Source organism: Gopherus evgoodei, chromosome 18, assembly GCF_007399415.2.
Source record: "Gopherus evgoodei ecotype Sinaloan lineage chromosome 18, rGopEvg1_v1.p, whole genome shotgun sequence".
NCBI classification, from domain to species: Eukaryota; Metazoa; Chordata; order Testudines; family Testudinidae; genus Gopherus; species Gopherus evgoodei.
The window spans coordinates 3,197,637-3,255,132 of NC_044339.1; the positions used below are offsets into that span (position 1 = coordinate 3,197,637).

At 51.0% G+C, this 57,496-nt stretch overlaps 2 protein-coding genes across 2 annotated transcripts; one reads left to right on the plus strand and one right to left on the minus strand.

Annotated features, from left to right (window-relative positions):
* Window positions 1-14,327: 14,327 nt before the first annotated feature.
* Window positions 14,328-42,425, minus strand: P3H1 (prolyl 3-hydroxylase 1). Its single transcript, XM_030537886.1, has 15 exons — window positions 42,018-42,425; window positions 36,314-36,466; window positions 34,378-34,567; window positions 33,921-34,052; window positions 25,120-25,259; window positions 23,947-24,036; window positions 23,612-23,664; window positions 23,013-23,134; window positions 22,629-22,756; window positions 21,692-21,787; window positions 21,055-21,205; window positions 19,516-19,633; window positions 18,949-19,024; window positions 16,398-16,538; window positions 14,328-14,987 (listed from the first exon to the last, which is right to left on the minus strand). Exons 1-15 carry the CDS (start codon window positions 42,423-42,425, stop codon window positions 14,844-14,846), a joined length of 2,142 nt encoding a protein of 713 aa, XP_030393746.1. The 3' UTR covers window positions 14,328-14,843.
* Window positions 42,426-42,510: 85 nt separating this feature from the next.
* On the plus strand, window positions 42,511-50,920 carry C18H1orf50 (chromosome 18 C1orf50 homolog). The gene is made up of 5 exons (XM_030537304.1): window positions 42,511-42,574; window positions 42,662-42,747; window positions 47,161-47,247; window positions 48,842-48,973; window positions 50,603-50,920. Exons 1-5 carry the CDS (start codon window positions 42,547-42,549, stop codon window positions 50,786-50,788), a joined length of 519 nt encoding a protein of 172 aa, XP_030393164.1. The 5' UTR covers window positions 42,511-42,546; the 3' UTR covers window positions 50,789-50,920.
* Window positions 50,921-57,496: the final 6,576 nt, after the last annotated feature.

Here is a 57,496-nt window from a genome sequence, read left to right on the forward strand (position 1 = left end):
TGCTGACCATCTTCAGCAGAGTGGGGTTCCCCAAGGAGGTCCTTACAGACCAGGGGTCTAACTTCATTTCAACTCTGCTCCAGTGCTTGTGGGAGAAGTGTGGGGTCTGACACACCTGGGCCTCAGCCTACCACCCTCAGTCCAGTGGGCTGGTGGAGAGATTCAATGGGACCCTAAAGAGAATGCTGAAAACCTTTATGGACCAGCATCCGCAGGACTGGGACAAGTATTTATCCCACCTGCTGTTGCATATAGGGAAGTGCCAGGAATCCACAGGATTCTCCCTGTTTGAGTTGCTGTACGGAAGGAAGGTAGGGGACCCCTGGACTTGATGAGGGCCGAGTGGGAGGCAAAGGCCTCTCCCAATGGAGAATCAGTGGTGGAGTATGTACTGATTTTCCGGGAAAAGCTCATGGAGCTAATGGGCTTGGCCAGGGGAAACCTAGCGAGGGCCCAGAGGAAGCAGAAGGTCTAGTATGACTGCTCAGCACGGGCCCGCTCCTATGCTGCTGGGGACCAGATGATGCTCCTCATCCCCATGAGGAAGAAAAAGCTGCAAGCTGCCTGCGACGACCCCTTCAAGGTCATCAGACAGGTAAATGAAGTGAACTATGGGTATGTCTACACTACGGGATTATTCTGATTTTACATAAACCGGTTTTGTAAAACAGATTGTATAAAGTCGAGTGCACATGGCCACACTAAGCACATTAATTTGGTGGTGTGCATCCATGGTCCGAGGCTAGCGTCGATTTCTGGAGCATTGCACTGTGGGTAGCTATCCTGCAGCTATCCCATAGTTCCCGCAGTCTCCCCCACCCATTGGAATTCTGGGTTGAGACCCCAATGCATGATGGTGCAAAAACAGTGTCGCTGGTGATTCTGGGTAAATGTTGTCACTCATTCCTTCCTCTGTGAAAGCAACGGCAGACAATCATTTCGCGCCCTTTTTCCCTGGATTGCCCTGGCAGATGCCATAGCATGGCAACCATGGAGCCCGTTCAGCTTTTTTTTACTGTCACCGTATGTCTACTGGATGTTGCTAACAGACGCGATACTGCAGCGCTACAGAGCAGCATTCATTTGCCTTTGCAAGATAGCAGAGATGGTTATCAGTTGTTCTGTACCATCTGCTGTGCCATTGTAAATTGGTGATGAAATGACATTTATCAGTCGTTCTGTACCATCTGCTGCTGTCACGGGTGCCCCTGGCTGAGGTCGGCTGGGGGTGCAAAGACAAAAATGGGAATGACTCCCCGAGTCAATCCCTCCTTTACGGTATCTAAAAATAGAGTCAGTCCTGCCTAGAATATGGGGCAAGTGTACTAGAGAACCAGTGTACCAGAGAGCACAGCCGCTCTGTGTCAGATCCTGCAGAAATGATGAGCTACGTGCCATTCTAGGGGGTGCCCCTGCAACAACCCCACCTGTTGCTTCCCAGCTCCCCCAACCCTCCTGGGTTACCATTGCAGTGTCCCCCCATTTGTGTGATGAAGTAATAAAGAATGCAGGAATAAGAAACACTGACTTGTTAGTGAGATAAAATGAGGGGAAGGCAGCCTCCAGCTGCTATGATAGTCCAGGCAGGACATTAAATGGTGCAGGGGAGAGGAGCCCAGCATCCCGCTGCTATGATAGTCCAGGTAGTACAGAATCTTTTCTTTACACATGAAAGGGAGAGGGCTGATGGAGCTCAGCCCCCAGTTGCTATGATGAAGACGGTTACCAGCTGTTCTGTACCATCTACTGGGAATGACTGGGAGTAACTCCTATTTTTACCCAGGTGCCCCCGGCCAACCTCACCTGAGGCCAGCCAGGAGCACTCATGGGCTGATGACAAGGACGGTTACCAGTCCTACTGCACTGTGCCGTCTGCCACCGGGGAAGGGAAGAGAGAGGATGCTGCTGTTCATTGCCCCAGCACCGTGTCTACCAGCAGCATGCAGTAGATATACAATGACATTGAAAAAAGTCAACAAACGATTTTTTCCCGTTTCTTTCATGGGGGGGAGGGGGCGAGCTATTCCCTGAACCACCCCGGACAATGTGTTTGACTCTACAGGCATTGGGAGCTCAGCCAAGAATGTAAATACTTTTCGGAGACTACGGGGACTGTGGGATAGCTGGAGTCCTCAGTACCCCCTCCCTCCCTCCGTGAGCGTCCATTTGATTCTTTGGCTTTCCGTTATGCTTGTCATGCAGCACTGTGCTGTGGACTCTGTATCATAGCCTGGAGACTTTTTTCAAATGCGTTGGCATTTCATCTTCTGTAACGAAGCTCTGATAGAACGGTCCTGTACAGTCTCCTGTACGGTCCATGCTGGAGCTCTTTTTGGATTTGGGACTGCATCGCCACCCATGCTGATCAGAGCTCCACTCTGGGCAAACAGGAAATGAAATTCAAACGTTTGCGGGGCTTTTCCTGTCTACCTGGCCACTGCATCCGAGTTCAGATTGCTGTCCAGAGCGGTCACAGTGGTGCACTGTGGGATACCGCCCGGAACCCAATACCATCGATTTGTGGCCACACTAACCCTAATCCGATATGGTAATACCAATTTCAGTGCTACTCCTCTCGTTGGGGAGGAGTACAGAAACCGGTTTTAAGAGCCCTTTATATCGATATAAAGGGCCTTGTTGTGTGGACGGGTGCAGCGTTAAATCGGTTTAACGCTGCTAAAATCAGTTTAAACGCATAGTGTAGACCAGGCCTATGTGGTGGAACTGTCCAACTGGGCACACAGCCACCGGGTATATCATGTCAACATGATGAAACCATACTGGGACAGGGAGAAGTTGGTGCTGGCTGTGTGTGGGCAGTGGGAGAAGAAGGGAGAGGATCCCCTGCTGGGACTCCTCCCTGAGACAGAGGCTAACCCCTCACAGAAATCAATTCCCCTCTCTGACCAGCTAACCCCGGCCCAGCAGGCAGAGATCAGAGAGGTGCTGCATTCATACCGGCAGCTGTTCTCCAACCTGCCTGGGCTCACTAACCTGGCTGTCCACCGGGTGGAGATGGGAATCAACCCTCCCATCAGGGTCACTGGGAAAACAGCCCAGGATCTGGAGAGAGAGGTCGGGGATATGCTGGCTTTAGGGGTGATCCTGCCATCCGCCAGCCCCTGGGCCTCATCGGTGGTGCTGGTCCCCAAGAAGGACAGATCAATCCGGTTCTGTGTGGACTATCGGAAGCTCAAAGCCATCACCGTGTCCGATGCCTACCCCATGCCTAGGACCGATGAGATCCTAGACAAGTTGGGGGGCGCCCGGTATCTCACTACCATGGATCTTACCAAAGGCTACTGGCAGGTACCTTTGGACCCAGAGGTCCGGGTGAAGTCTGCCTTCACCACCCCAATGGGGCTCTTCGAATTCCTGGTCCTGTCTCTTGGTCTCAAGGGGGCACCTGCCACCTTCCAGCACCTGGTGGATCAGTTGCTAAGGGGGGTGGAGGACTTTGCGCTAGCATATATTGACGATATCTGTGTCTTTAGCCAGACCTGGGAAGACCATGTGTCCCAGGTGAAGAGGGTACTAGGTCGCCTCCAGGATGCAGTACTGACTACAAAAGCTGAAAAGTGCAAGGTGGGGATGGCCAAGGTGTTATACCTGGGCCACAAGGTGGGGGGCGGCCACCTGAAGCCAGAGCCAGCCAAGGTGGAAGTGATCCAGGACTGGCTCACTCCACAGAGTAAGAAGCAGCTCCAGGCTTTCATTGGGATGGCAGGGTACTACCGAAGGTTTTGGCCCCACTTTAGCTCCCTGGCGGCTCCCCTCACGGAGCTGTGTAGGAAGAGAAAGCCAGACAAGGTGGTCTGGACCGAGCAGTGCCAGAGGACTCTGTGCGCTGAAGGGGGCACTTATCTAGGGCCCGGTGCTGGTAAACCCGGATTTTAACAAACCCTTCCTGGTGTTCACCAAGGCCTCGGACACAGGGCTGGGGGCAGTGCTGATGCAAACTGATACTAAGGGGGAGAGACACCCCATTGTGTACCTGAGCAAGAAGCTGCTGCCCTGGGAGCAGCACTATGCGGCCATCGAGAAGGAATGCCTGGCCACGGTGTGGGCCCTCAAAAAACTGCAGCCATATCTATTTGGGCGGCGCTTCACCATGTACACGGACCATTCGCCCCTGACGTGGCTACATCAAATGAAAGGGGCTAATGCCAAGCTGCTGAGATGGAGCCTGCTCCTCCAGGGGTACGACAGGGAGGTGGTTCATGTGAGGGGGAGTGCCAATGTTATAGCTGATGCTTTATCATGGGGCCTGAACTTCCCCAGGTCACTGGCTAAGTGACCCTGCTCCGTTCAGCCATGAAGGGGGGAGAGAGGTGACCAAGTGGGGGGATTTTCTTGGGGTTTTCTGTGTTTTCCAGGGTTTGCATGCACAGGGGGTGGGACTCAATGTCCCTGGGTGTTACTGGTTTAACGAGGTGAGGGGAGAGAGAGTTTGTTGTTACAGAGGACCGGAGAGGGACTCGGGACACCAGCTCAGGAGACACAACCGGTTCTGGCCAGTGGAAGGACAAAGGGCTGCAGAGAGAGGACCCCGGGGACCTGACCAGCCGGTTCCAGACAGAGGAGAGCTGCGAGGAGAGGGGACTCAGGCCTTCCTGTTTACGACCCTGTTTACCTGGAGAGAAGACAACGGACAGAGGCAGGGCTTGAGGCCTGGGATATCAGAGTCCCAGCTGGGAAGCAGGGGGACTCGGGGCTGGCAAGGGGAAGCAGGCAGAGCCCACCTGGATGCAGAGAGACTGGGATGTGCTGTTATTGTGAGAGACCAGGCCTGAGGCCCTGAGAGTTTCCTGTGTTGTGTTCAACTCTCAATAAACCCTTCTGTTTTATGCTGGCTGAGAGTCACTCCGGTCTAGAGAACAGGGTTGCATCAGCCCCTTTGGGGGTGAAGAGGCCCAGGGGGTCCGGAGTGCGTGGACTCCCTGAGGGGGCCCATGGCAGAGACAGATGTGCTAAGACTCAGAGAGGTGCAGCTCCAGGAGGTGGAGGGGCCTGACCCCGAGAGAGAGTGGACCCCCGAGAAGGGCTGTCTCACTGAAAGGGGCACCCTCCACAGACCGCACAGGGCCAAGAGTGGGCACGATCAGTGAGTCTGTGACAGTCTGCACTCAATCAGGAAGTAAGGGGGGAAATGGAAACAGGGACTGGGGGTTGGGGAATTGGGATCATGTTTTGCTAAGGGGGGGATGGGAACAGGAACAGGGACACAGGCCAGGCTCTGTGGTGTCAGAGCTGGGAAGGGAGACAATGAGGAAGGAAACTGGAATCATTGGTTGCTGGAAGTTCACCCCAATAAACATCAAATTGTTTGCACCTTTGGACTTCAGATCTTGTTTGCTCTTTGTTCATGCAAAAAGGACCAGGGAAGTAAGAGGGTGAAGGAATAAGCCCCCTCACACTCCTGATCCACCTTGCCCAAACTCCCATCATCTCCTGTCCACCACAGCCTTCTGCTCAAACCTGCCCTGGGCCTGGCCTGGCTGTAACACACTGGGAGAGCACCAGGGCATTCAGCCCAAGCAAGGAGTGACCATTCTCATTTCAATGAGGAATGTACTGAATAGCCAGTAGGGGCCATGAGATCATCTAGTCCCACCTCCTGCATGACGCAGGTCAGAGACCCTCCCCCGGTGACTCCCGCAGGGAGGGAATCAGTCCCTATTATGTGAGGCCATTGAGCCCAGGAACTTGTGGTTGCATGAGAGTAGATCTCCCAGAAACAGCCAGTGTCAATGCAGAGATTGTGTGTGGCGAAGAATCCAGCACTCTACCACCCTGTCCCATCAGAGCTCAGGAACACACCTCAGGCGCGGTGCTCATGGACGGGAGGCTGGAGGCTAAATCCTTCCCTTGCCTTTCTCCATCCAAGAGGTCTTGCTTTCATTTTATCCTCTGTTAAAGGGCTGGATCCACCCTCCATCGCCCAGCAGCATCTCTGGCCCTCGGAGTGCCGGACCTATCAGCCAGTCCAGTGCTCAGTGCCCCACCCAGAGGTGATCAGGCAGTGGTGTGGGTGTCAGATAGACAGCACCAGCACTCAGCCATGGAAACACGGGCACGCTGGGGCCTGCTGTCAGGAAACAGTCATGAGAAGCTGAACTAATCATGATGTCCTGCCCTCAGGCTCTGGGTGTCTGGGTTCAACTTCTCCCCCAGCTCTCCCAGCTGTGTGTGATTTGTGACAAGCAGGGTTGTTTATTAAACTATTTCTTCTGTCTTTCTAAATATTATTTATCTGCCCAGTTGGGCATTTTTATGCAGATCTGTCTGTACTCACATTCTCCGGATGGTTATGCTAATGGACGGAGCTGCCAGATTCCAGAAGGGAACAATCCTTGTCCCTGTTAAGGCGCATGGCTGAGAATGTTCCTCTTGTTCCTGCAGGGTGGCAGTGCCCAGCTCCGAGCTGTGGGTGCAGAGGTGGCAGAGCACAGGCCTGGGCTGCCCTCGCCCCGCTAACACACATGCTGAGCACTGGGGCAGGCCTGCCGCCTCCTCACAACAGGCATCTCCAGTGACTGTCCATCCCACTCAGACTGCAGCACTCAGGGCCAGCCTGAGGGATTTTTGGGTCCCTTTCAGCCTCCTGCTGGAGCAGTGGGGCCTGATGTTGGGGACTTTTCAGCAAAAGGGGTCAATTTGGACTGGTTACGTTTTCAAGGCTCTGAGCATGGAAAAGGGCTGGACATTTCAGGTACATCTACACAAACACCCTGCACCAGCCAGTGTCAGCACCGGGACTTCAGAACTGGGCTCACATTGTGGCACTAATAGAGCCACTTAGAGGTTCCGGCTCGGGCTGTGATACCACCCTCCTCTCTGGCTTTCAGAGTCCAGGCTCCAGCCAGAGCAGAAATATCTACACAGGTATTTTTAGTGCCATAGCACGAGCCTAGGTTGGTAGCCCCGGGCTCTGAGACTCGTTCCCGTGGGGTTGGGTTTGTTCTGCAGTGTGAACGTATCCTTTAGCCTAGTTCCTCAAAGATATTTAGGCAGCTAACTCCCATGGAGTTCAGTGGCCTTGCTCTTTTCCCAGGCATGTTTAGACTCTTGATCCATTTCAAGCCACCCCAAGCCAGGGGACTTTGCAGGGCCCAGAGTGGCTCTACTCACTGGGGAGTTGCTTGCTAGGGAACCAACATGCTAAGCAGTGAGAACAGCCTGCCCTCCATGCAGCAGGCCCGGGAAGGTTTTACTGATGAGCAGGACTAGTCCAAGCACTGGTTTCTGCTCAGCAAACCAGAAGTGTCTCTAATGCAAAGCCATACACCCCCTCGGTCCAGTGAGATTCGGGCAGATGTCTGAGGTGACCTAATCAAAAGCCAAGAGTTTATTGCAGGTCACTGGCTTTGAAATGATACCAACCACCTCAAAGTGGGACAGAGAAATGTTAGTCTCTCTTGCTGGAGATTCATTCGACAAACTTGGGAACTGTGTAACAACATATGGGATATTCCTTTATCCCAGACTCTATTATCTGAACATCCACATTACCCAGATACCTTCCTTGTCCCTGTCCCCAGCACAACTGCTGGCATACACACCCCTGCCCCATCCTATGCCTCTGGGTGGAGTTGCTCTTCCTCTGGTCTGTGTTATAGCTCTGGCCCCAGCTGCTGCAGCACTGCGGTGCTTGGATCACTCTTCAGTGTGGCCTCCATGCTGCTCCCTGGCTGGCCCACAGGAGCTGTGCTGGGGATCACGCGCACCCTGAGCTGAGCAGCTGCAGGAGTCTGGCTGCTAGGGAATCTGCTGCACATGTGTAGTGACAGCAGCAAAGTCTAAACATTGTTCACCCGTCTCTGGCTGCAAGGGAGAGGGCTGGGGCGAGAGGCTACCCTCTCAATTATCCAAAGTGCTGGTTATCCGAACAAAATCCACATCCCCCATGCAATCTACTCCACGTTTATACAGGGCCCAATTCTGCTCCCCTAAGCAAGTCCCTTGTTTCACTAGTAGTCCCACTGAAATCAGATTTGATGGTGAGCTAAGGGTGGCAGAAGTGGACACTATTATACTGTGATCATAACCAGGGCTGGAATTAGGGAAAATGGTGCCCTGGAAAAATTTGTACTTTGGTGCCCCGGGCCCCTGCTGCCTCCCCATGGTCCTGCCCATTGCCCACGGCCCCCCACTGCCTCCCTGGGCTTTTCCCCAAACCCCACATCTCCACTGCCTCTCCCCCCCCCACACACACATTGTTGCGGAAGTTTGGGGCTGTGGAAGAAATCTCCTCATCCTACCTCAGCATCCAGTCTTCCTCAGCTCCTGTCCCACTCAGCCAGTGTCCTTTGTTCTCCTGCACCCTCCCCCTTCAGGAACCCCAGGGAATGTGCAGGGAGGAAGGGTGGGAAGGAGAGGAGAGGAGGAGGTGGTTGGATGATGGGAGGAGGCAGGAGAGACGAGGAAGAGAGCGCTCTGCCACTAGCACCTGGCCTTTTATGGCTCTCCCTCGTGGGAGCGGGACTCTGAGAAGAGCATAAAGGCATCATTCCCATGCATGCCGTGCAGTTGGCTGGTGGAGGTCGTGCTGTGAAGGGGCCGGGGTTGGGGAAAGTCATGCCCTGGCCTGTGTTGTGGAGCCTCTGGTGTCATCCAGCTGAAGCACAGTGAGGGGTGGGGCTGGGTCTGCATCCTGCTCCTTGCCCCCTGACCACGGCGCCCTGGGCAGTCACCCACATCGCCCTCCCCTAAGGTCAGCCCCGATGAGAACAATCTGCCCGAAGCTGTCTGTAGAGCTCATCCCTGTGGAAGGCAAAGAGGCCTGAAGTTTTCAGTGAGAAATACCTTGGCTTTGCTCACAGAGGGCGAGGACCCTTGCACGCTCATGGCCACCTTGTGCAAGTGAGTGTCTCTTTCCCGAAGGTTATTTGCCAAGGACCCCCCACTGGCCGGCAGAAGAGTGGCGTGCACAGGGATACATCAAGCAGCTCTCCACACTTATCTTTCAGGGTAGTGCTTGAGTGAAGTACTAAGATTTTTCTGGGGGAGGGAGATGCTTCCCAATGTCACAGCAGCCTCCTCCCACAGAGACGGACTGGATTCCCTGCCATTTTAGGGACGACTGTTATTTGCACTGTGGTAGCACTTTTGGGCGTGGGGCTCCAGCGTGCCAGGCTGTCTGCAAACCCCAGAAAGACTCTCTCTGCCCCATATGGTCTAATCTGCCTTTTGCTCCAGCTGGATGGGGCAAGGAAGCTCCTTGTTGGCCTAACCCATCGGTTACGTTAGTATATACACCACATTATATGAAGGCCTGGAAGTTATAAGAGCTGAATTGACCTACGTTTTTCCCAGAGTTCTGTTCACTCACACTAAGCTACGTCCCACAATGCCATGCAATTAGTCCCACCCAGCATTTGGAATAAACAAATGGGAACTTGTCAAAATCAAGACACACTCGTTATATGTTTCAGTACAAGCTAGGGAGGTACCTTCGTAGACCAGTACCTGAACTGCTAGTATTCCAAACAAAGATAAAAGAAAGGTACAGAACAAGTTAAGGAACTAGAGCAAACTGATGGATTGGATTTTAGTGATGTGTAAAGGGTTTGGTAACTTGTAGGTTCAGCCTGTAAGTACTCCTAGCTGAAATGTGTCACTTGGGGAGCACACCTACTGTGGAAGGGAAATTTAACAACTTTGCCTGGAGACTGGTATTGTATTGAACCTTTCTTCCTGATTACTGACATTTAGCAACGAACCTGACCAACACTGGTTGTTTGGTCTCTTGAATATATTTCACACTGAACCAAAGTGTGATCAAGCAATTGACTGTGCAATTTATCAGCATCCTAAAACACCTCTGCATACCCTTCCCTCAGAGATGGCTGGAGTCCTAGAAGGGCACTGTTGGGCACCAGGTTACAGCAGTATGCTGGAGTTTGCTCTGCAGTGCCCACCCAAGTTCTGCATCCTTCCATACAGGCCCTGAGCAATCATGAAACTAGGGAACAAAACCATGTAGCAGAGCACAGGCCTAAACTGAGTCAATACTGCTCACTGCTAAAGCCCCTGCCCCTCCTTGCTGTTGGTTACTCACATCCTTCCTCAGGTCCTCCTTAGACTGGAGCTTCCTTGGGGCAGGGACTGTGTGGGGCACATTGCTCCCCATTGTTGGTGCTATACAAATAAATCAGAAGCTGGGTTGCTCACAGCCTGGGAAGCAGGGAACAGCCAACTGCATCAAGGCCCAATTCTCTCACCTCTACATCGAAGCAGCTCTCTGGGGTCCCCTGCTCCTCACCCCTGGACCGCAGCATGACCTTGGATTTCAGAGCACACACAAATAGCCTCAGGCAGTTGGAGGCTTCACAGGGGCTGCCAGTGTGCTCTCTAGGAGCACCCCTGCTAGCTATCGGGGTAAGTGCCAGCAGGCAGCTGGGTTCCCTTGCGGGGCTATGAAGCCAAGAGGAAGGGGATGGGCCTGGTGCTGTTGGAAGCTGACACCAACTTTTAGTTTCAGTTGGAATCTGGATCCAAACCTTCTTCACCAGCAGCAGATTGTTACTATGAGGGTCTGGCAGCTGCCCCAACAGCTCATCATGAGGGGCTGGACCAGTCCTTCCAGCAAGTGAAACCAGAGGAACCCAGCCCTTCGCTCTGCCTGCAGTGACCTGGCTGACAGATGAACTGCCTGAAGGGACCCAATCACTGCAAGCTCCCAGTATTTTTGCATACCTCCAGCTCCTACATACAAACATATCCCTTTCAAAGCCCAGCCCTTGGCCTAGTAACAGAACTCCAGTGCTAATTGCCAGCTGTGCATTTCATTCCCACAGAGGTCAGCGAGAGGTGCAGAGACTCACCAAGGCCACTGCAGGCCACTTTACCTTTGAGCATTACATGCGTCTGACGAAGTGGGTATTCATGCTCCAATACATCTGTTAGTCTATAACGTGCCACAGGACTCTCTGTTGTGACTCTCTCCAGACTAACACGGCTACCTCTCTGATACATGAGAACAAATGGTTGTCTGTGCCCCCAGCTGAACCCTCCCCAGCAGGTGAGCTGCTGGCTCTCAGCAAAGAGCTGCATTAATGTTAATTGCAGGGGATTCCACTGATTAGTTCAAGTTAACAAAAGCCTCTTGCTGAGCATTATGTACAGCACATTAGCATCAAAACAAGCACAGCCCCCTCCCTTCAACCCACTGCCTGTGGGGCAAAGGCAGGCCTCCATGGCACAGCCTGCAGGCTGTTGAATCGGGAGGGGCCAGGTGGCAGAGTCAAGGACCCCTCCCTGAAAACATTCTGCTGCAGCCCCTCCCAGTGAAGCTAAGAGCCTGCTCCGCTGTAACATCTCCTCTGATTCGTTCACCTGCTGCACTGTCACTTCTCAGGTAGCCAGGCAGCTGCTCCCTGGGAATTCTGTGCCAGGATTCCATCAGATGCTGCTGCTCTCCTACAAACCCCACTCCCTGGCTGGCAGGATCCCGTTCTGCCTGGTTAAATCTGTTACACATTCCCAGATAACATCCAGCCAAGGGGACATTGGGACATGAATCAGTTCCACCCCAATACTGCATGAAACAAAGGCTTGATGAGAACAGGTCCAATAGTGAACAAGGGGAATAAAATCAGCGATAACTCTACCCTGGCTGACCTGCTGGCTGGCTTTGGAAACAACAGCAGGTGACCCACTGTGCTCTCTAGCCCGGGGGCAGTTTCTTCTCCTGCCCTTACCCTGCCCCTTAGTTCTTCTTTCACAGGCACCACAAGTCAATATCATGATTGATGCAGCAGTTAGAGGCTGAACATCGAGAGCAGAAAGGTTTTCACTTCACCCTCCAACCATCCAAGTGCAGACGCCTCCCACCTGTTTGACCATCTGCCCCGCAGTCACACTGTGATGACTGGGGTTAAGCCAAATTTCTACACTGTGGCAGCCACTCTCACTGTTCCAGTCAGCAGCCTGTTAAGCCCAGTCCAGGATCCACATCCCAGGGTGCAAACAAGTGGATGTGAATTCTAAAATTCATCAGCAGGTCTGTCTCTCTATCCCACAGTAGCTGCCACTCTGCAAGGACACAACTGTCGGCCCGGATAGCATTGTTCATCTGAGATCAGCACTAGACCGGCAGCACTGGAGATGAACGCACAAATGGCCGCTGCAAAAGGATGTCACGGTGTCAATCACAGCAAGTCAGCAGGAACTGCAGGTGGAGGTTTTCTTTTGGAGGTGGGCTGGTCTTCTGACAGGAAGCATGTTGCTTATTTGCATCTATTGGAACCATCATTAGCCTTGCATGCAGCAGGTTGTTTTCATCCACCACAGCCCTCCAGGCAGTTTTGAGGGTAATGGCACTGGGTCAAAGTTTAGAGGGAGTTGTATGAGCCAACACACAGATGCTAACCTGTGGCTAAGGCAACCACTAACGATATGGGTGGCTGTAGTCAGCTCTGCATCAATGAGATGTGTACGCTGACTTCTTCCCCAAACCGCAGCACAATGTTCTACTGAAGCAAATACCAGCACCAGGACTGAAGTTCGTAAAACATCTGCCTCTGCTCCTCAGAAGGTTCCTGCTAGCTTCTGGATCAAGGTAGTGCGAGAGGTGAACTTTTTTCTTAAGTGTTCTAGATGGGACCTGTAGGGTCGACTATGATCCAGTCTGACTCCTAAATAAGTGGCAACTGGCTGTAAAGGGAGTGGAAAACTCTCAACACCGACTGTAACGGGCTGATCGGCCAGGTGATTGTTTAGAAGGAAGGTTGCAGCCACCATCTTCGACTCATTTAATATACGACTCCACTGATGAAGGTAACTGGCCAGAGCATTCACGTCCTGGCTGAGTGACCCTTCAATATTGCTTAGAGTGTTACCCACATCAGCGTGACAGATGTGTCCCCGGCCCTCTCATGGCGTGAGCCACATAAAGGAAAATGTAAGTGGACAAAATGCAGGCTGCACCCACATGTTCTAAGCAAATCCTAAGTTCAGTCCCTCTCACAGAGGGAAACAGTCCCTGTGCCATGAGCTGCTCAGCTTGCTCTTCGTTGGCCTGGTTAGGAACTGCTGCCCTCAAGTGGGCAAACTACAGCCAGAAGGCTCTTCAGCCAACAAAACTGGAAGGGACCATCTATCCCAATGCAGTTTCTATCCTACTTGCTGGATGCAGAGGCACCAGTGCTTGCTGAGAGGGCTTTAGCATGGAAGGGCTTTGATTCCCAAAGGATGCTCCAGCTGGTCCAGCGATTCCCACTAGCTGTGAGTATGGAAGAATGTGGCAGGGAAAAGCAGGGTGCCGGCCAAAACGGCAGCTTTTGGGCAGACACAGGCAGGTCACACGACACTTCTACATGTGCCACCTACCTGCTTCAAGAATTGCAGTGACAACCGCATATGCTGAGATCACAGGCGATCCCAAGGGAATGGATATGGAGTATGGCAGGACAGCACAGCCCAGGCAAACGACATGGGGAGCTAATATTTAATAACAGGCTCTTTAGACTAGCAGACAAAGGTCTGACACGATCCAATGGCTGGACGCTGAAGCTGGACAAGTTCAGACTGGAAATCAGATGTACATTGTTAGCAGCGAGAGTAATTAAGCACTGGAAGAAGTTGCCAAGGGTCATGGTGGATTCTCCATCACTGGCCATTTTCAAATCAAGATGGGAGGTTTTTTCTCCCAGATCTGCTCTAGGAATGATTGTGGGGCAGGTCTCTGGCCTGTGTGACCCAGGGGGTCAGACTAGGTGACCCCAGGAATCCAGGACTTGCCTTGCAACACTCACAGCAAGTGCTTTGAAGAATAAGCAGAGGAGCATGGAGGAGGGTTACAGGCATGAAACCTGGAAGGTGCACAGATGAGAGAAGGGCCAGAAAGGACACAGCAAGACAAGTGGGAGAGTGGAGACAAGCAAGGGAAGGATTAAGCGAGGGACAGAGTAGGGGACAAGGGCATCGCCGCCATAAGAGGATACTACAAGCATGGACAGTACACAAGGCAGCCTAACAGAGTGGGATCCAGATGGTCCATTGCCAGAGGAAGACATTTATTAAAAGGGCCGTTGCGGTGCAAAGGAGGACAAGGACTGCAGTGGATACCAGACACCTCCCAAACAAGGTCCTCAGTGGGGAGTACGGTGCAGAATCCACAGCTCTGTAGCAAATAGACTTGCAGCAGGAACCCTGGGCATTCAGACCCCCCCACCCCACACATCTTCGCAGCATCCCATGGCGCAGGGAGCCAACGGGTGCCTGGACTGCTGCCTATCTATCCACTCAGGGGATTGACTCTACTTTTCCACACAGACAACAGGCTGTGACCCAGAAAGGGGCTGATCAAAGGAGACATCAACAGATTAGAAAAAAAACCTTTATTCCCTGGTTGTCATTGGAAAGTACTTAAACATCCGTGACGTGTAGTGTGTTCGAACCAACGGGTCCTTTGGAAGTTCACTGGCTGCAGCTCCAACCCTGACCAGCATCCCCTTAACTCCAGGCACCGGAAGTCCTCCCAGCAACCCAGAACTTTGATCCCCCCCAGAACGTGTATATCTCACACAGTCTCACCTTGGGTTAGCCATGTCCTCGCTGCGGGAGATGGGGGAGGCAGGATGTGACTAGCGACACCAGGCACTTCTCAGGTGTGTGGCCCAGAGCAAATCCAGCGAAGTTTCCTCTCCAGCCCCAGCTACGCCTTGGCCTCTGGGCAGGCCAAGGAAAACTCTGCTCCTGCCAAGGGCTTTAAGTGAATTAGTCGCCTTCAGTCTCAGGTCCAGTGTCCTGAATCCACAAGCTGCAGTCAAGGGGGTTTGAGTCCTGAAACACGATAGCGGGGCCAAGCTGGCACCTAAAGGGCCCTGTCTGGAGGTCCATCACAACTCGTCCTTTCCCCCTACACTCTGCCCGGGAGCGTCTGTCGTGGCTGGCAGCTCTGCTTCCGGCCCCTTCACCTGAGACAAATCCACCTCCTCTGTGTTGAAGAGCATCTTCACCAGGTCATCGGCCTGCACGCGTTCCTAAGGGGGCGGAAGGGCAGATTAGAGCACACTGCAAGAGTCAGCCCCCTGCTTTGCCCTTGTAGCACCGGGGAGGGGATCCCCGGGACATAATGGGATTACACCCCAAATGCAAGGGCATAGGACTCAGAGGGACCTCCTGGGTCAGTGAGTCCAGTCCCTGCTGTCGCAGCCACCCCTTCAGATAACCCCGTTCAGAAGCTTGGGGGCCTGCTCCAGAATCTCCTTGCTCGGATGGCTAGAAACCTCCTAATGTGCAGCCCGAGTTTACTCCTGGCCAGCCCATTTATTCTCGTGATGTTGTTCTTTAGCCTAAATGGCTCTTCACCCCACCTGGTGTAGTTATAGACACCAATCTCCCCCTCAGCCTGTGTTTCAGGCTACCCAAGCCCTGCTCTTTTAGTCTGCTCCATAAGATCGGCTCTCATAAGAACGGCCGTACCAGGTCAGACCAAAGGTCCATCTAGCCCAGTATCTGTCTACCAACGTGGCCAATGCCAGGTGCTCCAGAGGGAGTGAGGCTAACAGGCAATGATCAAATGATCTCTCTCCTGCCATCCATCTCCATCCTCTGATGAGGCTAGGGACACTTCTTTACCCTTCCTGGCTAATAGCCATTTATGGACTTAGCCACCATGAATTTATCCAGTTCCCTTTTAAACATGGTTATAGTCCCAGCCTTCACAACCTCCTCAGGTAAGGAGTTCCACAAGTTGACTGTGCGCTGTGTGAAGAAGAACTTCCTTTTATTTGTTTTAAACCTGCTACCTATTAATTTCATTTGGTAACCCCTAGTTCTTGTATTATGGGAATAAGTAAATAACTTTTCCTTATCCACTTTCTCCACATCACTCATGATTTTATATACCTCCATCATATCCCTCCTTAGTCTCCTCTTTTCCAAGCTGAAGAGGCCTAGCCTCTTTAATCTTTCCTCGCATGGGACCCTCTCCAAACCCCTAATCATTTTAGTTGCCCTTTTCTGAACGTTTTCTAGTGCTAGAATATCCATCTCTTTGACATTCCAGCAGCTCTTCTCTGCCTCACTCCAGCATGGATTCATCCTTCTAGCACATGGGCGACCAGAGCGCACACTGCTCCAGATGGGGTCTCACCAGTGCTTGGTTCAATGACATTAGAACTTCTCAACCTCTACCTAAAATACACCCCCTGCCACAGCCCAGGCTTGCCTTTGCTATTTTCACAGCCTGACACTAGCACAGCAACTGCAGGGGGAAAGGCACGTCCCCGGGGATCTCATCCAGCTGTTTCCCATGCCCCAAAGCCTATTCCTTGAGGAAGACGGGGAGAGGAGGAGTGGGCAGACTGAGCATGTGCACAGCTGGGGAACAGGCGTGCGTGTGAGTGGAGAGGTGCCGAGACAGGATGCCAATGCGGGGCAGTACTTACTCGTTCGCTGTGTCGCGGGTCCAGAGTGAACCACAGGGCGATGGCGCACCGCTGGCCCTTGGTCACGGCCTTCACCCCATGAGGGTTCTCTAAGCCAGAGGAGAAGCCGACCGCACGCCCGCACTGCGGCTGCACCTCTGCCTGCAGGGGGCAGATGCACGGATTAGGAGCTCCTAACCATCCAGGCAGCAGCGGGTAATGAGGGATGGGTGAGGTAAGAACCAGCAGACAGGCCAGGCAATGGAGGAGCATGCTGCTCACTGGGATGGGTGTGCAAAAGGGGAGACAGGGCCCTGGGGGCCAGCTGGAGAGGGGATATTGGGGGGATTAGAGTCCCCCAGTGCAGGGTAGAAGCAGGGCTAGTGCAGAGGCGTGGCGGCAGGGGACTGTGCTCTTAGACCCTGCTGTGCAGTGGAAACTACAGGCAATGCCAGGGAGTGGGGGCATCTGCCCAGGAAGTGGCTGGGACGGCCCAGGCCATATGCACTCGGCTCCCCAGCTCTCCTGGAGGTTCCATCTGCAGCCAGCCTGAGCGATGCAGCACATGCTCTGCCACTGGTGGCTTCCCCTGTGGGGGGATCTCCCCAGGCTCCTGGAGGCCATGGAGGCTAGCCTGGCAGTCAGATGCGAGGGGTTTAACTTCAGGCATCATGACCAGATGCAGCTCCCCCTCCTCCACAGGGATCACTCCTGCCCTGTACTGCAGCACAGCCCCCATCCTGCCCCTTGTGACGTTGTCTAATTAAAATATAACCATGCAAGTCATTAATGCACAATGCATAATTGCACAAATCTTATACAAAATATAACTCTTGGCCAGAAAGGGTTAAACAGCTTGCAGGCTAATTAGCCCAAAGCCGACCTTAAAGACATGTTAGACATGGTAAGTAGGGCCATTCGATGGCTAGATAGGCTGGAACTTTGCAATGCAAACTTGTACAGTTAGAAGTGATACTAATTGTGTGTATCTGAGATGCTACCCATGTAAACAGACAGCTCCCGTCTGTCACTATAGCTACTAATTCTGAGTTCAAAAGGGAATATTAACATTTAGATAAATCTTGGGTGAAATGTCGTCATTGTCCATAGGTCTCTGAAGTTTGTGATAGATCGCCTAATGGATAAATTGCCCTCAGTTAATTTGTGTAACTAATTACTGGTGTTTAGAAAACAGAAGGTTACATCCAAAGCCGACTGTTTACCCAGGACTGTATGGTCAAGTGGATGCTGGAACACTGTATATAAAGACCCTTGGATTCTGATCCTGTTTGATCTGCTTAAGGTTTCCTGTAGGGGAAACCTAAGCCACAAGGACTGAGATCCCACTGCTAACTGAAATATAAACATTGGACTATAACCTATGGACCATTTCTGAAAGAACTCCTTGCAACTCCAAAGCTCACCATCTCTGCTACGAATCTGAACCTCAAGAATTGAACTCATGTCTGTATGTATATTGATCTTTTAACCATACTCTCTCTCTCTTTTGTTTTTTAATACATTTTAGTTTCGTTAATAAGAATTGGCTGTTGCGTGTATTTGGGTAAGATCTGGAATATTCAGTGACTGGGGAGGTAATGTGTCCAATCCTCTGGGATTAGTAGAACCTTTCTTTTTATATGACGAAATATAATTTTCAGAAATCTTCATCCTATTTGACTTGGGTACCTGGATGGAGGCCTGAGGCAGGGTTACTTTAAGGCAGCAGTCCCCAACCTTTTCGTCTGGCGGGTGCCAGACGAAGGACCATGGCGGCCGTCGAGCATCTGCCGAAATGCCACCGAATTTCCGCGGCATTTCGGCAGATGCTTAACTGCCGGCCAGGACGTGGGCACATTTAGATACCCCTGGAGGCGCCATCTGCAGGCACTGCGTTGGGGACCCCTGCTTTAAGGGAACTGTGTTGTTGGTTTCTGGATAACCAGTGAGATACAAAAGAAGCTATTTAGTGCTGGCTGGGTAAATCTACGTATTGAATTATTCACCAGCTTTGGGGTTTGTCTGCCCCATTCTTTGCAGTTCACCCTAATTGAGTGACCTTGGCTGGCTCCCCACTGGGACCCTGGTCACACTCCTCTGTAGAGGAGGTCCCATCTCACATCAGAGCACAGCCATCTCCATTTTCCCGCCAGGGTAACACTGGGAACGCTGCCTCCCAGCCTAGCCAGCTCCACATGCTGTGTGTGGCTCAGCAGGCCAGTCCCTGCACTCAGCCTGGGGAGCCAGGGTGCCCTCTCGGCAGTGTAACAGTGGGGAGTTAATTCTGACCAGCTCCATGCACAGATGCTCATAGTCCAGTGGATTAAGCTAATTCAGAATAAAGCATTCTGGAATCAAACCATCCACACAGGGAGTTAATTAGGAGTTAATCCACTTTAAAGTCACATCCTACTTCATTCTGAATTAATTTTCATGTGTAGACAAGCTCTCAGGGTGAACCCCGAGTGTCAGTCACAGGCAGAGTGAGGCAGGAACTGGGGAGAGCAGAAACGAGTCGCCAACCTCTCCACAGCTGCCCAAACTGTGCCTTTGGGGCAGACAAGCTACTTACTGTCACAGTGGAGGCGTCCAGTTCGGTGAAGTAGAAGGCTCCTCCTTCGAAGTCCCCGTTGAGATACAGGATGGCACTAGAGCCAGACACAGAGCAGAGAAGGCATTCACTACCCAGCAGCCTAGGGCCTCAGCACGCCTCGCTCCGCCCCCAGGCTTCCAGCCTTGCAAGGACTAGCCAGAGAAGAGACGCCTACCGATCCCTCTCCCTCTTTCCCAAGCAGGCAGTGAGCATAGCCCTGCTGCTAGGGCCTCTAAACGCCAGAGAGCTCCGGATCTTCCTTTGCACACAACAATGTCTGGGAGCAGTTGTGGCCACACTTCTGATACTTAGTTACATGGACCTTGCTGAAGGGGGTGTGTTAGTCACTTTAAGTGTGGGTGCTCATAGCCTGTCTGTCCCTGGGGCTCGGTGCGGAATTCTGGGAAATGTAGTTCCCCAGTAGGGACTGAAAGGCCAGAGATCAGGTGACCAAGCAGAACCAGGCAGCTGCGGGATGAGGATGGGGACTCCTGTGAGGGTAGGCAGGCTGTGCCTTGAGCCAAGCACTGCTCGCACAGCTGTTACCTGTAGTCCCGGAACGTGTATGCCGGTGGCTCCTTGACACACACCATGGCCTCTGCGTTGAGGATGCAGTTATCCACGTGCACGGCGTGGCTGGAGTCTGTCCGGTCTGCTTGTTTATCTGAGGGGGAATGAAGCGTGGTTGGTTACAGAGCCTGTCCTGAAACGGCAGGATGTCCGTCTATGGTCACCAACCTCTGCACCCCAGGGTGCTCAGGGCAAGGATGCCCTCACCTCATGAGCTTCTCCCCTCACAATGCTCTGACCTGCAATTTTGGGGAGGCCAGAATTCAGTGGCAGCTGGCAAAGCTCTGGTCCCTTGTTCCCTAGGCCTATAGGGAGTGTTTTAGGGCTGCAACACTCCCACTCCTACCCCATTGTCTCAATGGGAGCTCATGATGCCAGTTCAAACAATGACGTGTAATAACTATCCCACTGCTCACCCTAGCAGACGCATCCAGCCAGTGCACTTTCCAGTGAGGTAGGATGCACTGGGGGATACTGGGAACGGCTGGCCAAGTTCCTGGGGCGAGGAACTAGAAGTTCTAGCAACCCCCAGAATTCCAGTCACATCTGCCCCTGCCCATGAGACTCAGCACCTCCCTCCCACATTTTAAAGGTACGTACATGTCGCTGGGCTCAGCACTGCAACAGCAAACTGATTTCGGAACCGAAGTCTCACGTTCCTTAGGAGCCTAAACCCACTGATAGGATTTTGGCTCAGTTCCTAAACTACGCTGGAAAGTGAGAGTCTCCTCAGTCAGCTAGGCTCTGCAACACTGTGTGCAGCAACACCGCAATACATTTCACAATCTGGGCTAAGAGCGCTAAGTGCCTCTGAATGCTGGAAACTCGAACCACTTCCCCTGGCATCTCTGGTGTCAAGAGCTCCAGCGCCCCCATCCAGCTGCCAACTCCCGGCCGCTGCTCTATGTGATGCTGTTATTTGCTGCCAGCAAACGGAGGCATTTTTCAATCGAAGTGCCTGTAAGATCAAGGGCTGAGCTCTGCAGAAGTGGTGGGGTTCAGCTTGCCACAGAACAGGCAGAACCTTGGTGCCTGTCTAGGACAAGTGGCTGAAGCTCTGAGCAGTGACTATGACACGTCATCTCCCTCTCCCACTTCATAATTCACTCCCCACGTTCTCTGGATTTAGCAACCAAGTCTGCACAGCTTCTTCCTCCTGTTAGCCCTGCAAAGCCAGCCCAGCCAATATGGAGGGAGCTGGATTCTGTCCCCTCCTGCACAGCAGCACAATACTTCACTCAGTGCCAATCACTTACACTTGGGCCAACCCACTGACACTCCCTGTGCTGCACAGGTGGCACCGAGGGCAGAATCCGTATTACGAGGCAGGTGTGAGACAGAGAGCCCCCTGGAGCAGTGTTTGATGGTTGTGAAGGGAGTCCCCCTGGTAGCAGCTGCCCACAAGGCCGTGGGAGGAGGAGGAGGGCTCCTGCCACTAGCAGCAGCCTGACTCATGACCACCGGGAAGGGGGAAGCCCAAGGCCAGCAGCCCACTGAACAGGGGCAGCTACTCACCTTCGATGGCCGTGCGGCACACCAGGTGAGAGTAGGAAAAATAGAGCGGGGTGTCCAGGCGGAAGTAGGACTCTATCACGCGCCGCACCTTCTCTGTCACATTGTAGTAGAGCCGGGCGCTGTGCATGGACACCTTGCCCTCCTGCCCCAGCTACAGGGGGAGACAGAGAGCATGAGCAGCGGTCAGGCGGCCTGGTTTCTTCCCCAATGATCTCACTGGGCTTTGTCCCCAGAGCCAGCAGTTTGGACTGGAGGGAAGGGCAGCAATGATAGAGACAGCTCTTCCTCTCTGCAATACGGGGGGGAGGAGGGAGGAGACGAAGGGTGCCCCCCCCTCCGGCTGATATGGGGGCAGTTCTGTAAACTCACCAATCGTTACTCTGGGGGCCTGGATGGGCTGGACACACCCTGGTGACTCCGCCATTCTCCAAACTGGGCTTCCTTGCGGGACTCCCCAAATTTGTTTATGTCTCCAGGTGAAAGAACAGCTTGGGCGCAAAGCATCTTTCCCCCGACCTGCCCCATCCCTTCCAGCCCATCTCCCCCACGCTCCTCCCAGTCTTTCCCCAGTGCTAGCCACACTCTTCTCCCAACCCATGTCCAGAGCCTCCCCCCTCAGTCAAACGAGCAATCCTACCTTGAGGGCCTTATAGACTGTCACGCCATAGAAAGTCTCGCTGGGAGTGTGGGGGGAGGTTTTCCCACGATAGCCATCGCCAGCAGACGCAGCTGCCTGCAAAACCCAGGGTCAGACGTGAGACTCCCACGCTGCCGCCTGCTCCTGAGAGAAGGGCAGGGAGACAGGCCAAGCCCTCAGAGATCCTGAGCAGGCACGATGGGGCCAGAACCACCCCTCCCCAGTCTTTTCTGGGAGGCTTTTCCCTGGAAAGGGGTAGATGTGAAGCCGAAGAGAACTGAGGCCTGGCCAGGCTAGAACCTGTAACATGGTCCCAGTGAAATAGTTTAGGGTCCCAGGCAAGGAGTTCAGATCCCGCCCCCGACACGCTGGTACATGCTGCAGATCCTCATTACCCCAAATCCAGCCTCCCAACCCAAGCTCTCCCACACCCTGTCCTGGTGTCACTACTGCACCCCCTTCCTGCTGCTGGTCAGAGGCCCCACCCTGCAGACACAGACCCTTCCCATACCAGCCTGAGACCCGTGGTAACCAACGCCATGGGGGTGCGGTTATGCCCTGAGCTCGGTAACAGGACAATCCTGGAGTGCAGGGGCCAGTGGGACGGGACATTCCCCCCAGTCAGGCGGATAGGAGGGCTGCACTGGGGAACTAAAGTCCTGTCTTCAGGATTGCAGAACAAGACTGAATTTAATTCCTCTCCATTGGTTCACTCTGGATTGTACTTTTAAATAGGTGACGGCCCCCCTCCCCAATGCTCTGCACACTCCAGCCCCATCCTCCCCTCCCAGGATCACTCAAAGCAACCCCTTCGCTGCCCCTGCTCAACCTCAGCCCACTCTCCCCCATCGCTTAGAGCTGTCCTCCAGCCGCCATGCCAGCCCCTCCCCTCGCCTCCCCAGCCTCCGGGGGCCGGAACCTGCGATGAGCTACTCACGTTGGTGAGTTTCTGCAGTTCCACACACTCCTCCTCCGAGATGACGCCGTCCACCACCACTCGCTGAGAGCCATTCAACAGCCTGGAGTTCATAGTGACGCTGAGCCCATCGTACAGCAGGGGCCCACCTACAGGGCCAAGGAGCAACAGTGGAGTCGGGGAACCCTCAGCCTGCGGGGTGGGAGGGCACTGCCAGCACTGGCTGCGTGACATGTACAGAGGGTGGTATGCACAAGAAGGGGAGACGCCATTTTGCCTCAGCCACAGGCCACCCCTTTGGTGGCACTGAACATCCTGCTCCTTGCTCAGAGCCCCCAGCTATGGAGCACACAGGAGTGAAGGCCTGGCCGTCTGCTGGGGTCACATTTCACAACTCCCCCTTACCTTCCCGCACGAACTTGCTCATGTCCACAGACTCTTTGGTTTTCTCCTCCACCAGCGTTTCTATCTCTTTCATCAGGTTGCCGATCTCCTCGGAGATTCGAGCTGCCGTCTCGCGTTCCACCCTGGACACAAAGAAGCTGTTGTGAGCTGCTCTCCGGCCTCTGGGGCGGACGTCTAAGTGATCAGCCAATTGGGAGATGGGCAGGGGGCAGCAATCCTGAGGCCTCCATAGAGAGGGCAGAGACCGAGAAGTGCAGGGGAAGGAGATGAAGCTGTGGGATGGGTTCAACAGTCAGGCGGACAGGGCGGGCAGTGCCCCTGGCTGGGGGCTCAGCAGCCTGATGACATGCCCGTAACACCTTCCTGACGCGGTTCGTTCCAGCCCTAGCTCCCATGTTACACAGCATCCCCCAGAAACCCTCGCAGCCGCTGTTGGAACCACCAGGCTCCCCTCCCCACCCCCCAGCTGCAGCAGATGGGTTTGGAGGATTCCAGCTGCAATGCCGCCCTAACAGAAACCCCCACGACAGCAATTCCACATGCCAGCAGTGAGAGCAAAGAGACAATGCTCCAGCCAGTGTCACTGAATGAGTTCTCACTTCTGCTTCTCACGCAGCCTCTTTGGGATCACCTCCTCTGGGGTCCACGTGTCCTAAAGACAGGAAAGAAACCAGAGATAAGGAACCTCATCCTTGCCCGAGACACCCCAGCCATGGCTCAGACACAGGGGTTCAGCCCTAGGCAGGGACAGAGAGCAGTGCCATTGAAGAGCAATCAGCCCATCACAGCTTCCTCTCACAAATCCGCACCCCTCAAAGCACAGCTCCTCCCCTTGGTGCCCCACAGACCCCATCCCCGAGCATTCAGTCTAAATCTGCCCACTCTGAGTTCCTGCAGGTGTGTCCAGTACCAGGCCAAGGGAGTTTCCACTCACCGGGTCCACAAATGGGATCCCAAAGGCATCGTAGCTGAAAAAGAGCAGCTCCTTCTCCAGCAGACTGCGCTGGCGATACACCCGGATGTTCTGAAAGCGTGGGAGAGATGGATGGGTCAGAGCAGCCTACATGGGCTTTCCAACAGACAAGCTGGTCTGGCCAGTGGGGGAACCAGCAGCCATGAGACGAGCATTACAGAGAGCAGCAGAATTCCAAAACTGGAGGTGTGGTGGGGATGAGAGTGCATGATACTGCTACTCTATGCCACGTTTCAATCCCTCTCAATACACCTCAATCCAGCCCTGCAGCCCCCTGCTCTTCCAGTCCTGGGTCCCTACATAGCTCTGTCCATGGAGAACATTTCCAGTCTGAAAAACTCAGGGATGAGCGTTAACGCCAGGTTCAAAATGGAAAGCTCCTCTCACCCCTACCCACAGCCTTGCCATAAAACATCCCCCTTTTCCATTAACTCCCACTTTGTAATGGTAGCAAATAAAGTCAACAAATTGATTTGGCAAGATGTTTTTATGACACGTGGGGCTGGCTGCACCATCACCACATAAGCTGCCCAACATTCCCCCTTATAAAATTCTGTTTTCATTTGCTTATCACTTTGCCGAACTTTAACCATCTGGGCCGAAACGTCCCACACTGAATGTCCGCTTCAGGCTGGGTATTTTTCATTTCGGCCAGTTTGGCAGTTTCTGCAAACGAAACGCCTACAACACCGGCCAGGCCCTGATGTTTCAGAGGAAGATGCAGAACCCCACACTGGATCAGCTCACACCAACATGCCGACGGGATAGGCTTCTCCCTAGCCCTGCCAGTCAGTGATTGGCTGGTGCCCTGAGGCAGGAGGCTACCTTACACTTATTCCTGGCTCACATAAGCACAGAAATCTGCAAAACCCTCCAGCCATTTTTACTGTGTTGCTGAGGCTGAGCTCTGACCAAGGGCTCTGCGTCCAGTCCCTTCAGCACCAACTGGAATGTACAAGCGATGAATGAAGATGGCCAATCCTAATGCTAACCAGACTGCAGCCCGCCTGCCCTACAAATACCAATCCCAGGTCTGCAGATGCTGCTTCAGCAGGCCTGGGAATCAGGAGATGAGCCCAGCAAACTGGCAGAACTCAAGGAATGGTTTGCAGGGACAGACTGAATATCACTCACTTCTCGGGGATCGATAGGTGCAGCCAGCCTTTCCCCAAGGACAGCCGTGTAGTAGGCCAAGTTCTGATTCATCACTTCATCGTTAGGGAAGAAAAGCAAGTAGGTCTTGGCGCATTCAATGGCTTTCTCATAATTCTCACCTGCAAAGAGAAATCAGCTCATTCAGAGAAGCCGTTCCTCTGTGCTCTGCAGGATGCGGCAAGGAGGGGTGAAGAACAGGAACGACACTAGGGCACATTTCCAGCACAAGGACAGTCAGACTCAGATTTAGCACAGAGTCAGATTCAGACATAAGAACGGGCATGCTGGGTCAGACCAATGGTCCATCTCGCCCAGTCTCCTGTCTTCTGACAGTGTCAATGCCAGATATTTCAGAGGGGATAAACAGAACAATTATCAAGAGATCCAAACCCTGTCATCCACTCCCAGCTTCTGGCAATCAGAGGCTAGGGAAACCCTGAGCATTGGGTTGCATCCCTGAGCATTTTGGCTAAAAGTCACTAATGGACCCATCCTCCATGAATTTACCTAGTTCCAATTCCCTGCAATGAGAAACCTTGGTGTTCAAACCCTTTTCTCTCTGAATACTAGGACTGGTTACTCACCCAAGTTCAGTCTTATCATAAGAACATAAGAATGGCTGTACTGGGTCAGGCCAAGGGTCCATCTAGCCCAGTATCCTGTCTACTGACAGTGGCCAATGCCAGGGCCCCAGAGGGAGGGAACCTAACAGGTAATGACTAAGTGATCTCTCTCCCGCCATCCATGTCCACCCTCCGACAAACAGAGGCTAGGGACACCCTTCCTTACCCATCCTGGCTAATATCCATTAACAGACTTAATCTCCATGAATTTATCCAGTTTTCTTTCAAACGCTGTTATAGTCCAGCCTTCACAACCTCCTCAGGCAAGGAGTTCCACAAGTTGACTGTGCACTGCGTGAAGAAGAACTTCTTTTTATTTGTTTTAAACCTGCTGCCCATTAATTTCATTTGGTGGCCCCTAGTTCTTGTATTATGGGAACAAGTAAATAACTTTTCCTTATCCACTTTCTCTACATCACTCACGATTTTATAGACCTCTATCGTATCCCCCCTTAGTCTCCTCTTTTCCAAACTGAAAAGTCCTCGCCTCTTTAATCTCTCCTCATATGGGACCTATTTGATTTTCAACATTTATCTTTTGTTTCCCAGTTTCACAATCATGGGGAGCAATTTTTCCCTGCATTGCAGAAGAACAGTCATGAGAAATGGCTCTGAAGTACAGCTGTAATAGTAACTGCAACACCTGCTATAACCCAGCCAGTAGGTGAAACAAGGGGGGGTTCCCCTTACACTTTTTAATGGATATCACTTATTCTCAGAAATACAAGGGTCATGGTGTCAGACCTGGCCAGTGTTGTAAATAAATAAAAAATAAATTAATGGAGATATACCTATCTCCTAGAACTGGAAGGGACCCCAAAGGGTCATTGAGTCCAGCCCCCTGCCTTCACTAGCAGGACCAAGTACTGATTCTGCCCCAGATCCCTAAGTGCTGAACTCACAACCCTGGGTTTAACAGGCCAAAGCTCAAACCACTGAGCTGTCCCTCCCCCCCCGTAAGTGATGAGAAACTGGCTCTGCAGTAGGAACTGTCCTGGATGCTCTGGAAACACGGAAATCTCTCCATTCAGCTCGTCATTCCGCTCTGACTACTTCTACACCAGGCAAAGTCTCTCTTCCAAGTAGCCAGAGGCAGGATCTCCCTGCACAGGGCTGGTTGACTCGCAATCCTTCGCTGATGTACTTCGTAACCCCAGTAAAGCACAAACTGGGAAGATGGATCAAGAGCACAAACCAGTTTGGAAATCACAAAAGGGAGCAGAGGGAGCTCGGAATAATAGAAGAACTCCGAGAAATGAGATCCGGTCTGTGCTGCAACCAGCTAGCGTGAAATCATGCACCTCTTGTATAGGTGAAGAAAGAAGAGCGAGTCTGGCATCTTCCCTACTTCTCCCGGGCCTGCCTCTGCTCTGCTCCAAAAACCACTCAGGCCATGTCTACATCTAAAATTTTGCAGCGCTGGTTGTTACAGCTGTATTAGTACAGCTGTATAGGGCCAGCGCTGCAGAGTGGCCACACTTACAGCAACCAGCGCTGCAAGTGGTGTTAGATGTGGCCACACTGCAGCGCTGTTGGGCGGCTTCAAGGGGGGTTCCGGGACCGAGAGAGCAAACCGGGAAAGGAAACAAGCTTCGCCGCGGTTTGCTCTCTCGGTCCCGGAGCCAGCCAGCAAACCGCAGGGAAGGAGACCTGCTTGCTCGGGGTTCCGGGACCGAGAGAGCAAACCGGGAACGCCGCGGTTTGCTCTCTCGGTCCCGGAGCCAGCCAGCAAACCGCGGGGAAGGAGACCTGCTTGCTCGGGGTTCCGGGACCGAGAGAGCAAACCGGGAACGCCGCGGTTTGCTCTCTCGGTCCCGGAGCCAGCCAGCAAACCGCGGGGAAGGAGACCTGCTTGCTCGGGGTTCCGGGACCGAGAGAGCAAACCGGGAACGCCGCGGTTTGCTCTGTCGGTCCCGGAGCCAGCCAGCAAACCGCGGGGAAGGAGACCTGCTTGCTCGGGGTTCCGGGACCGAGAGAGCAAACCGGGAACGCCGCGGTTTGCTCTGTCGGTCCCGGAGCCAGCCAGCAAACCGCGGGGAAGGAGACCTGCTTGCTCGGGGTTCCGGGACCGAGAGAGCAAACCGGGAAAGGAAACCAGCTTCGCCGCGGTTTGCTCTCTCGGTCCCGGAACCCCGAGCAAGCAGGTCTCCTTCCCCGCGGTTTGCTAGCTGGCTCCGGGACCGAGAGAGCAAACCGCGGCGTTCCCGGTTTGCTCTCTCGGTCCCGGAACCCCGAGCAAGCAGGTCTCCTTCCCCGCGGTTTGCTAGCTGGCTCCGGGACCGAGAGAGCAAACCGCGGCGTTCCCGGTTTGCTCTCTCGGTCCCGGAACCCCGAGCAAGCAGGTCTCCTTCCCCGCGGTTTGCTGGCTGGCTCCGGGACCGAGAGAGCAAACCGCGGCGTTCCCGGTTTGCTCTCTCGGTCCCGGAACCCCGAGCAAGCAGGTCTCCTTCCCCGCGGTTTGCTGGCTGGCTCCGGGACCGAGAGAGCAAACCGCGGCGTTCCCGGTTTGCTCTCTCGGTCCCGGAACCCCGAGCAAGCAGGTCTCCTTCCCTGCGGTTTGCTGGCTGGCTCCGGGACCGAGAGAGCAAACCGGGAAAGGAAACCAGCTTGATTACCAGAGGCTTCCTCCTTCCACGGAGGTCAAGAAAAGCGCTGGTGAGTGTCTACATTGCATTACCAGCGCTGGATCACCAGCGCTGGATCCTCTACACCCGAGACAAAACGGGAGTACGGCCAGCGCTGCAAAGAGGGAGTTGCAGCGCTGGTGGTGCCCTGCAGATGTGTACACCTTCAAAGTTGCAGCGCTGTAACTCCCTCACCAGCGCTGCAACTTTCTGATGTAGACAAGCCCTCAGAGGCCTTCCGACTCAGCAATCACCGGTGCAGTTTATTTACAGGGTGCAATCCACCACCTTCGTACCAGTTACAGCTTGGGGGATTCAGCCTTAGGGACTTCTCAGTCTCTGCAGGCAGGCAGGCAGGAAGGATGGACTACCAATCTCTCTTCACTTTCTGGCTTCCCGCCCTGCTTCCTTCCTCTGGGCCTGATATAGCCCCAGGCTAATCAGACTGGCTGCTGTTTCCCCTTTGCCAATCAGGCACAGGTTTTTCTAGCAACAGCCACTGAGGCCTGGTCTACACTACGCTGTTAAACCGATTTTAACAGCATTAAATCGATTTAACGCTGCACCCGTCCACACTACACTGCTCTTTATATCGATTTAAAGGGCTCTTTAAATCGATTTCTGTACTCCTACAAAACGAGAGGAGTAACACTAAAATCGATATTACTATATCGGATTAGGGTTAGTGTGGACGTAAATAGACGTTATTGGCCTCATTATTTTACAGTAGCTACCCACAGTGCACCGCTCCAGAAATCGACGCTAGCCTCGGACCATGGACGCACACCACCGAATTAACGTGCCTAGTGTGGACGCGCACAATCGACTTTATAATATCTATTTTATAAAATCGGTTTAAGCTAATTCGAATTTATCCTGTAGTGTAGACGTAGCCTGAGTCGATGGAGCCTGCACCTGGGGAGGGGAGCCCCCTGCTCAGAGCTGCCAGAACTTCACCACTCTGAAAACAGCTGCAGCTTCCTTCTTTGGATGGCAGCCAGACACCTACCAGCCTAGTGGAAAAGAAACCACACCACCTGCTGGAGACAAAGAACTATGTGCCAGGAAGCAATGAAATCACTCAGTTCTCATCTGCTGACAGGGAGGAACTAAATGAAAGCACCTGGACCAATGCAGAAGAATACATGGATGATGATTTCCTAGACAGCAGAGAGGCTTCGAAACAGTTTGGTTGGAGGCTGCAAGCAGGAAATAAATCAGATACTGGGAAGAGAGAAATGGGAAGACATGAAGGTCCCAACACCCTGGGATGGGAGCATACCAGGAGCATGGACAGTTATCACAGAGCTAGGAGACAGGTAATGGATGTTACCAAAGCGAGGAGGAGGATACTGGACTCAAAGGCTCACTCCACCTCATCATCATCAGGCATCACTGCTGCAAGCCTACTAGTTTTCACACTTGGAATATGCATCTAAGTACTATTTCTAAGCAGTGCACAGAGAGACCTAACACGTTCCATTATGACCTTCCATTTTCAGTCCCTTACAACTCCGACAAACTAAAAATTTGAGCCGAAGTTTTCCAGGTTTCATTTCTTCCTCGGGTTGACTTTGTTCTGGAAAGTTTATGCAGAAGCTGAGAGGCAGTTCAGCTGTTTCCTAGGAGGAGGATAGTGAAAAACAGGCAGTTATGCCAATGTTAAAAAAAAAAAATTCGGACTGTTTCCTGAATAGTGGTAATGCCTCTTTGGTTTGGAACAGGTGCTTGAATGCTGACAGGGACCAGATAGGTGCCTTTCACTATCCCCACAAAACCTATCCAGATTTGGCCAATGTATAAGCCTCAGAAAATCATTTGCACGTACACAGCAGAACTTGTTTGACATTTGGCCCTTAATTTTCAGAATGTTCCAGTTGTGCTGGGCCTGACACCAGGCCTGCCTGAGCCTCCTGCAACCAGCAAACACAGTGAGCTAGTGTACCAGGTGGGATATAGACGAGAGAGGATAATCCTCCTCCAGTTGCTACTGCTACTTTCCTTCCCCAAAATACCCTTTGGCCAAGTGAGGTTTGCTGGGTTAGGAGACTATGAGTTCTAATCTGACCTTTCCCACTGACTGACATTAATAACTTGGCACTTCATAGCTTTTCAGAAGTGTAGGGGTAAGTATAATTTCTCCCAATTTACGGATGAGATAACCCAGTATCAGACACTGCACCAGGAACAGAACCCGAGTTTTAAATATGGTAGAACTGGGTCTGCCAAACGTAGAAACGCCGCCTCAGGCCGAATTTACCAACCCTGTGACTCTAGGTCAGTATCGTGGTGCGGGTTGGCTGGGACTCCACCACAGAGGCGAGGCCGCCAGGGCAATGTTTGGGAAGGGTTAGGAAACAAAACCAAACAAATACTAACCTAACTCGCAAGTGCTGTGTATGTCTCTGTATGTTGTGCTAGTCTCAGCCTGTCCGTTTGCTGGGACTGGAAGGGCCCATCTCATGCCCTTGCTTTGTCCAGCACCCTGCATGAGGGATCATCGCAATCCCGATCGGGGCCTCTAGGTGCTACCGACTGTAATCCAGATCTGGAACATCGATCTCAGGGTTAGGGCGCTGCACTGGGAGCCAGGAGAACTACGTTGTATTCCTGGTTCTGTATGAAGTTGGGCAAGTCACTTAGACCAAGGTTTTCTGGGTGCGCAGCTGGAGACGCCTAGGGTGCCATTTCTCAGAGGGGCTCAGTGAGCTCCAGGTCTCCAATTGCACATCCAGAATCAGTGGACACTTGGCCTTAGTCTCTCTGAGCCTCGGTTCGTCAATTGTAATGCTCCTCTGCTATTCTCACCTGGGTACTGAAGATAAACGCGTAAATGTCTGTGAGCTGTTCAGATACTACAGTTACAAGTGCAATAGAAAAGCCCAGGAAGGAATAAAAGATTCCATAGTCAGTGCAGCATCTGGATAATGAGCAGAAAATAAGTCCTGGGGCTGCACAGTGAAAGCCAAGCAACAGAAAAAAAATACTGAACAGCTGCCTCGTTCCCTTGTACCATCCCTCTGGGCACTGAATGATGTGAGGGCACTGTGGGAAAACATATGAGCTAGTGTAATTTACAGTTCTATCATAACGCATGTACATAAAGGGGCAGAGCACATTGCCTGGGGCCTGGTCTACACTACGCGTTTATACCGATTTTAGCAGCGTTAAACCGATTTAACCCTGCACCCGTCCACACAACAAAGCCCTTTATATTGATATAAAGGGCTCTTAAAACCGATTTCTGTACTCCTCCTTGACAAGGGGAGTAGCACTGAAATCGGTATTGCCATGTCGGATTAGGGTTAGTGTGGTCGCAATTCGATGGTATTGGCCTCCGGGCGGTATCCCACAGTGCACCATTGTGACCGCTCTGGAAAGCAATCTGAACTTGGATGCACTGGCCAGGTAGACAGGAAAAGCCCCGTGAACTTTTGAATTTCATTTCCTGTTTGCCCAGCGTGGAGCGCCGATCAGCATGGGTGGCCATGCAGTCCCAAATCCAAAAAGAGATCCAGCATGGACCGTACAGGAGATACTGGATCTGATCGCTGTATGAGGAGACAAATCTGTTCTATCAGAGCTCCATTCCAGAAGACGAAATGCCAAAGCATTTGAAAAAATCTCCAGGCTATGATAGACAGAGGCCACAGCAGGGACTCAACACAGTGCTGCGTGACAACTGTAACGGAAAGCCAAAGAATCAAATGGACACTCATGGAGGGAGGGAGGGGGGGACTGAGGACTTGAGCTATCCCATAGTTCCAGCAGTCTCCGAAAAGCATTTGCATTCTTGGCTGAGCTCCCAATGCCTGAAGGGTCAAAAACATTGTCGCCAGTGGTTCAGGGAATATGTCGTCAATTTACCTCTCCTTACCCCGCCCCCAAAGAAAAGGGAAAAAAATAGTTTCTCGCCTCTTTTCAATGTCACCGTATGTCTACTGGATGCTGCTGGTAGATGGGGTGCTGCAGCGCTAAACAGCAGCATCCTCTCCCCTCCCCTCCCCAGTGGCAGACAGTACGGTACAATATGACTGATAGCCATCCTCGTCATCATCCTGTGAGTGCTTCTGGCTGGCCTCGGTGAGGTCGGCCAGGGGCGTCTTGACAAAAATGGGAATGACTCCCGGTCATTCCCTTCTTTAAGCTTTGTGTCCTGGAGATTCAGTCCTGGCAGATGGTGCAATAGGGCTGGTAACCATCCTCATCATAGCAGCTGGAGGCTGAGCTCCTCTCCACCCCTCCTTTCATGTCTAATGGAGACTCTGGACTATCATAGCAGCGGGAGACTGTGCTCCTCTCCCCCCCACACCCTTTAATGAGTAATGGAAATGTCCTGCCTGGAATATCATAGCAGCTGGAGACTGCCTCCCCCTCATTTTATTTCACTAAAAAGTCAGTGCTTCTTATTCCTGCATTCTTTATTACTTCATCACACAAATGGGGGGACACTGCCATGATAGCCCAGGAGGAGTGTGGGAGGAGGGAAGCAATGGGTGGGGTTGTTGCAGGGGCACCCCTAGAATGGCATGCAGCTCATCATTTCTGCGGGATCTCTGGGGCTCTGATATGGAGCAGCTGTGCTCTCTGGCTCTCTAGTAGACTTGCCCCATATTCTAGGCAGGACTGACTCTATTTTTAGACAAAACATAAAGAAGAGAATGACCTGGGAAGTCACTCCCATTTTTGTCCATGCGCCCCCGGCCGACCTCAGCGAGACCAGCCAGGAGCACCATGACAGCAGCAGATGGTACAATATGATTGGTAACCGTCATTGCCAATTTCCAAAGCAGCAGACAGTGATATAGGGCTGGTAACTGTCTCTGCTATGTTGCAAAGGCAAATGAATGCTACTGTGTAGCACTGCAGTACCGCGTTTGTCAGCAGCATCCAGTACACATACGGTGACAGTGAAAAAAGGCTAAATGGGCTCCACGGTTACCATGCAATGGCGTCTGCCAGGGCAATCCAAAGAAAAAGGGCACGAAATGATTGTCTGCCGTTGCTTTCATGGAGGAAGGATTGAGTGACGACATTTACCCAGAATCACCCGTGACACTCTTTTTGCTCCATCATGCATTGTGGTCTCAACCCAGAATTCCAATGGGGCGGGGGAGACTGCGGGAACTATGGGATAGCCATGGGATAGCTACCCACAATACAACGCTCTGGAAATCAACGCTAGCCTCGGTACATGGACGCACACCGCTGAATTAATGTGCTTAGTGTGGTCACATGCACTCGACTTTACACAATCTGTTTTAAAAAATGGTTTATGTAAAATCGGAATAATATCGTAGTGTAGACATACCCTGGACAACAGTAACTCTGGTGTTTCCTAACTTCTGAGTGCCTGACTCTGCAACACTGATAATCTTCTTCTAAGGTAGTTCTTTTGTGTGGACTCTTGTACCCTCTGCTATCTGTGCAAAAGAAAGAGGGACGAAGACAGCTAAATTGTGTGCCAGTGACCCCAAGAACCCTAATGTCCGGGCTTCCCAAGTATCACAGAAATAAGAGAAATGCTTCTTACTGTTGTAATAGGCAAACTGCAGGTAGTTGAAGTGGGATGGAAGGAAATCCTCAATGGGCTTGTCCTGGCCTGGCTGGGAGGCTAGTTCTGTAACACAGCTCTGCTTACAGCTTAGCACCTGCATGTAATGATCTGGGAAAGAAAGACAGCACATTTTATAGGTCAGGAGAGATGTGTACCACAGCAGCATTCTTCAGCCAGGAGGGGACTTCACTCAGGCATTACCTTCATTAGAACCAAGAAAATAGGCTTGGGAATTTAAATCCCCATTAGCTCAACCTTAGCACAGTCTCTCGAGCCATCAACCCCTCATCTCTCTGGTGGAAAGTACCCCAGAAATCTGACCTGGTAGCCAAAAACATTCAAAGAGAAAGCTACAGCAGTAAGTACAGTATGCAGGGGCTTGAGCAGGCAGTCCCTGTGCTACACGCCAGCTGGTTTACCCCGGTGCACACACCCGTAATGGCCTGGACCAGGTCAGCATTATATTCCAGGTAATTGTAGCCTTCGTAATCGTAGGGCCCCTCGCAGAGAGCTCGACATTCAGTGTCAGCTACAAAATATTCCTCCAGGGCCTTCTCCAGATGCAGGATGGCTGGTTGTGGCTGCTCCTCTGTGTAGAACTTCACACCCAGGCGGAACTCGTGCTGCAAAGAGGCAGGAGGAAAGTGAACCCAGGCCCCAGCCAGACACATTCCACTGTGGGTGCAGTTCTGCACTGTTCCCCCAGTATCTCGCCCACCCTCTATCACTGGGGCCCAGGGGCAGTAGATTGCAGCTGCCCAACTTCAGAGGGTCCCTCAATAAAAGAGATCTCCAAGCAGATGGCAGGCTGAATACATACCACACAGACCATGGGGCCAGAGGACAGATGCTCTTTCAATAACAGATTAATACAGCCTTCAAAAGCAAAACTGCTCTGTCAGAGAGGGGGTTAGTCTACTGTGGCCAATAATGCTATCCAGGGCTCAGGGCTCTCATCTTTCATGCATTTGTTTGGGCCAAGGTCAATACATGGCCCATTAGGCATGTAACATTTTGACTCTTTCCCATGATGTGTCTGAGTATTTGAGGAGGGAATAGAGGGAGAGAAATCCCCCCACCCCAATATTTGCTGCTGGAAATTTCACAGTTAAAATCAATCCATCCATCCAGTTCCACATTTCAGGTATTCCCAGAGATGAAGAGTTCTCTGGCTCTGTGCACTAGGACGGGCTCTCAATTCAGCACAGTGTCACAGGAATGGCGCACTTCCACGCTGCTCCACGTGGGAGAATCCTGCTCTCCCCAAAGGCCCCTTTACTGGTGCCCCTGGCACGTGGCCACTTCACTGCACATACAGCAGAGCTCTTTTAGCCAGCCAGCCAGCCAGGCCATTGAGCTCTTGTCCCATATGCCCTTCCCCTGTCCAGTCGCACCCCTGAATCTCATGCATCTGTGACAATGCAGGCTGGATGGTTTAGGATCCCTGGTTCCAGGGCTTCTCCATTATTTTAAATTAATGACCATCCATTTTTAAATTCTACCAGTTAGAAAAACACCTAGAGTTTTATTATCTGTGAGGATGCACCAGAAGTGCCCAGTCCCCTCCATATTCATTGGCTTAGATGAAGAATCTGACACAGCAGGGTAGTCAGGAGGGAACTGGGGTAGGATACCAGGCTGTTGCCTCCTCCTGTCATGTGAGCCCCTTTGCTACAAGCTCATAGGAAAGGCCAGAGCGAGGCAATCACAGGCCCTGCTCTCGAACCTTAGGGATGGCCTGCTAAGGAAGTGATTTTGACACATGGGCTTGGGTTCCTTACGACGTGGGCCCTTCCCTGAAAGGTTGCTTCCCCCATCTCCTCCCGAAACACTCACAAGTACTGATAAAATCAGGTTTGATCTTCCTTGGCTGTCTTGGAGGACTTCACCTGAGCTGAAGTGCAGGGGAGTCGAATCTTTAACCGTGACATCCTTTTTCTACAGCGTTCACTGGGTGTTGGTAGTTAAATAGGTGTTTAAAAATAGCAAAAGACCTGAAAAGTTTTACAACACTGACAAAATCCTTTACTTCTCAATCACTCAGCTTTCACCTCCCTGTCCTGTGCGATGTCACTCTTTCACTCGGGCTCCATCACCAGACAGGACCTGAACTTCTACCACAGAAGCAGAACCCTCCCCACAGCCTCTTTACTTGTCATAAACCAGCAAATAGGACACCCTTTTTATTCCATCATTTGTAGCCATTGCAGGTCAGCTCCAGAGGCCACCTGCCCTGCAGATGTTGAGGGAGACTTTGCTCATTCCTACTCTCCAAACAGACTTTGAGTGCCCAAGGAAATGATGGTGCTGGGCTGAGGGTGGAAGCCCTGACCCTGAGGGAACACTTGGGGGAGAAGGGTTCTTCTTACCATGTGGGGCTTGGCCTCCAGGTCTGTGAAGTCCGACTCTTTGACTCCTGCCATCAACTGGTAATACTCCAGGTTCTGCCTCATCTCCACGTGGTCGGGGTTCCCCACAAAAAAGGTATGAGCAGCAGCCACAGCCTTATCGATCTTGTGGATCTAAGCAAAAAAACACGAGGAAAAGTGAGACTGAAGCCCGGACTCCCTGCCACATAGGGATGGTGTACTTGGCACCCTGGGAACATGTTACTATATCAGCACGGTGCAGATCTCAACCACTTCTTTCTTGTTGACAGAACAAGGAGTAATGGTCTCAAGTTGCAGTGGGAGGGGTTTAGGTTGGATATTAGGAAAATCTTTTTCACTAGGAGGGTGGTGAAGCACTGGAATGGGTTCCCTAGGGAGGTGGTGGAATCTCCTTCCTTAGAGGTTTTTAAGGTCAGGCTTGACAAAGCCCTGGCAGGGGCGGCTCTAGGCATTTTGCCGCCCCAAGCACAGCAGGCAGGCTGCCTTTGGCGGCTTGCCTGCGGGAGGATCCCGGTCCCGCGGATTCGCTGGCAGCCTGCGAGAGGTTCGCAGAAGCCGCAGGACCAGCGGACCCTCCGCAGGCATGCCGCTGAAGGCAGCCTGCCTGCCACCCTCGCGGCAACTGGCAGAGCACCCCCCAGCAGCTTGCCGCTCCAAGCATGCGCTTGGCGTGCTGGTGCCTGGAGCCGCCCCTGCTGGCTGGGATGATTTAGTTGGATATTGGTCCTGCTTTGAGCAGGGGTTTGGACTAGACGCCTCCTGAGGTCCCTTCCAATCCTGATATTCTACGATTCTATGGATTTGCCTAACTCCACCCAGCCATAGTCCCTGTCCCCCCAGCACACCCCAATTCAGCCACTCTCCACAGGCCCTGTGCATGCCCACACCAGGTTAACAACAGGACTAGTAACCATATGGCACCTGACCCCTCCCTAATAAAAAAAATGCCATTTCTCTGTGCCCACCAGAACTCCAATTCAGGTCTCTTATTCCCACCACCCTAGGGAGCCCTCGGTGTGGTCTGTGTGGCAGCATTGAATTGGGGCAGGAATAATCACTGCTGGTGGATAGAGATCACGCTGGACAAACTGAGCGCTGCCTCGCATCCCTGCTTCATGCTGCTGTCACAATTAAAGAGGTAGAGCCAGGGGCAGCAGGACAGCCACACGGTGTGAGAAGCAGCACTTCAATGGAACGGTTCCTGGTTTTAATGGGTTTGTGGTTTGTTTTGCTTTGTCTCACTGACTCTTTGGGGCAAGGGAACACAACCCTATGGAGGATTTCCTGGTTTTCAAATGTTCGAGTTGGGGCAACAACCCGAACTGCACCATAACTAAGTTGCTTAGAAATGAACCCATTACAAAACAGCAAAAAAGAGCAAAAGCACATTTTTGTAAAGGTCACAGGTCAACTTTACAAGGAGACCCACAGCTTGAGAGCACAAATAAAGCACCCAGTGAATTCAGGATGATGCGCAATGCTGGAGAGTGAAAATCCCACACTGCTCTGGGGGAATGCTGGACCAGCTTAATCTACTGGGGAAAGCAGCTGGCTTCTTCAACTGCTTGTGTAGTAAAACCACAGGAGAACATCCCCTCAAGACAATTTGTGTGGAAAACTGTACCAGCCCCGCCAGTCCCTGCCGACTCACCAGGAATGTCTCCCAGACCCAGACTGAAAGAAACATCACAAACTGCCTGTGTCACAGCTGGATGTCATTACTCACTAACCAAAACACTAATCCTCTCTCCTCCCCAGCTCTCCATACACACCGTATATCTTACATTAGTCCAAAAATTTATTTTCTTTTGTGTTCCACAGAGCCCTAGGCTGGGGGCTGCTACTGCGTTAGCTAAACCTAGCTGTCTGAAAGTCTGGCTGTCCTGCAGGGACAGCACAAAATTTCAACTAAGATCTAAAGGTCATTGGTTCACTCCCAAGTTTTGGGCGGCTTTGTCCATGCTTCCTTATTTTGGAGTGGAAGGATGGTTTTGAGGTTAAAGCACTGAACTGGGACTCAGGAGATCTGAGTTCAGTTCCTGGCTCTGCAACAGACTCCCTGTATAACCTCAGGCAAATCTCTGGGCCTTATCGCCCTCATCTGTACAAGGGGAATAATAATCTTTCCTGTCTCTCACCCATTATGTCTCTTTAGATTGCAAGATCTTTAAGGCAGAGACTGTCTTATTATGTATAGTATGTACAGTATGTACAGCACCTAGCATAATGGGGCTCTGATCTTGAATGGGGCCTCTAGGAGTGATGGTTAAGGCTGCGTCTGGGCTGCCTGAGCAGATCAAGCAGCACCTGCACCAACTGCACTGGCTGCTGCTGGGGCAGTGTGTGTAGGGGAGGGGTGGTGCTTACCTGGGGCTCCCCAGAAGCGGCAGGCATATCCCTGTAGCCCCAAGGTGGTGGAGCCACGAGGGACTCTGTGCATGGTCCCCTGGCCACAAGCACCCCCCCCCCACAGCTCCCACTGGCTGCAGTTCCCAGCCAATGGGAGCTGCGAAGCTGAAACTCATGGCGGGGGGCAGCACACCAGAGCCCCCCAGTCTTCCATCCCCCTAGGAGCTGCAGGGACATGTGGAGCTGGGTAGGGAGCCTGCCAGCTCCGCCGCTCAGTCCCCATTCCCCCAGCATGGGTCCCGGGCCATGCGCTGCCACCCCCTCAGCACCAGCGGGGATCCCAGGCCATGTGCTGCTGCCTGCCTTCCCCCCCAGCACCTGGAGAGGGTCCTGGGCCATCCCCCTAGCACCTCTGGCCCACCTCCCCAGAGCACCCTCAGCCCCAGTTTTAGGTAGGGGTATATAGTACAAATCACGGACAGGTCACGGGCCATGCATTTTTGTTTACTGCCCATGACCTGTCCATGACTTTTACTAAAAAAAACCGTGATTAAAACGTAGCCTTAGCGATGGTCATTCAAATGATAATTAACAAGAGTTTCCCAAGTGAAAACATCCCCCTTTTCCCTTCCCCTGGGGTGAGGAGAGAAAGAAATAGAGAAGACATCATGTGTGACAGATGTCAGGCATGTTGTTTAATGCAGGTCTGGAAGACACTCAGACTCTGCCCTGATGGGTTCGGTATAAAAATCTGAACAGGATATATAGGGCAGCAGTGGAAGCCCAGACTCTTAAGTTATTGAAAATTGGACTAGACAAAGCCCAGAATGCACCATATGCTGGTAGGGGCTGAACAGGCCTTTTCATTTCTGTCTTCTGAGATTCTATGAATTGCACTTTATCCCAATAGTCTAATTTTCATGAGAACTTAGAGGGCCCATCCATTCAGGTGAAATCTAATCAATAAAAACAAAACAAAACACAGTGGAATAGTTTCAGGTTCTGCATCTACCAAAGCTGCTCTGCCAAACTTGTAGTTTTTTAATCTACATTTTTCCATTTAAAAATATTTTCTCTTCCCTCTTGCTCTGTGAAAGACAAGTAATGAGAGACACCAATGAAGTACAGAGCGGAGAGTGAAACTGTCAAATGCACAAAGTAAACAAACTGAAAAACAAATATGTTTTCCTCTCATTGCCTTCAATATTTGATTTTAGCTGTTACTTGTAATGCCAATAGGTAAAAACATTTCAAACAGTAGTGTGATTACATTGACATTTAATCAACCTGACCCGATATTTTTTTAAAGCCTCTTCGGGGGGCAAAGCAGAGATAAAAGTGTCTGTGGCCCACTATTCTTGGGCTACAGGAGAGTCTCTGTGTCACAGAGAGTTAATGTGATCATTGATGCAATACAAAGCTTCCCGAGGGGATTGAGACCCCAAGAATATTCTTTGCAGGTATTTCCTTTAAGTGCCCAGTGGGGCACATTGTTAGCGCTAACGTCATCATTACCACTAAAATACAGATCTAATGGGTGTAAACACTTACACGTCTCAGTAAGGTCACTGAATGGGACAAAGACACACCAACGGCAAGGAAGAGAGTGTACAAAAGGGCCAGTTTTTTCACTTTTCTGACTACAACTGCACTTGACATCAGCTCTGAAACATGAGACCCTTGTGGATAGCTTTACACTGGGCATGAAGGATGATACAGCCCCCAGCTCACTACGTGGCATTCCAGCTTCTGAAGAAGGGAGGAGGAGAATAGAGGGGGCTGGACTTTCTGCTGCAGGAAAAGGAGGGGAGACATCTGGAAGCAACTGGGACTGCACATGTGGCATAAACTCCATTGCCCTGCCCTGGGATGGGAGGAGCAGCGAGAGGGGAGGATGGAGAGCTCCTCGACTGGATTCTGTTACATGTGCTGAACTGGGGAAAAGGAAATGTGTAAATACAAAGCAAGGCACAAAAGGAGTTAGGGGGAATGTCAATTTCACTAGCATGTGGCACCCAGGTGACGCTGGGGCCAGAGACTTGGCACTGCCCCCATCATCCACCCTACCAGTTACAGCACAATACTTGCTTGTAGCTAACTCCCAGAGAGCGCCCTTCTGCCCATCTCTAGTGTTCTCTCAGGCTCTCATTGATCCCTCATGCACTTCCTTGGGTCACAGCCTGCACCTTCCCCAGCACCCTTCCCACAGCCTCTCTTCTTGCACCATCCTGTTCCCCCTCCAGATGCAGCTGCCTCCCTTCCTAGCACCATCCAGCACCCCTGCCTAATACAACTGCTGGCAAGCCCTCCCCAAGAAGGAATGTGCCTGCATTAAGAGCAGCACATGGCTCCTCTGGATTGGTACCCAGGGAAAGGATGAATGGATCTGCATGTCCTCCGCTTTGACCCTCGTTAAGAGGGCCAAGGTGGGTGAGGTAATACCTTTTATTGGACCAACTTCTGTTGGTGAGAGAGCCAAGCTTACACAGAGCTCTTCCTCAGGTCTGGGAAATGCACACAGTCACAGCTAGATACAAGGGCAACAGATTGTTTAGAATAATTAGTGAACACATACTTCAAGGGACCATTCTTCCCAGATTCAGCCCAGCCCAGTAGGGACAGTTCTGCGTGTGCACCATCAGCGTTGAATAGGCATTGACTTTCAGCTGGGCCACGGCTTAGTAAAACACTCAGCATCACTGCCACATAGGAGTGACTGCACTGGATGGTGTCCGATGTGGACAGACTCCCTTCCTTATTAGGGGGCAGCAGACAAAGCAGATATGGTCCTGTAACTTTTCAGTCTCACACTGAAATGAGCTCCTGCATTTGGTAACAGGCCTGATCTGCCGACAGGTTCATTTCTCAACCTCAAAGGTCCTAGTGGCTGCAAAGGGCCCCCAGGCTGCCTGCTGTAGCTGGTGAGTGAAGTGTGAGCGTCCAGCTTTTGGAGCCCATGTGCACCACAATGCAGAGAGCATGGAGACCCTGCCTTCCAGGGGATGCTGCACTTTGATTTCCCCTGGGATTTATCTAACTAGAGCAGAGCGCTGGACACCTGAGACAGAGCTACACCCAGGGTCTTCCATTCCACCTGCTGTCAGCCTCACCTGGGGTCCCAGCCCCACCACTGGGCCCCAGCCAGCCCATCCCTACGTCCTCTGAATCTGCCTGGATCCACTTGGAAACAGCCCCCTGTAGAGACACGGGGGCTCAGGGCTCTCCCTTGTTCCCTGGGGGCTCCCCCATCCCCAGCCAGGCCTCCTCTGTCTCCCTCCCTGGGTCCAGGCTCGCCCCCGGTTCAGGTCCCCGCTCCCGGGCCTGGGCCCCTCACCTTGAAGTAGGCCACCTGCAGGTAGTTGTAGGGGCTGCGCTTGCGGAACTCGAGCTCCAGCTCCTCGCTGAGCAGGTAGCGGGACGGGGCGCTGGGGGCGCAGGCCCGCAGGCAGGCTGCGCGGCGCAGCAGCTGCCGGAAGAAGAGCAGGTCGCGCAGGGCGGGCGGCGGGCCCGGCTCCCCCGCGGGCCAGGCGGTGCTGTTGGCGCAGCGCAGGCGGCAGCGCGCGAGCTGGGAGCGCAGCGCCCCGCGGGCCCGCAGCGCCCGCTCCATGTGCAGGATCACGGCGGGCCAGTCCCCGCGCGCGTACGCCTCGGAGCCGGCGGCGAACAGCGCGTCGGGCGGCTCGGCCGGCTCCGGGGACTCCGCCGCGCACGGCGCCAGCAGCAGCAGCAGGAGCAGCGCCATGGCCGAGCGAGGAGAGACAGGCAGGACCGGCGGCAGAGCCCCGGCCCCCGCCGAGCCCCGCCCACAGAGCGGCGGGGCGGGCGCACGGGACGGATCGGCCCTTGGGCTGGAGGCGGCGGCGATGGCGGAAGCGGGAGCTGCCGGGGCGGGTGAGCGCGGGCTGTATTCCCCCTCCCCCGGGGCCGGGCCGGGCCGCGCCGCGCCGCGCCGCTTGCTAACGGGTGCTCTCTCCGCAGGAGCCGCCGTGGCGCTGGTGGAGCGCGGCGCCGGCCGGGGCGCGGATCCTGGCGAGCTCGTGGCTCTGGCGCAGCAGGTGCAGAAGGTGAGAAGCCCTGGCGAGCCTGGCGCCCCGGGGTTTGGAGGCCGGGGCCCCTCGGGACTTTCTCTGCGGCGCGGCAGGGGCGAGCCGGGCTGCCCCGTTCCCGGAGGCTCTCGGGGTGGCCCCAGGGGCTGCATCGGCCTGGGGAACTGGCGCGGCGCTGCCCCCCGGCTGCGAACCGGCCCGGACGGGCCCGGCTGGGGCAGGGGGCGGGCAGAGCTCCAGACATGATGGGCTCGGCAGGACTATGGTTAACTAGGCAGCTCCTGCGCCCGGCAGGACTATGGTTAGCTAGGCCAGGGCTTCTCGAACGCTTTGGTGGGCCCCCTCTGAAAGAGTTCAGGCTGTGATGACCCCACCCATACCCAGCCCCCTTATTTCTGCGCTGCTGGTAGAGGCAGAGCTGGGCACCTGGCTAGCAGCTGCTGCTCTCCTGTAGCCTTACAACCCCCATTTTTGGGTCTGCCCCCCAGTTTGCGAAACACTGAGCTAGACAATCCTGTTCTGAAAAACTCCAGTGATGGAGATCCCTCAGTCTCCATAGGTAATCTGCTCCAGTGTTTAACTACCTGCTAAGAAGTTTTTCCTAGTGCCTAACCTAAATCTCCTGTGCTGCAAGTTAAGCCCATTACTTCCTGGCTTGTCCTCTGTAGGTAGGAATAACAATATCACCCTCCTCTTTATAACAGCCTTTTATGTATTTGAAGATTGACACCATGATCCCTCTGTCTTCTCTTCTCCAAACCAAATAAACGTATCTGACGAATAGTGTGACCAGATGTCACGATTTTATAGGGATAGTCTTGATTTTTGGGTCTTTTTCTTATATAGGCTCCTATTACTCCCCACCCCCATCCTGATTTTTCCCATTTGCTGTCTGGTCACACTACTGACGAAGTCCCACAAAAGCTCATGCTCCAATACGTCTGTTAGTCTATAAGGTGACACAGGATTCTGACTTTTTACAGAGCCAGACTAACACAACTACCCCTTTTAAAATCTTTAATCATGTTATTGCTCTTCTCTGGACTTTCTCCAATTTGTCTACATCTTTCCTGAAATAGCGTACCCAGAACTGGACACAGTACTCCAGTTGAGGCCTTAACAGTCCTGAGTAGAGTGGAAGAATTACTTTTGTCTTCCTTAAATGCTCTTGCTAATACTGTACAGCCCAGAATCATGTTTTCTTTTGTTGCAACATTGCTGATTCGTACTTAGTTTGTGATCCTTTATAACCCTCAAATCCTGTTCTGCAGTATTCCTTTCTCAGCAGTCGTTGCCCATTTTGTATTTTTGCAATTGATTATTCCTACTTTGCATTTGTCTTCACTGAATTTCATCCTGTTCATTTCAGATCATTTCTCCAGTTTGCCAGTATCATTTTGAATTCTAATCCTGTCATCCAAAGTGCTTGCAACCTCTTCCTGCTCAGCATTGTCTGCGAACTTTATAAGTGTACTCTCTATGCCATTATCAAAGTCATTTATGAAGATATTGAGTAGAACTAGACCCAGGACAAATTCCTGCAGGTCCTCACTTGATATGTCCTTCCAGCTTGACTGTCAACCATTGATAACTACTCCGAGTACACTTTTCCAACCAGTTGTGCACCTACATTATAGCAGAGTCATCTAGTCTATATTTTGGTAGTTTGTTTATGAGACAGTCATGAAACAGTATCAAAAGCCATACTAAAGTTGAGCTATCTCACATCTACTGCTTCAACCTTATCCACAAGACTTGTTACCCTGTCAAAGAAGAATATTAGGTTGGTTTGACATGATTTGTTCTTGACAAATCCATGTTGACTGTTACTTATCACCTTATTATCTTCTATGTGGTTACAAATTGATTTGCTCCATTATCTTTTCAAGTATTGAAGTTAAGCTAATAGGTCTATAATTCCCTGGGTTGTCCTTATTCCCTCTGTTTGCTCTTCCTCTTGCTTCTAATGTGGGCATCTTTAGAAGCATCTGACCAACTGGGGTGGGATTGGTCATTGCTGACCAACTGGGGTGGGATATCACCAGCTGGTCAGCAATGATCTCTGCACAGTGATGTCTGACTATCTGAAGAACTCCCACTGGACCTAGACGGGTAAGCAGTGGAGGCCAACAGAACCCCTTGGTACCCTGCTCAGACTTGGTCTACACCTAAAACTTAGGTTGACCTAGGTGCATCACTCAGGGGTGTGAATTTTTCTCACATGCCAAGAGTCATACTTAGCCCAACCTAAGCCTTGGTATAGGCACCATTAGGTTAATGGATTATTTAGTTACTGTCTTGCAAGGAGATGGCTTTACTGCCGTGACAGAAAAACCCCTTCCATCATTGTAGCAAGTGTCTCCACACTACGATAGCTGTGCTGCTGTAGCACTTGTAGTGCAAACACACCCTCAGTCAGGATAAGAACATGGGTTCACATTTGGTTCATGTGACTACTGCTGCAATGATAAGGACTAGAAACAATTTAAAAACCCTTGAAAGCTCAGATTCTGCAGCTCAATTCAGCAAGGGATGAATTCCACTGTAAATTCTGCTGCTGCAGAATCTTGGAATACACCGAGTCCTGGTTAAAACCAATAAAAGACCCATTTATAGGAACTGAATAAGGGGGTATTACTGCATATACAAATAGATAGTACATCCTCCTGTAGAATGCAGCATTCAGACAGGAAGGCGGACTTCTTTTCAGGTTAAAGCACTGGACTGGGAAAGCATATACTGTGTGTACTCATTCATAAGCCGAATATTTTTGATAAAAAAGTGTCACTTCAAAGAGCGAGGGTCAGCCTATAAATGGGTCTACAGCAAAATTTGATGATTTTAAACTCTATGGAATCATTGAATTGAATATTTAATACATTGGCATTTTGTTTACCAGGAGCATTCACAGGCATGGAGCCCCTCAGCTCTCTGTGGCCGTAGTTCGCCGTTCCCAGCCAATGGGAGCTGTGGGAAGTGGTGCCACTTCCCGCAGCTCCCTTTGGCTGGGAATGGCAAACCATGTGCCTGTGAATGCTCCAGGTAAATAAAATGTCCCAACCCGCCAGTGGCTTCCCCTGACAGGCCAGGAGCCAAAGTTTTCCAACCCCTGAAATATAGGTTCGGCTTATGAAAGGGTCATACAGTTTTTGCTATTTTTACCTATCTGTTTTTTGGGGGTCAGCTTATAAACGAACGAGCTAATGAACAAGTATATATGTCACCTGACATTGGAGCCCTGATCTTGCTTGAGGCCTCTATGTACTACTGTAATACAAATAATTCACTATAGGTCCCTTCTTTCAAGGTTGTACTTGAAATAGAAAAAAATCAAGCAAAAGGGCATCACTTGTTTAGTCAATCAGAATGAGGAAGAAAAGGCAGTTGCTTCCAGAGCAGCAGACTAAGGGCTGTTCTACACTAGAAAACTAGACTGACCCAGCTACTTTGCTCAGGGGTGTGAAAAATCCACACCCCCGAGCCATGTAGTTAAGATGACCTAAATCCGCATGTTGACAGCACTAGGTGGATGGAAGAATTCTGCCTTTCAGGGCGGTGGATTTTACTACAGTGATGGGAGAACATTGCTGTAGTAAATGTTTACACTGAAGCGCTCCAGTGGTGCAGCTGCAGTAGTGTTTTAAGTTTAGTCATAGGCTTATACTTCATATTGCAGCAATCGAGGTGGTTCAGAGAAGAGTGAGAATGGTTGATTGAGGAAAGGATTGGACTTGTTTGCCTTTGAAAGGTGAACAAGAAGACAGGACATGATAAAAAATACATAAAACAATGAATGGCTTAGAGAAGGTAGATCAGGAACTTCTGTTCTCCCTGTCTCAAAATGCAAGAAGGGAATGTTTAATGGAATTAAAAGGTGGGAAATCAAAAGAAATACTTTTTCACACAATGTGTGGTTGAAGAGTGGAACTTACTGCTACAGGAAGTGTGGCTAAACTTTTATACTATACCATCGAAGCACTCCTAGTGGACACAACTTATACTGGCAAAACTGATCTTCTACTGGTATAGCCTATTACAGTTTCTCGAATTAAACAAGCTTTACCAGCAAAAGTGAGGTTATGCTGTCTAGCTGTATTTATACTAGGAGCCTGGCTAAAAGACAAATCCCATGTTTCAGAGCATAAACCTTATCAGACAGGTTCAGGAAGAACTTACTTTATGACCATACCAAAACTCAGGCTGCTTATGGCAAGTTTTCATGCTAGTCTTCGTGTAACAATGCACACTGTGCAAATTCCATAACATTACCTGAAATAACCAGCCTGAGTTTTGGCGAGGTCAGAAAGGCTAACATGGTGGGAGTGGAGCTGGCAGGCATTAAACCCATACAGTCTAATCTTTACAAGGAGTGAGAAGGCCAGTAAGTTTTTCTCTGATGCCTGCTTATTAAAATTTCCCTCTTTCTTACAGGCAGATGAATTCATCCGAGCTAATGCCTGCAACAGATTGACTGTCATAGCTGAGCAAATCCGGTGTCTGCAGGAGCAGGCCCGGAAGGTAAGGAAGATTTAGCATTATCAGTGCTTATCTTTCAATCCTGCAGGCTGAACTGATTTCTAGTACCTGTCAAAATGGTACATGGTTTGTAGTTGTGTATCCATTTCATGGTACAGAGAACAAGAAAAAACAAGCAGCAGTCCAACACTTCTTTCAGAAACCATTCTGTCGCTGGCAGGGAAATCTCTTTTTTTCCAGGAATGAGTAGTGTGTGGAAGGAGGAGAGCAAAAGTCTTGATACAGAATATGCGACCAGAAACTGTCAGATCTTTGAGCTGGCTCCCAACTTTATAGAGTAAAGGAGATTGCTCCTTTCCCAAACAGTATGAAGTGTACAGTCTCTAAAGCAAAAGCTGCTGTCTCACTGGCATGATAGGATTTGTGACATAAACCTCCCACACCACAGAATTGTGCTCTGGAATTGTGCTAATCTAACATCTTAGGTGTTACAGAGGAAGAAACAACAAGGTTTGGATGCAGCCTGAATGTGTGGGGTAGGAGAGAGAGTACTCAAAGATGGCTTACTCCCAGGTTTGGGAAGGAAGGTGGTTTGCGAAGCTTGGTTTTACCTATGTTAAATTAATCTTGATTGCAAAACATCCAGGAGGAGATCTGGGATTCCATAGAGTGGAGAGCTAGATCTGTCCTCTTCATAAAAAGCTAAATGAAGCCATGTGAGTAGTTAGATTTTCAGAGAGGATGGATGTAAAGGGAGAAGAGGATTGGGTTTAGGATATAAACCTGGGGGGTCTATGGAGAATAGGAGGAGGGTCCACCAAAGGAGATACAGACTGAATGACCAGGGAGATGGAAGGCGAGCTCAGAGCTGACGCTTACAAAAGCCAAGGGCGGACAAGATTTCGAAGTCTGTATGACTGTTTTGAAAAGTAGCAGAGGTGTCAAGGATGGGTGTGTAACATGATTTTCACAGGGAATTTCTGTCCTTGCTTGTTAAGGACATAGTTCCCTATAGATACCCACCATAATAGATTTGATCTCAGCTACTTGATTGATTTGTAATCCTGAGACAGATTTGAACCCATGTGTGAAAGGCAAGTGCTTTATCTAGGGCAGGATCTGTGTTGCTTCCCTGAACTCAGCAGCCCAGAGTCTTTGGTGGTGATCCATCATTAGCAGATCTTAGCCCTGACACTCCATTGGGTTGTAGTTGGCCATTGTAGACACCTAGGGAAGCCTCAGAGAGTTAAGAGATAACTATAAAAGTCCCCTCCCGCCCAACTTCTAAGAAGCAAGTCCTGGAATTTGACATTTGGAGCCATGAAGCCCCATGTTCACTAATAAACCTGTAGTCTGTTGGATGGAACAGTCAAGCTAGATTCCAAGGGAGGAGTCTACGTAGTGCTGATAGTTATGAAACATTGGCACAAATTAGCCCACATTGTTTAGTTGACTTTACTGAGGGAGGCTCTTCCCTTCCTTTCCAGAACTACAGCATAGTGTTCCTGGTGGAGAATTGCTGCTGTGTTTCAGTGCCGGAGGGCATGTTGTATAGTCTGAGGTGTTAGTGTTGCATTTTTCTTTTCAGCTGTGGATTTCAGAGGGGGTAAGAGTCTTACAATTCTGTTGTGTGTAGGTCTTGGACGAAGCTAACAGAGATGCTGATCTTCATCATGTAGCCTGCAATATTGTGAAGAAACCAGGAAACATCTACTACCTGTACAGGCGGGAAAGTGGCCAGAGATACTTTTCCATCCTTTCTCCTAAGGTAGGTGGTGACCTACTCTCCTGTAAGAGTGGAAATCAAGAGTGAGCATGAGGGGTATGTCGCCAGCACACATTGGGGGCTGGCTTATTCTGTTGGCTCTCTCAGCAAAGGGTCCATTGACCCAATGGGAGTGCACTTACCAAAGCTGCTCTTAAGAGGGTATGGTTTTTGTTGGTGACTTGGTTTATGCTCACAGATTGGCTTTGGAGCTGTATGGTGAAATAGTCTTTTGGAAAAGCTGAAAAGATTTTGGCTGTTTAGAAAGCAGGCCAAAAAACCCCCAAAAAACACTAGGTTGACCTGAGAACTGAATGAGAGATTTCAAGGAGTCCCCTCCTGGTGGAATTAACATGCATGATTGCAGATTCATCTCCTCTGAACCCCATGTCAGTGAATCTTCTCAGGACAATCTTTTCCAATGTGTAAGCCCAAAAGTTGATTCACTGACTCCTCACAGTTCAGCATTTCATGTGTTTAGTCATGGAAACCAGGGGCTACTGAACTGTTAGTGGGGAGGTCTCAGAGAAGATCCCCTGCTCCAGGCAGCCACAACTGTTCTTTCCTTGGGTGTGAGCTAAAGAACCTTTAGAGTTTTCATTAAATATAAAATTGAGGATTCTTGTTACATATGACACGACCCAAAGGGCTGGAATGCTATGTTATGTGATGATATCTCCTCCCACCCCTGTGTACCCCAGCAGCAGCTTTCTAAGTAGGCTCCCTTCTGGTGACCATGCTCACTCTATACCAGTACTGTGATTGTTCAGGAATAGAGATCACAACCTCCTAGGGCTTTGCTCATGATGTTACCCCACTCTGAGGAATCTCCTCTGAAGTAAAAGTTGTATTTTCTCTCTGAAGTGTCCAGTATCCAATTCACATTCTTTAATAAAAGCAGATTTTGTAATGGCATAGTACAGAAAAGAGCAAACCACAAATCGAGGCCCATCCAATGAATGCCTCTAGTTGGCTAAGCCACTGCCCTGTCGCTGTCAGCTCTGTCACTATACAGAGCTTGTATTAGAAAGTATGGTAATAGGCCTTAGAATATGCCTGAGTCATCAGCAGGGTTGCTTAATCTCGCATGTCTAGGGAGGTCACAGGCTGGTACATATGTTAAGTTTTTTGAAACCAGCATGTGGGTATTTCATCAAACCAAACTAATATGAGTGAGTTTGCTTGAATCCTCCAATTCATATGACTCCTGGTACCTGTCCTCTTCCGCTTCTCCCCGTCCCCAAACAGATATGTCTAACCAAGATCCTCTGAGTCCCATCTTCCTCCACCCCCCATATCATGCATATAGCTATTATATGCTTTACTATTCTTAACATACACCTTCTATTCTTATTTTCCTGTTAGTGAATGCACACTCAAATACACCATGTACCTAGACACAAACAACTTTTTCCTTTGGGGGCTAACAAATCATTAATACCACAAGAAGGGAAGCCTTCAAAACTGGGGTAAGTCCTTTGTTAGGATGTGTACCAGCACTCTGAATAAAATCTGTCAATGCTGGTAGAGCAGTTCAGTCCTAGTAGAGAGACGTGTGTAATCTGTGTAACAGGTGAACTTCCCATGAGTGAGACCAAACCCTGACATGAACTTGTCATCTGTTTTCTACAGGAATGGGGGACCGATTGCCCACATGAGTTCCTTGGTGCCTATAAGCTTCAGCACGACATGTCCTGGACTTCATCCGAGAACACTGAGAAACGAGATGCGGAAATTAGCATCCTTGACAAGTTGCTGAGCCAGCAGGCAGTGTTGCCTCAGTGTACGGAGCCCAACTTCCAAGGCCTCAGCAAGTGAAGCAGGCTGACAGTAACCGCGCATGCATTCTGAACAGCTTCTTACTGTTCTCCTTACCTGACTACTGCAAAAGGTGTTCTAAGAATGGAGACCAAGAAATTAAAACAGACCTTAGCAGCTCAGTTCAGCTACCCCTGGTTCCAGATTTTCATTTAAAACTCTAACACAAACCCTTTCTGCCTTGCACCACAGCATCTAATGACTTGTAGTTTGGTTAATTACTCTACCAGCTCTAAGAACAGACATCTCTTGAGTTCCTCTAGTATCTTCTCCCATGATTTACTAGGGCCTGGTCTACACTACAGAGTTAGTTGGATGTGAGGCAGCCTACATCGACCTAATTATGTCAGTGTACACACTACAGCCTTGCTCCTGCTGATGTAGGTGACCTATTACTCAGGTATAACAACTCCACCTCCATGAGAGGCGTAGGGCTTATGTCAGTATAGTTAGGGCAACGCTGTGCGTGTGTGGACACTGCAGGATATTTACATCGGCTGTTGGCTGTCATTCAGTGAGGACTCAGGGTTCAGAAGTGCATTTGTGTGAAGTGGTACTCAGAGAAGAAGACACCAGGCTTGATCCACCATCTGAGCACTTGCTCTGCCTGGCCACCCTGCCAGCTTCTGTTCCTTGCTGCCTGGCTGCCCTGCCAGCCACTTCTTTTCGCTGCCTGTCAGTCACCAGCATGTCTCCTCTGACCTCTGTAAGTCAGTCTCTTTGGGCTTGTCCACACGAGCACTTTAAAGTGCTCTAACTTGCTGGCTCGGGGGGGGGTAAAAAATCATCTCCCTGAGCACAGCAAGTTTGAGCACTTTAAAGTGCTAGTGTGGACAGCCGCATGTGACCACACACACGTCAAAGCGCTGTAGAGCTCTTTGATGTTTTCTCGTGCAGACATAACCTTAATAAGTTTTAGCTCTCAGCAGGTTGGGCAGAAACACTTCCCACTGCAAGTGATTTCAGCTCTCATTGAGTACTTAGCAAAGGCTCCTAATGAAGCCTATTTAACTCTGTCTTTGAACAGTGGGAAGGAACAGGTTAAACCAGACTAGGGAACCTTGAAAGAGTCTACACCTCCTAGCTGGGACACCCTCTCACTTTCACAGGGCTGGCATTTGAGCCATTGGCTTAACGAGGTCCTTTTAGCTGAGGGTGACCCGCTCATTTGTGACAGATTGAGCACAGTTCTGCTCCCCTTTATTCATACAATAAAGACAACACTGATAATGGCATTTCACTACCCCGATATTCAGTACTAAAGTGATTTGTAACCCAACTCCAGCCAAAGTTGATCACTTTGAGCAATACTGCTCGATCTACTGGATGATATGGCAGAGTAGATGTATTCATGTAAATACAGTTTGCTCCTGAAGTCTCTCCCACTCCCAGCTAGCTGTCAAGGGAGAGTTCAATCAGACCATGCTTACAGCAGAGTGGAGTAAATAGAAGTACCTTATTCTTGGAGAGGCCTCACTTCCCATGGTGCTGAGCAGGTTCCCCTTGGTCTGATAATGCATAAGCCAGACTCAGTGCAGGGAAGCCTGTCATAGAAGATTCAAGAAACTAGGCTCTCTAGGGCACCTTTCATCTGCCTCCTTCAGGGGAGTAAGGCCTACGGAAGTCCAGCAGGAGCCATTCTTTGGTTTGTTTTTCTGATAAGGAAAAAACAGATTTGATTTTTTTGTTAAAACTAATGTTAAAATGATCAACACAGGTTAAGGAAAGAGCATTTATACATCTGGCTATAATGCTTACATTATCCAAAAGTAGAAAGTTTGGTTTAAAAGTCAGAAAATACATATAGTACATAATCTAGAACTTTGCCAAAACACTTAGAATGCCATTTCTTTTACATATACCTGAGGCATGCAAAGTGTCTAGTGTGACTGAACACAGGGCTCCTAGGTGCTCATCTTAAATATTGTAGCATTGTGTTAGCAGGTTTTCCTCGAATACTCCACCACAAAATAATGTCAGAAGCAGCTGTGCTGCCAGAGTAGAAAAGAGAGATCTGTTCTCCCTTCTTTATTATGAGGACTCTGGTGGCACCTTAAAGACTAACAGATTTATTTGGGCATAATCTTTTCTGGGTAAAAATCCCCACTTCTTTGAAAGCTTAAAGAAGTGGGTTTTTTTAACCCACAAAAGCTTATGCCCAAATAACTCTGTTAGTCTTTAAGGTGCTACCGGAGTCCTCATTTTTGTGGATACAGACTAACAAGGCTACCCCTTGATACCTCTTTATTATGCAATTCCCATTGCTTGTTGGGTTTACTTTCACATGAATCATAACTTCTAAGCACAGCGAGTCAAAGCACTGGTTTTAAATCACAAAGCCTCTGGGATTTCCAGGAGGGGCAGGAGGTGACTTAGTGAAGGTATTTTCTCTTATTCTCAGCTGCTCACTTATATTTCAGTACCAAAGAATAGAAATTGAGAATTGAATTAAAATCTTAATGTGTTAATGCCACCTTCAGAGCCCTAGGACTAAAATGCAAACTATTCCCTGTGTCCAACTTTATTATGGGTGATGCTATATTATTTATATAGCAATGAAGTGCACATGACATTCAGTACACACAGGGAAACTAGGTCTATGCCCTGGTGATTTAACCATCTTTTGAAAAAACAGAACAAAACAAAAAACTTCCAGCCAAAGGTTTAGTCATTGTACAAAGAGCCTCAGTTATTTAAAGTAGGCAGTTATGTAACAGAGTATTGATCTCTCTGCCTATTGCACAGGAATCACCTTTAGCATCCTTTCTGTTAACTGGAATGTCATATGGATAGGGACATCCAGCCCAGTTGGAGAGTCAGCTGGCCAGCACTGGTTATAAATTGTAGCGATCTATAGCAGTTAATATTAATATTGAAATAATTCCAGTGTTTTCAGCCCTGGGGGAACATTTAAATAGGTGGGAGGCCCCTATGACTTGAGCTATGACTGAAAGAGCATTTGAAATCTCATGCGATGGCTCTGCAGGAAGCAAAGAAAAGGTTCTGAGTTTCCCTCACAGCCTGTGCACAATTTCCAGCCGTAGCGGCCAGTTTGGTGAATCTTCACTGCTTCCATTTGGTGGCAGCCTAGAGCATTTCTTGCTGTGAGGCGTTTGCTCTAATTGACAGGGAGCTTTGAAGTGTCTCTTAAAAGGAATACGTTATCTTTGTGCTCGTATACATACTGGCTGCCCCTTTAAAGTGTAGGTTTTAACCTAGAAAGTCTTAAATGGATTCTGTCCTGAACACCTGCAAGATGTGCCTGTCCCCCGTTATAGCCCAGTGGCCCAGGTCATCTGAGACATCCAACCTTAATCCTCCCCACCCAGGAGTGCTGGAACAATTGTTATAGGGGGGTGCTGCGAGCCATTGACCCAAACTGTAAACTCTCTCTCTCTCTCTTTTTCTATATAAGAAACCACATCAAACCCCTAGTTCCTGCACATGTGTCCCCAACCCATTTAATTGGAAGGGAGGTGGAGGGATGTTCAGAGATGGGGCTGCAATGGTGGAATCTGCTCTCTGCTCCAGTTTACCAAAGTTGAATCTGTTGCCCTTCAGATCATATTGTCAGGTCCATTTGTTCTGGTGGCTAAGGGCTGAGCTTCTAAGAGAACTCCCATCATCTTTCCTAGAGAGCTGGGGTTTGGGTGAGAAGTATGTTGGGGACCTTAGTCCTCCACTACATGTGGATTGAATGGATGTGTACCCAGAGCACCTAACTGGGCACTGCAGAAAGTGAAATAAATCAGTTGTCGTTTTAAATAACTAAATATGTAAGTACCTTATTCTTGGCATGGCCCCTTTTCCTGTCAGCTGAGCATGTTCCACCTCTCCCGATGATCAAGGATCCTAGAAATCTGTTTGCTGTGGAACAATGTGGAATTTGCATTTTTACAGAGAATCTTTCATTTTTACATTTTCTGAAAAAAAAATACAGAGTGGAACTCTGATTATCTAATCTAATTGGGACTGAGGTCAGATCAGATCATCAAAAATTTGGATAAATGGGAGAACTGGTGGGGCTTGGGCTGCCAGCTTATATTTACAATTTTTAACTATAAAACATTGTGTTTGACAGATATAGTGGCTAGGGAAACTACAGTTCAGCATTTTATTTTAATTGTTTAAAAGCATTTTTATTTTTTTATTGGAGAATTTATCACGGAAAACTAGAATCCATGATGATGATGCATGGGTGGGGGGGAAGCCTGTCATAGATTCAAGAAACTAGGACCTGCAGGGCACCTTTCATCTGCTGCCTCCTTCAGGAGCATGAGGCCTGGGGGAGTCCAGTAGGTGCTATTCTTGAGTTACTAATCTAGAACTCTGCCAAAACACTTAGAATGTCATTTTCCATGCACATGCCTGGGGCTCGCAAAGTGTCTAGTGACTGAGTGCAGGGCTTTTCTGGACCCATGTGTCATTCAGTCTGTATCTGACAAGTGCTGAGTTGTGAATGTGCTTCTAAGCAGGATGTGCACGTGTAGCCTGTCTTTGCTTCAGGAGGTGCTCTAAAGTGGTAAAAGTTACAGACTGTTTAGTGTCTGACCCACTAGTAAAACTAAAGTCTGGGTTTGGCAGAGCACAATGCTTCCCTCCTAACTCATTCAGTCTCTCTCCCTAGTTGAGAAAGGAGGCTAATACCACTTACATAACTAAGAGCATTGTGCACAGGGCCGGCTTTAGGAACTGCGGGGCCCGATTCGAATACTCGGCGGCAGTCCAGGTCTTTGGCAGCACTTCGGCGGCGGGGAGTCCTCTTGTTCTGGGTCTTCTGCGGACACCCCGCCACCGAAAATGCTGCCAAAGACCTGGACCACCGCCGGGTGAGTAAAAAATATTAAAAAGGTGCTTAAGGCATGGGGCCCTCTTAGATGCGGGCGTGGGGTCCGATTCTGGGGAATCAGGGGAATCGGCCTAAAGCCAGCCACAATTTGTGCACACAAGCGTATTGGCATGATTAACCCCAATAGGATGGGTGCTGTCACCTACTGGCTAAGCCATTCTACTACCAGATAAGAACCTGCTGGAGATCAGCTTTGTTTCTATTCATATACCCCAAACTTTCTGTGTTATCATTGGTAAATCACTTAAACTCAGGCTCAGACCCTCAAAGGTAATTAGACTCCTAACTTCCAAAGGAGTTCAGTGTCAAACCACAGGCTCTCAGCATCTCACAATATTTACTATATTTATTCTTCACCACCTTTGTGATGCTGGGCAGGGCTCAAATTTCCCATGGCACAGAGAGACTAATAACATGCCCAAGGCCACAAAGGGAAGCTGTAGCAAAGCAGAAATTTTAACTATGCTCTCTCAAGTCTCAATTTAGTGCCCTTACCACTAGACCACCCACTGCACTATCACTGGTAAAGGTAGGGTGGGAGCATATCCCAGCCACCAGTGATTAACCTGTGTGTCATCTAACCGTATTCAAGCAAGGCTGAGGCGACATGGTGATTAAACATCTGGCAGATGACACTGGCCTGTCCACTCCCCACTGTTTGTCCCCTCACTCTTCACGTCACTTTTACAGCTTGGATGAGAAGCTCCATTGCAAATGGGTGGTGCTGTAAAATAATTAACAGTAAATAACGCCCCCTCTTTTGCCCTCCAGTGTCCAAACTGGCTTAGCTGCTGCAGGAGAGACAAGAGAATAGGCAACAGCACAGAGGGTGATGGAAAGGCCACAGGCACAAAGCGATGCTCAGAGAAATGGGGCAGGGTGTTCTGGCAATGGGGAGCCCAGGGTGCTGTGGTGATGGGTGCGCCTAAAGGGTTGGAGTAAGGCTCTATAGTGATGGGTGCAATGGGGCGTCCTGAGGGATGGGGCAGGGTGAGGTGGCAATGGGCACAATGGGGCACCCCGGGGGATGGGGCAGGGCGCTGGGGTGATGGGTGTGCCCAAAGGGATGGAGTAGGGCTCAATAGCAATGGGTGCCATGGGGCGTCCTGGGGGATGGGGCATGGTGAGGAGGCAATGGGCACAATGGGGCACCCCGGGGGATGGGGCAGGGCGCTGGGGTGATGGGTGCACCCAAAGGGATGGCGTAGGGCTCTATAGCGATGGGTGCAATGGGGCGTCCCGAGGGATGGGGTACGGTGAGGCGGCAATGGGCACAATGGGGCACCCCGGGGGATGGGGCAGAGTGTTGGGGTGATGGGTGCGCCTAAAGGGTTGGAGTAAGGCTCTATAGCGATGGGTGCAATGGGGCGTCCGGGGGATGGGGCAGAGTGCTGGGGTGATGGGTGCGCCCAAAGGGATGGAATAAGGCTCTATAGCGATGGGTGCAATGGGGCGTCCCGAGGGATGGGGCAGGGTGAGGCGGCAATGGGCACAATGGGGCACCCCGGGGGATGGGGCAGAGTGATGGGTGCGCCCAAAGGGATGGCGTAGGGCTCTATCCAATGGGTGCCATGGGGCGTCCCGAGGGATAGGGCAGGGTGAGGTGGCAATGGGCACAATGGGGCACCCCGGGGGATGGGGCAGGGCGCTGGGGGGATGGGTGCACCCAAAGGGATGGCGTAGGGCTCTATAGCGATGGGTGCCATGGGGCGTCCCGAGGGATGGGGCAGGGTGAGGTGGCAATGGGCACAATGGGGCCCCCGGGGGATGGGGCAGGGTGATGGATGCGCCCAAAGGAATGGCGTAGGGCTCTGTAGCGATGGGTGCCATGGGGCGTCCTGGGGGATGGGGCACGGTGA

Excerpts from the sequence above, each read along its gene's own strand:
- C18H1orf50 (XM_030537304.1), top strand. The coding sequence starts at position 42,547 with ATGGCGGAAGCGGGAGCTGCCGGGGCGG. Across the intron at positions 42,748-47,160 it reads TGGCGCAGCAGGTGCAGAAG|GCAGATGAATTCATCCGAGC; the intron begins GTGAGAAGCCCT and ends TCTTTCTTACAG. Across the intron at positions 47,248-48,841 it reads TGCAGGAGCAGGCCCGGAAG|GTCTTGGACGAAGCTAACAG; the intron begins GTAAGGAAGATT and ends TGTTGTGTGTAG.
- P3H1 (XM_030537886.1), bottom strand. The coding sequence starts at position 42,425 with ATGGCGCTGCTCCTGCTGCTGCTGCTGGCGCCGTGCGCGGCGGAGTCC. Across the intron at positions 34,053-34,377 it reads CCTGGTCCAGGCCATTACGG|ATCATTACATGCAGGTGCTA; the intron begins GTGTGTGCACCG and ends TTTCTTTCCCAG. Across the intron at positions 23,665-23,946 it reads GGATCCCATTTGTGGACCCG|GACACGTGGACCCCAGAGGA; the intron begins GTGAGTGGAAAC and ends TCCTGTCTTTAG.